Raw genomic sequence first — 72,089 nt, forward strand, 5'->3', positions numbered from 1 at the left:
AACACCGAATTTATACCGGAGGATATTTAAATGACATTATCACTGTAAAACGTCCCGTTAGTTTCAATCTTTTTTAAAGAGAAACCCAATAGCTCTCTAAACGATTTTTCAATCGTGAAATCAACTTTATAATTATTTTTAAGTTTAATAGTTGATTTTGAAGTGTGTTTTTGAATATCTATTACTCTATTTTTTGGTTCATTACCTTGTTCTTTCATAAGGCGAGAGACTTCAGAAAATATTTGAGAAATCTCGTAAGCTCCGGGTGAAACGGTTATAGTTTTATATCCACTTCCTGGATTATAACTAAACTTGTTGTTTTTCTCTGTGATATTAAACAAGGTATTATAAGTTTCCATCGACAATAAAGATGCCTCAAATTCTTTTGTGGGGTCAAGTTGTCGTGGGTAAGGGAATCACTCGTTGTGAAATTAAAACTAAGAATTGTGCTTCTCATCTTATTTAATGTCTGATAAAATATCTTTGTATTGATATTTATTAATTATTTTCATATTCATCAACTGGTCTAAAATGGTGGATGTTTCATTAAAACAATTGTTGTTTCCAGCCTTCTTACTACCTAACAACAATAATAGTCTTTTAACTAATTGTGATGGGTCATTTGGAAGAAAGCTAACACCCGAATCAAGCTTACTTAAAGCATCAATAATATGTTTCTCCTTCTCATTCTTCTTACTTTTACCAGCAACAGAAACTCCATAATCAAGTGCGTTTAGCAACTCAATATACTCTCTATCTTCCTCTCTTTCCATATCAAGTGGTTCCTCAAAATATTTTGAACCACTAAATCCGGAGTTTGTTAGAAGAAACATTAATCTTGGAGTTAATTCAACATTTGGTTGAGCAGACCTTAAGAACACCAATTTATCATTAAATATCAATAACTTTTCTTTCACAAGATGGAACTGTGCTGGTTCTTCTGTTGGAATGAGACCTGCTCTGGTTTTTGAATCCGCCAAATATTCATTGTTTTGAAGAGCTTCCACAACATAATTAGGGGGTTGATTTACCTCCTCAAGTTTCCGAAATAATTCCTCATCATCATATTCTAATTCTCCAAGTTCTTGCTCTGTCATTTGACTAAAATCTTTGAGCATTTGAAGTTTTTTCGGAGTAAATTCTACCGTGGGAACTGGAGGTGAAATCGTTTGTTGAGTTTTTTTAAGTGGTTTAAAATTTTTCTCTTGTTTTCTTTCAAAGGCTTCTTCACCCGTCAGTTTCTGTCTCCTTTTCTTCTTTATGTCTTCCTGTTGCTTTACAACTTTTGAAACCAACTCTTGATGTTCTTTAAACTTTCTTGCTCTTTCTTCGGTATTCATTTTCTGTATTTATTTATTGAAAAATATCATTTAATGAATTGTAAAGGGCAATGGGAAAATTTTCCTTTTCTTCGTCATTATAGTAAATGTGTTGAAGTAAATCCTTTTCTTTAAATATTTCATCAAATTCTTTATTGGTATTAATACGAGTTGTTATTTCTTCTTCACTAATACTTGTATCTCTGCTTTTCATGCATTTGCGTTGAGTCTCCTCATCGATATCAAAACCGAATGATAAAATCTTAACTCCATCACCACACAAATGTTTAATAATTTGTCTCATTCCTTCAGGATTAGTTTCTAAAATCCCAAGACCATTAGATTTTACTTTATTTAACTCACTCTTACAATGTGAATATTTTGTAGAACCAAGAGAGACCTCCTCAAATATTTGACCTTCGTTCCTCAATCGCATATGTTCCTCCGTTGAAATGTAGTCATAATCTTTCCCTTCCACTTCTCCTGGTCGCATTTCTCTGGTTGTAGTACCTACAAAACGAATCATAGGGTGTTTTTTCAAAAAACTTACAATCTTTTCATTTTTACTATTCAAGAGTTTAGATTTATGAAAGTTCTTTCCTGAAGCAGATTTACCCACAAGATTAATAAGAATAGTTGTCATTTATGTGTGTAAAATATCAGTTAGTATCTCATCTTCCCCATCACCCCTCCCCTCCAAATCTCCCCCATATCCCATCCCTTTCAATTCCCTCCCCTTGTCCCTTCCCTCCCAAACTCCCCCCTCACCCCTCCCCTTCAAATCTCCCCACCCTCATTGCTTCTCAATTTCCCCCCTCTCACTCCCCCTCCTCAAAGCGTCCTCCCCGCTTCTTCCCCCTTTAAACTCTCACCTCCATCTCCCCCAACCTTCTGCCTCGCTCTTCCCCCTCCTCAAATAACACCTCATTGTGGCTCACCCAATCACCATCAAACCTTTTGTCCGCCCCATCCTTCCCTTTCTCCGAGCTATTCTGAAATCTCTGACACACCTTCAACAGCTCTCCCTACCTCTTCCACCTCTTCCACATCTTACCCTACCCCTCCTCCCCCCTGTTCTGTATCTGATGCTCCCCCTTCCTCTTCATTAACGGTATGGACCTCAAACATCCGGGGCCTTCGTTCAAACTTAACTGATCTCTCCATACAGGTTGCTTCTGTCAAACCAGACGTGATCTGCTTAACAGAAACTTTCCTCCTTTATGATGTCTCTGATTCCATAGTATCTCTCCCGGGCTACTCCCTCCTCCGGTATGATAGACCTGAGCCTCGTCCTGGAGGCGGGGTTGCTATCTTTATCAAAAACTCTCTTCCTCACTCGCCCTGCACTGCACTCTCTCCACCTCACCCCCAGGAATATCTCTGGCTACGGCTTCCCCTTCGCTCCCACCTCTTGTTCATATGTGTGTTGTACCGTCCACCAAACAGTGATGACTCCATCTACATCTCGCTGTCTGATGATATGGACCAACTTCTATCTACTCATCCCAACTCTCTCTTCCTCATATGTGGTGATTTCAACTGTCATCATGCCAGTTGGCTGGGTGTGGGTACCTCTCTCACCAGCCATGGCTCCTCAGCAAAGGACTTCTGCGACTCACTGGGACTGACACAATCTGTCAATTTCCCGACCCGGATCTCAGTCAACGGAACATCTTCTCTTCTGGACTTGGTTATGACTAACTTCCCTGAAAATGTCTGCTGCTCTTCTTCTGCTCCGATCGGATCATCTGATCATGTCCTTGTTAAAGTGGACATCTCTCTGACCATCCTCAGGGAGCCTGCTCAGCGTCGACGAGTCTGGCATTTCACTCAGGCCAACTGGCACGGTCTTCAAGCAGCCATCAATCATCTGGACTGGTCTCCCATCTCTACCACCTCTGACATCAACTCATCCTGGGAATTCTTCCAAAGTAAATTGCTCTCTCTCATGCACAGATTTATCCCATCTCGTCTTCAGTTGTCATACCCTTCCTCCCGTCCATGGTACACGGAATCTTGTGGTGAGGCTGTTGCCCAGAAACAACTTGCCTTCGTCTCCTGGAAAGCAAATCCAACGGAAGGAAATCTCATTTCCTTTCACAAAGCCCGAAACAAGTGTGTGTCCACCCTCAGGAGAGCCAGGAAACAATATCTCTCCGTTCTCAAGACCGAACTCTCTTATCTGTCTCCCTCTTCCAAATCCTGGTGGCGTCTGGTCAAATCCGTTTCTGGTGTTTGTTCCCCCTCCATCCCCTCCCTTACCTCAAACGGCTACACAGCTGACTCCGCACGTGAAAAAGCTAAATGCCTCAACTCTGTGTTTGCCTCTAAATCTTGTGTCCCAAACCCATCCCTCTCTGTACCCACCATACCCAGTCGTACCCTGCTGCTTCTGGACTCCGTGTCCTTTCCTCCTGACAAGGTGGAAAAGTTTCTGTCAACCCTCGAGACTCTGATTCTGCAACTGGACCCGACGGCATCAGCCCACGGGTCCTAAAATCCTGCTCTGCTGCTCTATCTCACCCTGTCTCTGTTCTCTTCACGCTCTCTTTTGCTCAAGGTCAACTGCCATCTGCTTGGAAATCAGCCAACATCACCGCTTTGCACAAAAAAGGTGCAAAAACAGATCCTAGCAACTACAGACCAATCAGCCTTCTCCCAATTATCAGCAAAGTCATGGAATCCATCATTGCTTCTGATATGAAATCTTTCCTCTTCTCCAATGGCTTGATCTCTGATCATCAATTTGGTTTCAGACCAGGTCACTCTACTCTGGACATGCTGCTTCTGCTGTCTCAACAATGGATGGAGGTCCTCAATGCCAAACAGGAAATTAGAGCTGTCTCCCTCGACATATCACGTGCCTTCGACACGGTCTGGCACTCCGCTCTGCTCACCAAACTCTCCTCCTTTGGTATCCATGGAAATCTCCATGCATGGCTGGCGGACTTCCTCTCTAGTCGTCGTCAACGTGTGGCCCTGAATGGGTTTCTCTCATCTCCTCTTCCTGTTCAGGCTGGAGTTCCCCAAGGCAGTGTTCTGGGCCCCGTGCTTTTTCTGGTCTTCATCAATGATCTCTCTGACTCTCTCGAAAATCCTCTCTATCTCTTTGCTGATGACTCCACTCTCTGCCGCTCCATTCCTCTTCCCTCAGATTGGCAGTCTGCTGCCTCCTCACTCTCTGAAGACCTGGACAAAATCACAGACTGGTCAAACAAGTGGAACATGTCTTTCAATCCTGACAAATCTCACACTCTTACTATGTCTCTCCGAAAAGATCGACTGGACAACCCTCCCATCTACTTTCTCAACAATCCTCTCCAAGAAGTTCTGTCGCTCAAGGTTTTGGGTCTCACTATCTGCCATGATCTTTCTTGGGAAAACCACATTTCCAAGCTGGCCTCCAAAGCCAGTCGCCGACTGGGCATCCTCCGTCGTGCGAAGTCCTTCCTCGGCACACCTGAGCTCCTCACCACATACAAGGCTTTCATCCGCAGCTCAATGGAATACTGTTCTCCCCTCTGGGCCGGTGCTCCTGCCTCACACCTAGCTCGGCTTCACGCTGTTGAAACCAAAGCTTTCAGAATTATTGGAATCTCCCGCGATGAAGCTATCTCTGAGGGCCTTTCACTCACTCACCGCAGGCAGGTAGGTGGTCTTTCTGTCTTCTACCGACTCCTCTCCGGCCTTGCACCCCCAGCTCTCTCTGTGCTCTGTCCCCCAAATATTCCTACAGGTCGCACAAGATCTGCCAGCAACCCTCTGATGGTTAAACTGCCGAAATCTCGGCTCTCCGCTCACCTTCACTCTTTCATTCCTCTTTTCTCCCGCCTCTGGAACAAACTCCCTCACTCCCTTCAATCCCACTCCTCCCTCCAGGTCTTTAAAACAGCTGTTCACCACCATCTCTTATCTTCCCCCATCCAAAACCTTGATCTTTTCTACCCCCGCTAATTCACCCCAGATCCACCTTGTTTGAAATTCCAACTTCTTTCCTGGAAGTCCTGGCAGTGTCCATATGTTTTATACCTCTCCCACTGCCCCCTTCCCACGCCCCCCCCCCCAAAGCCCTCACCCTCTCTCAAATCTCTCGATGTCTCCATGTCTCTCGGTCCCTGCTCTCAAATGTTGTGTTTGTGTCCTTCCCCCTCTCTCCCCATCTTGTCTACCGCTCCCTATGTTATGTTTTATGTGTCGGTTTGTCTTTCTGTGTGATTAATGTTCGCTCTTTCACGAGCCTCGATCTTGTATACAAAAAAAAAAAAAAAAAAAAAAAAAAAAAAAAAATCTTGTTTCACAACAATATATTTATATTTTCCAATCGTGTTTCATATAATTTTCAAATTCTTTTTTACTACATAATGTAGAGCAATTATTTCTCCAAAAATTATTTACATCTATTGAATTTAACTTAAATAAAATAAAAGTATTGGCATTGTTTCTTATTGAGCGTCGAGGGAGTTGAAAATATGACTGACTAAGATAAATACAATTACAAGAAGAATGTCTCCCTCTTGTTTAGTAGCTATCCATTACTGTTTGGTTTCTCTCATTAACACAATCAAAAGATAACGAGGTTCTTTTTTGATTTATCTAAATCTTGGGGTGAAGGTATATCATCCGTATTATCACTGAGAATACAAGTTATGGGTTTTGGTTTCGATTTTGATTTCTGTGTATCAGTAAATAATTGTATTATATCTTCAATATTATAATCATTTAGTTTGTTTTGAAGTTTAAATAAACCGATAATGTCTTCCTTTTTAAGACCCGCATTAAAACCCTGTGATAGTAGTTGATACTCAGGTTGAAAACTTGACTTTGTAAAAATTATTAAATTATCATAATCTAAAAAATTAGGGCTGAGGAGCATCTTTAAAAGTAAACAGGTTTTTCCACATCTGCTTGAACCAACTATTAGACATCTCAATGAATTTGGAATCTTTTTATGGTTATTAAATTTTATCTTATTTTCCCAAATTGGTAAAAAATCATTCATTTATATATTTGGAAAACAAGTCATCTAACTTTTTTTGAGTTATTTTAGAAACTCTATATTTTATCCTGAGTTCAGGTTTAATTTCAAAATAATTCATTATTTTATTTATATAGTATCTTGTATTAACATTTCCATTAAAATTATTTTGAATAATAAATATCATTAAACCCTTATACATTTCCCCAATACAAATAGTCTCTTCCCTTGAAAGAAATGGTGTATTATCATTTATCACCATAATGCTCAACATTCATCTCTCTTATTAATCTTGTAAAGTAATTCATTTTTGGTTCTAATTTAAAAGAGTTATATATATTTTTATATTTTTTATTATCATTAATTAAAATTAAATCACAGAAAATACATTGTTTATATGAACCCTCATTATTAAGTCCTATTCTATCACAACGGCGGCAGATTTCTAAATTATCATATGGAGAGTCTGGAAATTCTAAATCTCCTTCAGAATTTATCATATTTAAACAGTAAATTTTTACTTAAACAAAACGCAAGTTTATTAGTTAATAAATACAATGTTTCAAAGCACAAAAGACAAATTTCAATCAATCTCTACTTCGGTGGAAGATATAGAAAAATATGTCAAAGATGTTAAATTGAACAAAGATAAATATGGAAACTTTTGGGTAAAACCGGTTATGGAAAATAACATGAGCCCCTCTATTTCATTTAAAGGAAGAGCTCTAACCATACCTGGAAAGACATCCATTAAAGTAAATCCAACAAAAGTTTCTCCTCTACTCCTGGCAATTTATTCAAAGCTTGAAAAAGTGATTGACCATGATACTTTGAAAAAGAATGATAAGACCATCAACAATACTCGTCGAGAAATTTGTATTTACTTTAATAATCCAAAGGGTGTAGATATAAGTAAAATGAATGATGTTAATATTTCTGGTGAAATGTCATTTCGATCTATGATAGTTAGAGATTATTTAAAGATAACTTTTGATATTAAAAATGTAGAGATTGATTCCGTTAATGAAAGAAAGTATGTTGGTATCGATGGAAAGGTTTTTTTCTGCTAATTAAATAGGAGTCAATACAATAGTGAAGATTTTAGTGATTCATTGAGTGATAGTAGTATTTCAATGGACTCGGAATATTTTACTATTTCATTGAGTGATAGTGATTCATTGAGCTCGTATGAGAGTAGTTTTATTGATGACTCAGATGTCTCTGATTGTGAGATTGATTCTGAATATGACCCTGGTTCTGATATGGATTGGGAGATGTAAAGGTGTTTTAGTTTAAGTAAAGTTATACATATAAAACAAGCCAAAAAGGCGTTTTAGTTTAAGTAAAGTTATATATATATATATATATATATATATATATAAAACGAGCCAAAAAGCTCGAAAAGGTGTTTTAGTTTAAGCACAGTGATATATATAAAACACTGTTTTCTTACCCTATAAATATGGTCTATTGTGATACTTGCGAAAAGGAAGTAAAACATTATAGAAAACACTTACTCACAGTTAAACACACTGACAACATTCTAAATAAATTATAACCACTTCCTAAGAACAAAAAACATTGTAGTCTCTGTAATAGAGATATCGTAAAGAAGGGGTTCAAAGCCCATCTTTAAACAAACAAACACTTGTCAAAATTGTTTACTATTAAAAATATTGATGGTGCTTTCAAAGGGCATATTAAAATAAGAGTCTTTAACTTCAAACCTCCCGAACCAAAGTCTATAGTTGATGCAGTAGAAATAGTCAAACCCGCTGTTCAAACGTTGATTGAAAAAACACTAAAATAAATGAAACCACTTAAATTTTATATGGGAGTAAAATTAGAAATGTCAAAAGATGGAGGAGTTTTAGATACACCATACATGAGAACTGAGCCACACTTTATATCTTCATATCAAGATTTTAAAACTTCAGGAGTCTATGATGAACTTATTAAACAAGAGCAAGATGTGGATAATTCAATTGTAGGAAATGGATTCAATATAGGAAAAATTATTTTCATAGACATTCATATTCTTAAATCAGACCCTCTAAAAGCTTCTTCTTACATTGATTTACCTAGTGTTATCAAAAATAGAAAAGCAGTTATCAATATCAAAAATAAAGACAATAAATGTTTTCTCTGGTCTATTCTAGCACATCTACATCCACAAGATAGTCATGTTGAAAGAGTATCTCATTATAAACAAGTACAAAAAGTTTTAATGAAAACAAAAGCCGCGTCGATGTTACACAATGCCTAGATGCAGCTGTGCCTATAACGTCGATGTTATAGGCACAGGACATTCCTATTGATTCGATTACTTGATGTTATTTTTGTGCAAAGTGAAAATATATCTCGGCAATTTCCCGTGTGTGGCGACGAATTTTTAATATATCTCGGCATTTTCCCACCTGTTATTTCAGGCGGTGTATGACTGACCATGCCGCGATTTAAGAAGAAAAAAAATCTCGGCAATTTCCCGTGTGTGGTGACACGTGAACGAAGCTATGCTCCTCTCTCCACATTATTGTGACGACGTATAAATTAAATATTTCATCGTGACGATTGTCATCAAATGGACGAATTTTTAATATATCTCGGCATTTTCCCATCTGTTATTTCAGGCGGTGTATGACTGACCATGCCGTGATTGTAAAAAAATATATCTCGGCAATTTCCCGTATGTGGCGACACGTGAACGAAGCTATGCTCCTCTCTCCACATTATTGTGACGACGTATAAATTAAATATTTCATCGTGACGATTGTCATCAAATGGACGAATTTTTAATATATCTCTGCATTTTCCCATCTGTTATTTCGGGCGGTGTATGACTGACCATGCCGCGATTTAAACAAAATATATCTCAATGGACTTGAAGTTACAGGCCTTTGAGAATTCATTTCGTTCTATAAAGGGCAACTTTCATCGGATTTTCTTCCCGTTTTTTTTCAACCGAGTCTAAAACTATGTTAGCGACTGTGAAAAATGAAATGATATATCGAATTTGATTTGAAATAAAACTGTGTGAGAGAGGAAGACACCACGGGCCTACAAAACAGGCCTCAAAGCTATGCGAGTTAATAAAATGGTGGATATTTGTTTATATGAAGCATTTCCCAGAATGGGTGGAGCTTTGAGGTTTTGTCTTCTCTGCAAGAACAAGAACAAGAAGAAGAAGAACAAGAAGAACAACAACAACAGCAGAGGGCACTCTATTAGCAGCGTCTGCGATGCGGCTAAAAATATGAGAATACATTGAATACACTAAATTTTCCAATGACATTAAATGATATTCCTAAATTTGAAAAGATGAATAATTTATCAGTCAATGTTTATGGTTTAACAGAAACAAACAACATTCAGGTTTTAAAGCTTTCTGACAATTGTAAACAAACTCATATTAATCTTCTATATTATAATTCAGAGGAAAATTCACATTATACTTACATTAAAGATATTGCTAAATTAATAAAACCACAAGTATGTAAAAGAACAAATAAAATATATATTTGTTTGCGTTGTCTTAACTTCTTCCATACACAAGAAAGATTAGATAAACATTCAAATTATTGTGGTGAACATAAATCAACGGTAATCAATATGCCTAAAGAGGGCTCAAAGATATCATTCAAAGATGAAAAGAAAACAATAAAACATCCATTTGTTATATATGCTGATTTTGAAAGTATTCTAGAAAGAAATTGATACTGCTTCTCCAGACCCAAAAGAATCATACACAAATAAATATCAAAAACATACTCCTTGTGGTTTTTGTTATTATATCAAATCATCCGTTGGTGATGAATATAACAAGTGAGAGGAGTATAGAGGCTCAAATACCTCAGAGGAGTTTGTTAAACGACTAGAAAAAGACTGTGTTAGATTAACCAAGATAATGAGAGAAACCAATAAACCAATGTCCTTGACGAGTGAAGAGGAAAGGGAATTTAGAAAAAACAATGTTTGTCATATTTGTGAGGAGGAAATTGGTGAAGGTCTAAAGGTTAGAGACCATTGTCATCTCACTAGTAAATATAGAGGTCCGGCTCATCAAAGTTGTAATGTTAATTATAAACTCCCATCTTTCATTCCTGTCTTTCTTCATAACAATTCCAATTATGACACACATCTATTTATAAATCAACTTTCAAAGACATCAGGAGACATTTCAGCAATTCCAAACACAGACCAAAAATACATTTCAATCACGAAAACAATTCATACATCTCCTATAGCTCAGATTAGATTTCTTGATACATTTAAATTAATGGTAAGTCCATTGGCTAACTTGGTTCAAAATATAAAGGAGTTTCCTTGTCTTAAGGAGTATTTTTCGGATACCGATTTATTAACACAAAAGGGGACTTACCCATATGACTACATGGATTCATTTGAAAGATTCAAAGAAACACAACTTCCACCAAAGAAAAATTTCTTTAGTAAATTGAATAACAGAGATTTTTCTGACAAGGATTACAAACACGCTCAAAATGTATGGAAACAACACAACATAAAGAACATGGGTGAATATCATGATTTGTATCTCAAAACTGATGTGCTTTTATTGGCTGATGTGTTTGAGGCTTTCAGAACAATCTGTCATTCTAGATATGGATTAGACCCAGCTCATTACTACACTGCTCCTGGATTGGCTTGGAGCGCTATGTTGAAAATGACAAAACAAGTTTGGAATTGATAACTGACGTTGATATGCTTTTGATGATTGAAAAGGCTAAAAGAGGAGGAATTTCACAAGTATGTTCAAAGAGATATGCCAAAGCTAATAACAAACATCTTCCAAATTATGATTCATCGGCAGAGAGCTCATACCTGATGTATTATGATGCGAATAACTTGTATGGTTGGGCGATGTCTCAATCTCTTCCTTATGGAGGATTGGAATGGGTTGAAAAGAAAAATTATACTAAAATTCTACAAGACGTGTGTATTTCAACACAACAAGAATTGGATGAATCAGATGAAGGATATTATTTTGAGGTTGATTTAAAATATCCGAAAGAATTTCATAAGCTACACAAAGACCTGCCATTTGCTTGTGAAAAGGAAAGTCCAAAGAAGGAGTGGTTGAGTGATTACCAACAATCATTTAATGTAAAAGGTAAAGCTACAGAGACGCTTCTAACAACACTATAGAACAAGAAACATTATGTGCGACATCAAAGAAATTTGAGACAGTGTCTTTCAAAGGGTCTTCGCGTTGAAAAGATACATAGGATTATCAAATTTAATCAGAGTCATTGGTTGAAAAAGTACATTGACTACAACACCAAAATGAGAACAGATGCTACAAATGACTTTGAGAAAGTCTTTTATAAGTTGATGATTAACTCTGTATTTGGAAAAACGATGGAGAATGTTAGAAAGAGACAAAACATTCATTTATCAACATCATGGAAACAAGCTTCAAAATTGATTAACAAACCGAGCTTCTGAAGAGTAGAAGTTTTTACGGAAAACTTTTGTGCGATACATTTGATGAGAGAAAGCGTTGAGATGGATAAACCTATTTATATTGGTACCTCAGTACTTGATTTATCAAAGTCCTTGATGTATGATTACTTTTACAACAACTTGAGGAAGAAATATGAAAAAGATGTTAGACTGCTGTGTATGGATACAGATAGTTTTATTTTGAAAATCAAAACAGATGATGTTTATGCTGACATGAAAAAAGACATTAATATCTATGATACAAGTAATTATGATAAGGAGAGTGATTTGTTCTCATCAAAGAATAAAAAGGTGATTGGAAAGTTTAAGGATGAATTGAAAGGAAATGTTATGAGTGAATTTATTGGATTGAGGTCAAAGGCTTATGCTGATAAATATATTAAGGAAGGTGAAGAAAAGACGGGTAAGAAATTGAAAGGTGTTAAGAAGTGTTATTAACGAAACAATAAATTTTGAGAATTATTATAATTGTTTGAAAACAAAGAGTGGTGAATTTAGAAAGATAAATGGAATGAGAAGTTATAAACATCAAATATATACAGAAGAGGTAAATAAGAAAGCATTGGGGGCTTTTGATGATGAGGTTTATTTTAGAAAATGGAATTGATAGTCTCCCTTATGGCTATATAAGTATATAAGTGATAAGATATAAGTGATAAGATAATGGGTTAGGGGTTTTAAGGGGCTACCGCCGCCTTTTTTATGAATATATAAATGACAGAACCAAGTATTAACCAAACTAAAGAGTGGAGGTGTAATCAACCTTGGTATATAAATGGTAAACATAACGAATGTGAAAAATATCAATTAGGTATAATTGAAAAGGCAACTGGTAAAAAAGTTCACAAAACAAATAAGAGAATTAATTTAAATACCGGTGAGTTGGGTAAAAAAGATGGAAATATTTTTGAATGGACGGAAAACTTTGGTGGTTGTCAGGAAAATATATACTTTAATTTAAAAATGGTGTGTGGCACTGGAGGCGCTCAAACAAGAACATTGAGGGAGGTTTATCATTTTATCTTCGCTCAGTTAAAATATCTTGGTAAAGAACCAAACTCAAACCTATACTTTGTTAATTTATTAGATGGTGATGGGAGTTGTAGGAGAATTCAATTATTTCCTACACATAAACAAATATTTGTAGGGTCATTGTTTGAGTGGTCTACTAGACCAGTGTACAAGGCTCAGTGTTAATAGTAGCAGAAGGACCATAGGTTCATAAGGCTAGGAGGTTCGTAAAGAACAGGGTGGGAGAAATAGAGGTGTTTAGGGAAATGAGGGTGAGAGGAAAATTAACATGTAAGTGAATGGGAAATGAGGGTGGTCCAGGAGCAACATTTATTCCCTACTAAGGGGGGATGAGTCCCCTTGTCTTTGACTGACCTGGCGCGACCCGGGACCTATTACGCCCCTTCCGGTCAGCGCTAAATCGGGTTTCAGGACCAAATTCGCTGTTACCTAAGTACTAACGCTGCCCTGGAAGCAAGGAAATAAGCCGCGCACGAACCACATGTGTTGGTGATACGCCGAGCGGTTGCGTACATGTGATCCGCGCCGTTATAGATGGTGGAACCCGATTCAACCGGTTCTTATTCGTACCATGCTTAGTCAATGGAGAAATCACAAAGGCGATCAAATTGGAAAGCAAAGGAATAACAGGTTTAATTATTATTATTTACAATATACAATGGTAGAAGAAAAGGGACACAGAGCAGCCTTATACATTCTTACTTAATACCCAGGACAAACAGGACTGTCTCACACACACAATCACACGGGGATTGCTGATGGGCAGGTTGATGTTCACCAGCGCGCCCAGGGATGGCTCTCGTGCAGTTCTCTCCGGTCACCGGCACGTCCCTCGGAGATGGAAGTAGGTCAAAGCAGGAGCTCGCCGCGTGTCGTCTGAATGGAGCGGGTTATCACGGGGCGAATGGGAGGGAGCGGACTTTGGTGCGACTGGCGGTTATTCACTTGCGGCTATGGCCACGCTTACTCGCATGGGTGAAAAGCGCTATATGCATTACCGGCGCGTCTGCCGGCGCCCGCGTACTTGTACGGTTCAACGCCTCTTCTTCTCTCTCCTGGCGCGCACATTCTAATGCGAGGTCAAAGTTCAACAACGGCGAGTGATGCACGTTAGTCTCTCTCTCTCTCTTCACGTCCTTTGCCACTGCCGTATGCATGCGAGTCCTTTTATCAAGCTCCCTCTCTGCAAGTCCTTTCGCCACTGGTACAAGTCCTTCTCAATCAAGTGTCCCGCACTAGTCCTTTTACACTCTCCACTTGCGAGTCCTTTCGAGGGCTTTTCGCATGGGCTTATATCGATCCGCCCCGTGACCCTTCTGGAACTCACCAGACGCGCTTTACCACGCCCTCTCACGCCATAGCGCTAGAGCTCTGATTGGCTGGTGGCTCTTACCGTCATCGCCTCTGCCACTCCCGAGCTCAACGCCGCCCCCACCTTTTTAGGCCTACCTCGTATTAGCTTGACTAGGGGACAGCCAAATGGGGCGCGGGATGGATTACGCCCAAAGAGGTAGAATTGGAGGTGGGAGCAAAATGAATGGGGCCTACTCTCCTGTCTTTACACAATGCAGGTACTAAGAGGGGAAATGGCCTATTCTTACACATACTAAGACATAACTATACTACAATTTTTTATTTTTTATTTATTTTTTGTATACAAGATCGAGGCTCGTGAAAGAGCTAACATTAATCACACAAAAAGTCAAACGGACACACAAAACACAAAAAACAAGGGGCGCGGCAGACAAGATGGGGAGAGAGGGGGAAGGACACAAACACAACATTTGAGAGCCACGGACATTGGGAGGACTTGGGGGGAGGTGGGAGAGGTATAAAACATATGAACACTGCAAGGACTCTGGGGTGAATTACCGGGGGTAGAAAAAAATCAAGGTTTTCGATGGGGGAAGATAAGAGATGGTGCTGAACAGCTGTTTTAAAGACCTGGAGGGAGGAGTGGGATTGAAGGGAGTGGGGGAGTTTGTTCCAGAGGTGGGAGAAAAGGGGAATTAAAGAGTGAAGGTGAGCAGAGAGCCTAGACTTTGGCAGTTTAACCATAATTGGGTTGCAGGCAGATCTTGTGCGACCTGAAGGAATATTGGGGGGACAGAGCACAGAGAGAGCTGGGGTAGCAAGGCCGGAGAGGAGTCGGTAGAAGACAGAAAGACCACCAACCTGCCTGCAGTGAGTGAGTGAAAGGCCCTCGGAGTTGACTTCATCGCAGGAGATTCCAATGATTCTGAAAGCCTTGGCCTCAACAGCGTGAAGCCGAGCAATGTGTGAGGCAGGAGCACCAGCCCAGAGGGGGGAACAGTATTCCATTGAGCTGCGGATGAAAGCCTTGTATGTGGTGAGGAGCTCAGGTGTGCCAAAGAAGGACTTCGCACGACGGAGGATGCCCCGTCGGCGACTGGCTTTGGAGGCCAGCTTGGAAATGTGGTTTTCCCAAGAAAGATCATGGCAGATAGTGAGACCCAAAAGCTTGAGTGACAGAACCTCTTGGAGAGGATTGTTGAGAAAGTAGATGGGAGGGTTTTCCAGTCGGTCCTTTCGGAGAGACATTGTAAGAGTGTGAGATTTGTCAGGATTGAAAGACATGTTCCACTTGTTTGACCAGTCTGTGATTTTGTCCAGGTCTGCAGAGAGTGAGGAGGCTGCAGACTGCCGATCTGAGGGATGAGGAATGGAGCGGCAGATAGTGGAGTCATCAGCAAAGAGATAGAGAGGATTTTCAAGAGAGTCAGAGAGATCATTGATGAAGACCAGAAAAAGCACAGGGCCCAGAACACTGCCTTGCGGAACTCCAGCCTGAACAGGAAGAGGAGATGAGAGAAACCCATTCAGGGCCACACGTTGACTACGACTAGAGAGGAAGTCCACCAGCCATGCGTGGAGATTTCCATGGATACCATAGGAGGTGAGTTTGGTGAGCAGAGCTGGGTGCCAGACCGTATCGAAGGCACGTGATATGTCAAGTGAGACAGCTCTGATTTCCTGTTTGGCATTGAGGACCTCCATCCATTGTTGAGACAGCAGAAGCAACATGTCCAGAGTAGAATGAGCTGGTCTGAATCCAAATTGATGACCAGAGATCAAGCCATTGGAGAAGAGGAAGGATTTGATATCCGAAGCAATGATGGATTCCATGACTTTGCTGATAATTGGGAGCAGGCTGATTGGTCTGTAGTTGCAAGGATCTGTTTTTGCACCTTTTTGTGTAAAGCGGTAATGTTTGCTGATTTCCAAGATGCTGGCAGAAGACCTTGAGCAAAAGAGAGGGTGAAAAGAACAGAGAGAGGGTGAGATAGAGCGGCAGAGCAGGATTTTAGGACCCGTGGGCTGATGCCATCTGGTCCAGTTGCAGAATCAGAGTCGAGGTTTGATAAAAACTTCTCCACCTTGTCAGGAGAGAAGGACACAGAGTCCAGGAGCAGTTGGGTTCGACTGGGAAAGGTGGGAACAAAGAGAGATGGGTTTTGGACACAAGATTTTGAGGCAAACACAGAGTTGAGGCATTCGGCTTTGTCACGTGCGAAGATGGGCCTATATGTTGCTCGTGTGACTAACTATGGGGGGCAAACCTTTCACCTTTAATGCCTTCATTGTGCCAATCTCAAAACCGCAGCAATATGTAACACAATCGTTATAACGTGTAAGCACAATAGTTAGTTATGAAATGTAATCACAATGGTTCGACATAATATGTAAGCACAATAGTAAATTATAACATTAAAGCACAATAATTAGTTATAACGTGTAAGCACAATAGTTAGTCAGAAAATGTAAACAATAGTTAGTTATAACGTGTAAGCACAATAGTGAGGTATAATATGTAAGCACAATAGTAAGTTATAACCTTAAAGCACAACAGTTCGTCATCACATGCCAGCACAATAGTTAGTTATAAAATGTAATCACAATGGTTCGACATCATATGTAAGCACAATAGTTAGTTATAAAATGTAATCTCAATGGTTTGACATAATATGTAATCACAATCGTTAGTTATAACGTGTAAGCACAATCGTTAGTTATCACATGTAAGAACAATCGTTAGTTTTCACGTGTAAGCACAATAGTTCGTTATCACATGAAAGCACAATAGTTAGTTATAAAATGTAATCACAATGGTTCGACATCATATGGAAGCACAATCGTTAGTTTTCACGTGTGAGCACAATAGTTTGTTTTCACATGTAAGCACAATAGTTAGTCATAAAATGTAATCACAATGGTTCGACATCATATGGAAGCACAATCGTTAGTTTTCACGTGTGAGCACAATAGTTCGTTATCACATGAAAGCACAATAGTTAGTCATAAAATGTAATCACAATGGTTCGACATCATATGGAAGCACAATCGTTAGTTTTCACGTGTGAGCACAATAGTTTGTTTTCACATGTAAGCACAATAGTTAGTCATAAAATGTAATCACAATGGTTCGACATCATATGGAAGCACAATCGTTAGTTTTCACGTGTGAGCACAATAGTTCGTTATCACATGTAAGCACAATAGTTAGTCATATAATGTAATCACAATGGTTCGACATCATATGGAAGCACAATCGTTAGTTTTCACGTTTAAGCACAATAGTTCGTTTTCACGTGTAAGCACAAGAGTTAGTTATAAAATGTAATCACAATGGTTCGACATCATATGTAAGCACAATCGTTCGTTATAAAACGTTAAGCACACATCACTGATTGACACATGGAGAGAACGTTGAATGATGCCACCACTCTGTATCTGCCACTGGTCTGCAAACAATATCACAACAAATAATTTAGCAATGAAAACGGGAAATGGGAGGAGGGAGGGATGCTTGCACCCCCGATCAACCAAAAGGGTGATTCATCAAAGTGTGTGTTACTATTATTGGAGCACCGACATCAACCAAAAGGGTGATTCATCAAAGTGTGTGTTACTGTTGTTGGAGCACCGACACAGCGGAACAGCCTCGCTCTCAGCAATGACACAAACCAGCACTAAGTCTGCACCGATGACTCGACAACTAAATACAAGTCAACAACAACCAAATGTCCACAATCGTCGGAAGGTTCTCAACCCTCAAGTGACGTTCCATCACCATTGGTGTTAAACTGAATTTCAAGATTCCGAATCAATCTTCTCACCAAGTCTTCAAGACACCTTGAGGAAGGTGTATCGTCCAGCTTGGCATGTCGGACCTCCTTTTTCCCTCCTCGTTTACATTCGGATTTAATATTTTTGTGAATAAAACTTTAAAACTGGAAGTAACGAGGATGGGATGAGATAACGATCGAAAGGGATCCGATAGACGTAGAAGTAACATGGAATAGAAAAGAGAAGAAGAAAAAGTCGTGCATCGGAGAGGAAGAAGAGTCGGCGCGAAGCAAGCGGGGATCTGGTTCCTGGTTCACGGGAAATGCCATTTGGGGTTTTAAACATCTTCGTGAGTTGAGGAAGAGTTGTGGAGATTTTGGGTTTTAAACATCTTCGTGAGAAGAGGAAGAGTTGTGGAGATTTTGGGTTTTATTTTTAAACATCTTCGTGAGTCGAGGAAGAGTTGTGGAGATTTCGGGTTTTAAACATCTTCGTGAGTCGAGGAAGAGTTGTGGAGATTTGGGGTTTTAAACATCTTCGTGAGTAGAGGAAGAGTTGTGGAGATTTTGGGTTTTAAACATATTCATGAGTAGAGGAAGAGTTGTGGAGATTTGGGGTTTTAAACATCTTCGTGAGTAGAGGAAGAGTTGTGGAGATTTCGGGTTTTAAACATATTCATGAGTAGAGGAAGAGTTGTGGAGATTTGGGGTTTTAAACATCTTCGTGAGTCGAGGAAGAGTTGTGGAGATTTGGGGTTTTAAACATCTTCGTGAGTAGAGGAAGAGTTGTGGAGATTTTGGGTTTTAAACATCTTAGTGAGAAGAGGAAGAGTTGTGGAGATTTTGGGTTTTATTTTTAAACATCTTCGTGAGTCGAGGAAGAGTTGTGGAGATTTCGGGTTTTAAACATCTTCGTGAGTAGAGCAAGAGTTGTGGAGATTTGGGGTTTTAAACATCTGTTGAGTCGAGGAAGAGTTGTGGAGATTTGGGGTTTTAAACATCTTCGTGAGTAGAGGAAGAGTTGTGGAGATTTTGGGTTTTAAACATATTCATGAGTAGAGGAAGAGTTGTGGAGATTTGGGGTTTTAAACATCTTCGTGAGTAGAGGAAGAGTTGTGGAGATTTTGGGTTTTAAACATATTCATGAGTAGAGGAAGAGTTGTGGAGATTTGGGGTTTTAAACATCTTCGTGAGTAGAGGAAGAGTTGTGGAGATTTGGGGTTTTAAACATCTTCGTGAGTCGAGGAAGAGTTGTGGAGATTTGGGGTTTTAAACATCTTCGTGAGTAGAGGAAGAGTTGTGGAGATTTTGGGTTTTAAACATCTTAGTGAGAAGAGGAAGAGTTGTGGAGATTTTGGGTTTTATTTTTAAACATCTTCGTGAGTCGAGGAAGAGTTGTGGAGATTTGGGGTTTTAAACATCTTCGTGAGTAGAGGAAGAGTTGTGGAGATTTGGGGTTTTAAACATCTTCGTGAGTCGAGGAAGAGTTGTGGAGATTTCGAGTTTTAAACATCTTCGTGAGTAGAGGAAGAGTTGTGGAGATTTTGGGTTTTAAACATCTTCCTGAGAAGAGGAAGAGTTGTGGAGATTTCGGGTTTTAAACATCTTCGTGAGGAGCATTGTAGCTCATGGTATCGGCGGTGTTGTGCACACAGTGGGCTTTTCAATGTTTCCATGGATAACCTTCATATATGATAGATATATCATACTAAAATAGGCAATTTAGTGTGTCTATCTGTCTATCTGTCTGTCGATTTTTGTCCGCGATACATTTGGTTGTTCCTCATCCAATCTCAACCAAAATTATACATGATGGAGGTTATAGCTACTTAATTTGTCCCCCTCCCCCCCTGCCCCCCCGTCCCCGATTGGGTGTTGAGGTCCATATCGTGTTCGGATAGATTTATTGTGGTGTTTTTTTCCAGGTCTAAACAAATCACAAACTGGTCAAACACTTGAAATATTTCCTTCAATCCTGACAAATCTTTCTCTCTCTATCCGAAAGTACCGTCTGGCAACCTCTTCCCCCTCACGTTTTGAATATTGGGTTTTGCCGATTCTTCTTCCTCTTTCCTGTGTAAATACGCTCATTTAATTTCCAAAGTAACTTCACTTTCCTCGTGTTCAAACTATCTAATGATACAAATGCTCTTCTTTGAAACCTGTAATACAGGTGATTCAGTCCAACTTCCCAGTGTGATGAACATGAACTGAATTCCCACGGACATGTTCCAGAGGAATGTTGTTGTTCCATCCGATTTTATTTAAAGTGGTTTCTTATTTATCACCTGAAAGTTATTGATGTCCGGAATCTGTCTGCATATCAGCACACCTGTGGCATGGATTACCTGTCAGCACAAGTACTCCTCCATACACATCCCCTGTGCTCGTGTTTGAGGCCTTCTCACCATTGAATGTCTTCATCATAAAATTGTGGAACAGGCCCAGATTTTACATAAATATCGAGACTTTTAAATATTTTATCTGTGGCCAAATCAACGTTCACATCAACATGTTGTACAATTTACAGTATTGTCTTAGGACATGCAATTTTGTTTTTTGGGGGGAGGGAGGGGGGGGGGTCACAGGGTGTGCGTTGGTGCGTGGTGAAAGTTTGAAGTACTGTAACTGATTTAAGCAGAAGATAAGGCCTCAAGTATGGAGGTACTTCACATATTGGCACTTTGTCAGATCAAGGTACGCAGAGTGGACTAAACATCAGGAAGAGTGGTATGTTTCCCTCCTCTCTGAAGGTTCACCCACCATGGACGCTCAAGTTGGCTGTGAGAAGGATTCCTGTGATGTGCAGCCGGAATCGGAACAGCCGACAGTGCTGGTGTGTGCAATGAAGGTTGAGGAGCTGGAAGGATTTCCTGAGATTCTGCAGATAAAAATCGAGGATGTGAATTCCTTTGGTCTGGAGGAGAAGGAGGAGCAATGTGACAAGCCGAATGGTGAGTTGTGTGATTGGCATCACTTCTAATGAGGTCTGTGTTTGTTTCATGTGCTTTTTTTTTGAGTTATTGAAAAAGGCTCCTGAAACACCTCGAGCAGAAAGGAAGAGAACAAAATGGAAAGTTCCCCCAAATATTCCTGCAGGTCACACAAGATCTGCCAGCAGCCCCCTTCTGGTAAAACTGCCAAAATCTGCACTCACTGCTCACCTTCACTCCTTCATTCCTCTTTTCTCCTGCCTCTGGAACAAAGTCCATCACTCTCTTCAATCCCTCTCCTCTCTCCAGGTCTGAAAAACAGCTGTTCGCCACCATCTCTTTATCTTCCCCCATCCAAAACCTTGATATTTTAAGCCCCCATCAAAACACCCCAAATTCGCAATGATGGGGTTGCTTGGGGTGGAAAAGATCAGGGTTGGATAGAGAGCATGATCTGAGATTGTGATGAACAGCTGTCTTGAAGACTTAGAGGGAAGAATGAGATTGAAGAGAATGTAGAACTTGTTTCTACAAGTGGTTAAAGAAGGGGAATGAAAGGGTAAAGGTGAACAGGTTTCCTGTATTTTGGGAATTTCACCAGTGGGGTGTTGCTGTGGGACGTGTTCCCTGCAGAACTGCAGAAACCTGGGGGGAGGAGGGGTGAGAGGGTGATGGCGAGGGGGGGGGGGGGCACAACGCATGGAAAGAGAAGACCAGAAAGGAGACAGGATAAGAAAGTCACACCACTCACCTGTCTGTGTCGTGAATGTGATAGGCCCATACAGGGGCGTTGATCGCTATTGAAAAGAGGGGGGAGACATTTTCTGGGAAAATTATTTTGAAGTGGCTGTGAAGAAGGTGACGGTGTTTTTTGTCATTTTCATGAATTTGATATAATCTAATAAATAGTGGCCAATTTGAAATGTGATATAAAATTTAAAATTGAATTGACGATATATCACGAAGTCGGAAGACTTCCTATGAGGGAATGACACACAATTCCTTGAAAAAGAAAATCGACCAAGATACAACCTATGAAGGTACCTGCCAATCCATCACCTGTGCAGGATTTCACATCACATTACACTCATTAATCCTTTGTGTGCAGCATCTTGTTTGTTTGTTTTCAAAACTTTCATTTAAAAACTACTTTTTTAAAAAATCTATTTTAAGAGTATGAAAACCTCTGCATGTGACACAAGATGCCTGCATTTAATAAAAGTTACTTTTTCCAGATTTCTTTGTGAAAGTGGAAGTGAAAGCTGAGCATGACATTGATGTTCACCTGGATCGACCCGAACCCAAAGATGCCAAAGCTTCTTTCCTCAAGAACCATTCTCATGAAGGTTTCTGTCAATGTCGATACATTTTGATTCAAACAGTTTGATGATGAACTCTGGTGTTAAGAAAAAAACATGACGTTATGATTTCATTGCTTTGAGAAATAACCACGATGGTAAATCAATTTCTCAAACATCAATTATCACCTTTATCAACAACAACAACAACAACATGCATTTTAAAGGCCATTTTCCCTGCTAGAGCGGGGGTTAGCCCTGCGGTCCCCATGGCAATCTTCTCCATTTTGCACTATTTTCTGCATCTCTCCTTGTTCACCCCCTTGCCCGCATTTCTTCTTCCAACATCTTTAGCCAAGTCTTTCTCGGTCTTCCCCGTCTTCGACTTCCTTCTACATTCATTTCCATCACTCTTCTCAACCAGTCACTTTCATCCTTCCTCAACACATGACCAAACCATCTCAACCTATTCCTCTTCACAGCATCAATCACAGGCTCTATTCCCATCATCTTTCGCAATGCATCATTTGTCTTCCTCTTTCTCAACGATACTCCGCACATCCGTCGAACCATTCGCATTTCCACCCTTTCCAACCTTTGTTGCTGCTCTACGTTCATTACCCATGTCTCGCTCTACTCTTGTAAGCCCAGATGCTTCACCTTTCCACCATGGACACACCCATCTTCTGCACCACGGACACGCGCACCAGCGGCACCACGGACACACCCACCGGCTGCACCACGGACACACCCATCAGCTGCACCACGGACACGCGCACCGGCGGCACCACAGACACACCCACCGGCTGCACCACAGACACACCCACCGGCTGCACCACGGACACACGCACCGGCGGCACCATGGACACACCCATCGGCTGCACCACGGACACGCCCAACAGCTGCACCACGGACACACCCCCCGGCTGCACCTTGGACATACCCACCAAGCGTTCCACACACCTGTTCGTCACTTGCACCCCATGCAAGCTCATTCACTCAACACAATGTCACTCATCTCCCACTTCTCACAATACGCTGCTGAGTACACTTTCAACACACACACACGCACCATTCACGAGCATTGCCTCATTTGCTCAATACTAAGACTCTCAAGCACACACACGGCATCATCTGATCTACCTGGTGCCCTGCTAAAACTCGCGCTTCCCCGTCTTCCCTTTAAACCAAGCACATCCCGCGTCATTAACAACCATTCTAACCTCTCTATGTCCCCGCTACCTGTCCAATGTCGCTACTTAAATCTTCAGTGACCTATGGTCAATCTCTAGGTCTCTACACACTTTATCCAAACCCTCCCTCGGCGAGCTTACACTGCCATGAACCCCATAAAACTATTGCTCCTTTGCCCCCGCTGTGAGGGATGGCAGAGTTGCCATCCCATCACATCGGGTATCTCCCACTATCAATTTGGCCCATCCAAATTCCAACTAATCAAAATTTGCCAATCTGCCATTCATCTCTGCCAATCATCTCTGCCAATCATCTCTGCCAATCATCTCTACCAATCATCAAATTTTGCTTGTCACAAATTCCCTATCCCTACCAAATGTCCTTTAACTTGAGCCTCGGTGCGTCTTTACATTTCCAAAGCTCGGCTTCGCAAAGCCGAGGAATGAATGCGGGTGGTTCGTTGCCTGCAGGTTGGGTCCGTCCGGCATTCACTTCAGGTGGGGGCGGTTTGGTCGGGCCGAGATTCCACGCACCATCTCGGCACGGAACCTTTCGGTCTCCGGCCCGATGGCTCAATCTCGCCCGGTCGGAACCCCGTCCCCACGAGGGGCCACCGCTCCGCTTCCTCCTACCTGCTCCTGAACCGGACCGGTCGCCTTGCCCGACAAGGCCCGGACTCGACCGTGCAGGACGGAGCCAGGCCCGAATCGGTAACGACGCTTCAAAGGGAAGCGACGCAACACCGACCCGCGCCGGGCCTCGCATCCAACAAAGCGCACTGCGCACGCTATCCGTCGCCCTACACGCTGCCCCGTTCAACGTCGATGCTTCACTCGCATACTCACACGCATACGCGACCCTGTTTTCACTCACAAAACCCGGCGGCTCAGCGCCTCTCATGTATTCCACACACCCCATCCATTCCACCAACGCACTCCCTGTTACACACCACACCTCCCGCGCACCTCCTTGCGCACACTCATCGTTCGCACACTTTGTTCCACACCTCTCCTCCGTTATGTCCTCCGTAACACTCACCCTGGGCGTGCACTCTCGCATCCACCCACTCACGCGCTCCGATGTGCCCTCCCACACACGCGCCACCACTAACTCAGGTGTACACTCTTGCACACGTTCGACCATTCCAGGTGTGTATTCTCGCACCCGCTCCACCACCAACTCACTCTCCGTGTCACACTCCGTACACTCCGTACACCCCGACGTGCATTCTCTCTCCGACGCACACTCTTCCCTCACAAGCGCGCCATTTCCACAAACACCACTCACAGGGGACCCTTCACCAACGCCCGGATGCTTTCTCGATCCCAAGCGCGCGAAAATTATTTTGTCGCCAAACATCCTTCTACAAAATCTCCCCGTACAATATACAGCACGACTCACCTGGGCGCTTCTTCTTCTTCGCTCCAACACCTGCAAATTTTCATTTGGGTTAAGCACAGCATCGTGATGTGAGCAGGGACTCTGCACATAATCCATCTCTCCCTGCCGCGAGTGCTTTTCTAAGCCCCCGGTCTCTACAATTTCAATTCCCACTACTTTCTCTTCATTCACCTCAACGACCGCTGGCTTTATTAAAATTCCCACTTGTACCTCAGCGGTCGCCGGCTTTTCCATACCTCGGGTAGCGATTTCTATACCCCTCATTTTACCAGCGCTTTTCTCCGACTCGCTCAACCTGCGCTCCTCGAGTCGCGTTACCTCCTCGTGCACCCGTGGGACCTGCTCGCCCAACCTGCGGTCTCTGTCCCTCTCCGCTTCCCTTACCTCATATGTGGCTTTCCCCCTCGCGAACCCCTCATTAATTTCTTGGGCTCGGTCATTTATGCCCTCCAATTTTCCCGTATCACACCTTGTTTCGTCTATCATGGCGTCCATTTTTGCATTCATCTGGATTAGCAATAGTTTAATGCTCACCCAGTCTTGCACAGGGGGCCCGGCTATCGCCGTCACGTACGGGAAGCCGCCATTTTGTGCACCTGCAACCACGTGCGCGAGGGCACCATCTTGTGCACCTGATACCCCTTCAACCACCTCACCATTTCTCTCCTCCTCCATTTCTCCCATATACATTTCCCCGAGGTCCTGGGTCGATTCTACCCCCCCTTCTAACTCCCCAACCGGCATTCCATCGCCTTGATTGTCCATGGCGCGAGTTTTAAATTTGAGATTTTAAAATTAAATTAAATTTTGGACCACCCGTAATTTTGAGCGAGTTAAGCGCGCTACAGGTCCAAATCCCACTCCTGACACCAATTGTTATGGACCCCGACGTCGGCCTTCCCCACTTACCAAGGGGGGGATTAAGCCCCTCGTTTATCACTGACCGACGTGGTCCTGGGGGTATGACGTCACGCCCGGTCAGCGCTGGGTAGGGTATTAGGCCCAACCGTCCTATGACCTAAATACCAGCGCCTCTCGGTACGCAAGGAAATACTCCCGCTCACGGCCGCAGTTTAATAGGTTGGTTGCGCCGAGCGAAGCGAACTGCGGCGTGAGTTGTTTATCAAAGGGGCTAAACCCGATTCATATTCGTTGGCCGAATCGCGCCACGTGCACTCAATGTGGAAACCTCTAAAGCGACCGAATGTAAAGAAGAAGACGAAGGTAGGAAGAACAGGATTTATTATTATTAATTACTATTTACACACAACTAAGCAGAAAGGAAAGGAAATACAATTTACAAGGCAATGGAAGGAGCAGGAAACACAGTGCAAATATTAGCTTATTCTAAACAGGCTTAACTTCAACCCATCATTCCGGCATTCCGGCAACCCAGGGACAACATGAAAGACAGACGAACGATCACACTTACACGGGGGATGCAGGCAGGAATGAATGGCTGGAGGTGGATGGCTTGGAGAGGAAAGGAAGGTTCGGCGGGGACTGGGCACGGTCGGGCCGGAAGGCACCGCCGTCAAAAAGCCGAGCTGCGGTCGTGCAACACTGCCGCGGTTCCAAACTGCGCGGGCGAAGCTCCTTTTGCGCACCGCTGCGTCGCACGCTCTCCGAATTGCTTCGGTCCTCTCTCTCTGCCGCCGTGGGGACGTCGTGTGCTCTCCCAGGACTCATCTGAGGTGGGGGCGTCCCCCCGTGGGTTATGTCGGCCCCACCCTTGATCCTTCGCGAAGCTCCTCGATCTTTCTCTCTCCGCCTTCTCCAAGCCAAACCCCTTGCTCTTCGTTGGTTGAGCGGGGCTGACTCACTCCTCCCACCGATGACGAGGGCGGAGACGCGCCTTTCTTCCCCGAGTTTCACCACGTGCGCAATGGAGTCCATTGTAGAAAACCATCCAAACCTGGCACTTTGAAGATGGGACCCATCTTATTTCATTCGGTGCAATGGAGAGTCGACTATTGGGAAACACAGCCTTATACTACATAGAATAAGGAGATAACTATTTAAAAGGATATATGGTGGCCTGCGTGTATGTTTATGGAGTAACTAAGAGGATGACCTTTGAACTTTACACTACGGAGGTATTTACAAGAAATCATTACACTTTATAGAGGGTGATATTTACAACAATTACAAATAAAGCACAACAATTCTCAAATCCACAACAATATACAGTATATATATATATATTATATATATATACACAGACTTGGCATTTAATATGGAATATTTTTTTTGTGGGGGTGAACTTACTTTTCAAGAGGTCTTAGAACCAAAAGTTCATTGGAATTATGTTGAAATTATTCTAGATTTTGTTAATGTGACCTATAAAAGAAACAAAAACCACATTTGACATTTCGAAACAAATAAATTGATCCTTGAAAGTGATGTAAACTGATATCAAACTCGATTCATGGACAGGACTGTGTTAAACTTCTGAACGTTTTCCAGAAGTATCTCTTTATTTTGCACATGAGAGAAAATTGTTTTTAACAAAAACAAAAGTTACATTACGACTGGGATTACGGACAGTAGAATTACAGTTCAGTACTTCGTGTAACCCCCACGAGCATTCAGGAGAGCACGTACACGTCGAGGCATGCTGTTCACGAGATTTGCCAAGGTTTGGACAGGAATCGCTTGCCATGCAGTGACAATAGCCTGCTGCAATTCACGCACAGAGGTCGGCTGCTGGTCCAAGTGGTGGATTTGACGCATTAATTCTGCCCACAAGTTCTCTATCGGATTCATATCCGGGGACATGGCAGGCCACTCCATATGCTCTACACCACGGTCAGCAAGAAAGTGTTGGATCATGCGAGCACGATGAGGCCGTTCATTGTCATCTTGGAAGACAAAGTTTCCTCGAAAGGCTGCACGAGCAAATGGAAGCAATGTTTCTTCCAGAATGGCCCTGTACTTGAACTGGTTCAGGTTTCCATTCAGAACAACCAGGTCAGTTTTGCCCCCTGCATGAAAAGCAGCCCAAACGGTCACCCCACCACCTCCAGCTTGGACTCTTGGCATTATACAACCTTTGTTGTAGGCTTCCTGCACTTGTCTGCGCACTCGGACGCGGCCATCTTGACAATAGACCAGAAATCTAGACTCGTCACTGAAGATCATGTGATTCCAGTGTCCTGGCTGCCATTGACGGTGCTCTCTGGCCCACTGCAATGGGCGCTGCCGGTGTTGTCTGGTCAGGCATGGCTTTCTCAGGGGATGTCTGGCACGATAGCCTGCTTGAACCAGTCGTTGGTTGACTAGCCTTCTGGATACAGGCACATTTGTCAGTTGCTGCCACTCAGCCCTAAGCCGATTAGCTGACTTGGTACGGCCATTGCGGACTAACCGGTGCAGCTGGTGATCATCCCTCCTTGTGGTTCTGTGGGGACGTCCTGGCCTCGGTACTGGAGTAGGGACACCCCTCTGAGCATTTCGTTTCAGGATCTTTGACACCTGACCTTGAGTGATGCCATACTGCCGAGCAATAGCACGCTGTTTCATGCCGTAATTTCGTAAAGCTACCACTCCATGACAAACAGCATTGTCGAGTTGACGGACCATCTCCAGAGGAAGCGGCAATAACTTTTGGAGATGTGCAGCAGTTGTTTTCCACTAATACAGAACGCAACAACCCTTGTATACCCGACTGTGAAGGCAATCATCAAATGCACCTGTCCGTACATTTTGCCACGCCACCTGTGATATAATCCTGTTGTTGACTTCTTGCTGCGACAGACAATCAGTGACATGGTTCTTTTAACAAATAAATCACCAAAGTGTAAAAGAAACTCACCAGATTGAAAAACTGAGTTAAGAAAGTAAACCCAAGTCAAGAAAAAAAAAAATATTCCATATTAAATGCCAAGTCTGTGTATACATATATATATATATATATATATACATACAGTGAACCCTCGTTTATCGCGGGGGTTACGTTCCAGAACCCCCCGCGATAAACGAAAATCCGCGAAGTAGCGACCATATTTTTTTTTTATATATATATATATTTTAAAGCATTATGAACTCCCCACACTCTTATTAACCTTTCCCATACTCTTATAAACACTTCCTATACTCTTAAACACTTTTTACACTCTTAAACATACGTAATTTTAACAACATATAAAATTCTAATGGGTACTCACCATTGAAGATACTGTAGCTACCCATGGGTTCCCCAAGCAAGACCAGCATCAGAATCTCCTTGCTCCAGCCGGTGACGTCACCGGCGGGGATTCCCGGCGCGAGAGTGGCTGGTCACGTGACCGCTAAAGCGTGCCGCGCTTTGCGGGTATAATCAGCTACACCTGTTGATCACGTGACCACCGATTCACCGAAGCACGCCACGCTTGAGAGGCGTGGCTTTCGGTTTCTGGTTGTGCTTTATAATGCAGCCCGATAAATGGGCTTTTCAGTGTTCCCGAGTTGGTTTTGAGAATAAATATCTTCTCGGACGAGTTTGTGTCTTGCCCGTCATTTCGTCCGTATCAAGCAAGAGCCCCGGCCCTTCAATACTACAACTTGTGTGATGAAGATGATGATGAATTAGCTGTGCAGTACTGATGACGATGAAGGTGATGACGATGATGAATGTACTGGCGTTTTCCATACGCACGACTCTTTGTCTACCCTTCTACTGTACACTATGTACAGTATTTTATTTCTTGTAATATGTTTTAAATACTGTATTTTTCTTATTTCTTTACGTTTTTTTTAAATTTTTAGGCTAGAAAATGCTTATTTTACCACAAAAATATTTAAAATAATAGTATATAAAAATACATTTATACCGCAAAATCCCGCGATATAGCGAAAAATCCGCGATATAATTTTACATATACTAGCGAGAAAAAACCGCGATGTACCGAATCCGCGAAAAGTGAACCGCGATATAGCGAGGGATGACTGTATATATATATATATAAAAATACATATATATATATATTGTTACTGACGCGGCTTTAGATGTTATATTGACCGAGCGGTGGTGTATTTAACCGCGTCCGAACAGTTACTCCCCGATTAGAACCCGATTCCACCCGACGTTGACCAGATCGCCCCACAGATATTCAATCAGGAAACCTCTAAAGCGACCGAAAGAGAATGAAAAAGAAGAAGAAGAAGAATACGGAGGAAGAACAGATTTATTATACACACACAGCAATGGATGGAAGAAGCAGTAACACAGCGAATCGTTAACTTACACTATTCATTTTTACTTAGCCCCAAGACAACGAGCAGGACAGGACGTTCACACTTACACAGGGGATAATGCAGGCAGGTAGGGCTTGAGGTGGATTGCTTGAGAGGGAGGCAAAGTCGGGAGGCCGCAGCTCGCAATTCCTCGCGGTTTTGGCGGGAAACCCTCCGTCATGTACCCGCTGCGGTAGACGTCACGCGCTGGTTCGGCACACCTGCTCCTCTTCTTGGGGTGGAGCCGTCTCCCTTCTTTCAGCGCGTCTCTCCAAAGCTGGTTTCCTTGCCGAGTACCTCTCCTCTTTGGCTTGGAGCGTTTCGCATCTCACCGATCCTCTTGGTGCAGTCTCTTTGCTCATCTCCCAAGGCCTCTCTTAAAGCAGTCCCTTACAGTCGCTTTTATCACCTCGGGCGGAATTAAGCCGCCGGCTCTGAGGGCACGCCTACCGGGTCGCTCACCGCGGTGCTGATTGGCTGTTAGGGTTGGTTCACTCCTTCCCTCTTATGACGAGGTGGAGACACGCCTTTCTTCTCCGACTCAAAGCACATGGGCAATGGCGGTTGAAGAAAACCGCCCAAAATGCGGAAGGCAATTGGAAGGGAGGTTTTGGGGAAATTGGAAGGGCCTACGCTTATTTTGTTTGATACAATGCAAAGTCAATCTAGTGGGAAACACATACTTAGCCTACATGGAATAAGGAAATACACTATTTAAAAGATATATCGTGACCTGCGTGTAAGTTTCATGGAATTAACTAGGACGGCTGCGACCATTATTTACATTACGAGGATGTTACCATACTTTTGTAACGTTCACATTGTAACGTTTCCACATTCGTTACAATATATATATATATATATACATATATATATATATACAGTGGGACCTCTAAATCCGAATTTAATTCGTTCCAGCGGCAGTTCGGATTGGGAAAAGTTCGGAATTAGAAACTATTTTCCTCATAAGAAATAATGGAAAGTGAATTAATCCGTTCCTGGACCCCAAAAATCCATTATCAAGACACTGTTAACTGCAAATACACATGATTCAAGGTAAAATAAGATGAGTAAATGCCCTAAATATCAAATAATAATTATAATAAAAACAAGAAATAAATGTACTAACATGAAAATAACTGCATTTACCTTCGTGGAGAGTTCTGGTGGTGCATGTGGAAGCTGGAGAGGAGGAAGGAGGGAGAGGGTTTTATTGCTTGGAAGGTGAGGCACCTTCCAAGCTAACATCAGATGACTGCTTCTGGTGTTTGCTCTCTTTGTCTCTTAACACCACTTGTAGAGGGTTGGGGCTCACTCGGCTTTCTTTCTTTAGAGAACCACCTCTCCAAAGTTGCCTGGTGTTGGCGACTTTTCTTAATATTTCTGAAGTGGTCAATCACATTGTCACCGAACAAGTTCGAGAGTGCTCTCGCCAACAACAAGAGTGCTCTCGCGAGATCACGGCGAGGTCACGTCTTTTCGAAGCTGTTCCATGCGCTCACGCTTTCGAAGCTAAGTGATCTTTCACATTTGTGTTTTTGGCGTATCTTTATCTTTCTTTCGGTGTATGTACCTATTGGGGTGACTTTAATAGGTTTCTCGGTGTTGGTTTTTCATACCTGTGTACAGAATCGTCGGTTTTTTTCGTATCGTGTATTCTGAGGCCTAGTGTAGTGCTAGTAGTAGTAGGCGACCGTGTCCTCAGACCTTGGCTTGAGGCTTTTGTTTTTTGTCTCAGCGGTTCTTCGATCGCGCTGCAACTACTGTCGGTCTCTGTTTTTCACGGTCTTTTCACCCATACTCCCTTGTTTTAAAATCTCAAAAAAAAAACCAAAAATTTTTTTCCTTCCCTGTTCTTATCTGCTTGTACGTTCTTATTTGTTCTTTCGTTCTTCGTTCTTTTGCTCTTTCGTTCTTCGTTATTTGTTCTTTCGTTCTTCGACCACATTGTTCGAGATCACGTGATCAAGTTGTTAATACATGTTTCATCTGTCCCCTGAAGAACTTTATTATTATGTCATATTCTATAACACTTTTTTCTACTTCTTCTATAAAAGGATGCTTTCGACTTGCTCACCAATTCTATTCATTCAAAAAAAAAATTCCATCTCTTACGGTGCATCTTTCATTCATTCCCTAAACTCTCCAGAACTCCACCCATCCTTCAGCATCCTCAAACGTATTTTTGACTCGAATGTCTCAAGAAACTCATTTTGCAATAAATGTTCGTTTCCCATAAATCGTACACTTTTCAAAATCCAATCTCACCCCTCCCCTCCAAATCTTCCCCATCACCCATCTCTGTCAAATCTTCCCCCTTGCCCCTCCCCCCCAAATCTTCCCAAACACCCATCCCTTTCAAATCTCCCCCCCTGCCCCTTCCCTCCTAAACTCCCCCCACACCCCTCCCCTCCTAAACTCCCCCCACACCCCTCCCCTCCGAGACCCTCCCTCACTCCTAGACTCCCCTCTCACCCCTCCTCCTCAAAGCGTCCTCCCCGCTTCTTTCCCCTTCCAACTTTCACCTTCATCTCCCTCAACCTTCTGCCTCACTCTTCCCCCTCCTCAAATAACACCTCACTGCGCCTCACCCAATCACCATCAAACCTTTTGTCCGCCCCATTCTTCCCTTTCTCCAAGCTATTCTGAAATCTCTGACACACCTTCAACAGCTCTCCCTACCTCTTCCTCCTCTTCCACATCTTACCCTACCGCTCCCCCACCCCTGTTCTGTATCCGATGCTCCCCCTTCCCCTTCCTCTTCCTTAACAGTATGGACCTCAAACATCCAGGGCCTTCGCTCAAACTTAACTGATCTCTCCACACAGGTTGCTTCTGACAAACCAGACGTGATCTGCTTAACAGAAACCTTCCTCCTTCATGATGTCTCTGATTCCTTGGTATCTCTCCCAGGTTACTCCCTCCTCCGGTATGATAGACCTGAGCCTCGTTCTGGAGGTGGGGTTGCTATCTTTATAAAAAACTCTCTTCCTCACTCGCCCTGCACTGCCCTCTCTCCACCTCACCCCCAGGAATACCTTTGGCTACGGCTTCCCCTTCGCTCCCACCTTTTGTTCATATGCGTGTTGTACCGTCCACCAAACAGTGATGACTCCATCTACATCTCGCTGTCTGATAATATGGACCAACTTCTATCTACCCATCCCAACTCTCTCTTCCTCATATGTGGTGATTTCAACTGTCACCATGCCAGTTGGCTGGCGGTGGGTACCTCTCTCACCAGCCATGGCTCTTCAGCAAAGGACTTATGTTGTGTTTGTGTGCTTCCCCTTTTCTCCCCATCTTGTCTTCCGCTCCCTCTTTTTGTGTATTTTGTTTGTCTGGTCGATTTGTTTGTGAAGTAAATGTTAGCTTTTTCACGAGCCTCGATTCAGTATACAAAAAAAAATAAAAAAAATAAAAAAGTTAATGCTCCTGTTAACCACTGCTTTATTAGGGTGCCACTTTTCAACAATGGCCTGTGTTTTAGACCAATGGAAGCACAGTTCTTTAATTTCAGCACTGGAAATGTTACCACTAGCTCCCTCTTCCTCCTCTGAATAAATTTCCACTGCCACTTCTTCTTGCTGCATCTTGTGGAGGTGCTGAAGTTCTTCTGTGGTGAGTTCCTTGTTGTGATCCTCCACTAACGCCTCCACATCCTCTTCACTCACCTCCAAGCCCATGGACTGACCCAATGCTACAATAGCAGGCACAATAGGTTCTTCAAAGCCTTCAAAATCTCGACGCTCACGGCGGGAAATATGAACGACCCTAACGCTATGTTGGCGGTTCGGTTAAATAGAAATACATTCGGAATTAGGGACAAAATTTTATCGAATTTACGGTTCGGAATTGGAGTAGTTCGAGATGAGGGGCGTTTGGAATTATGGGTCACTACTGTATATGTATATATATATATATATATATATATATATATATATATGTATGTATGTATGTATATATGTATATATATATATATATATATATAATATATATATATATGTATATATATATATATATATATATATATATATATATATATATATATATTGTAACGATTTTGAGAGGTGTGTAACGAATTTGAGAAGTGTAACGGGTTTTGAGAAGTGTAACAATTTTGGAGGAAGTGTAATGAATGTGAAAACGTTACAATGGAAACGTTACAATGTGAACGTTACAAACGTACGGTACCACCCTGTAATGTAAATAATGGTCGCAGTCAGCGTCCTAGTTAATTGCATGAAATATACACGCAGGTCACGATATATCTTTTAAATAGTGTATTTCCTTATTTCCATGTAGGCTAAGTATGTGTTTTCCCACTAGATTGACTTTGCATTGTATCAAACAAAATAAGCGTAGGCCCTTCCAATTTCCCCAAAACCTCCCTTCCAATTGTCTTCCGCATTTTGGCTGGTTTTCTTCAAACCACCATTGGCCACGAGGTAAGGTTGGGGAAGAAAGGCGTGTCTCCACCTCGTCGTAAGAGGGAAGGAGTGAACCAGCCCTAACAGCCAATCAACACCGCGGTGAGTGACCCGGTAGGCGTGCCCTCGGAGTCGGCGGCTTGATTTCACTCGAGGTGATAAAAGCGACTGCAAGGGACTGCTTTACCAGATCCAGAGGAGAGATGACTGGAGAAGAGCTGGAGCTGACCCTGGGAGAGGAGCAACGAGGCTGCACCAAAGGGAGGCGGTGAGATGCGAAACGCTCCAAGCCAAAGAGGAGAGGTACTCGGCAAGGAGACCAGCGTTGGAGAGACGCGCTGAAAGGAGGGAGACGGCCCCGCTCCAAGCCAAAGGGGAGCAGGTGTGCCGAACCAGCGCGGGACGTCTACCGCGGTGGATACACGACGAAGGGGTTCCCGCCACAACCGCGAGGGATTGCGAACTGCGCGCTCCCGACCAAGCGATCCATCTCAAGCCTTACCTGCCTGCAATTATCCCCTGAGTAAGTGTGAAAGTCCTGTCCTGTTCGTTTGTCTTGGGGCTAAGTAAAAATGAATAGTGTAAGTTAACCATTCGCTGTGTTACTGCTTCTTCCATCCATTGCTTGTGTGTGTATAATAAAACCTGTTCTTCCTCCGTATTCTTCTTCTTCTTTTTCCTTCTCTTTCGGTCGCTTTAGAGATTTCCCGATTGAAGGTCTGTGGGGCGATCTGGTCAACGTTCGAGTATAATCGGGTAACTTGTGCGGACACGACGGCCATTCCGCTCGGCCCACCTTAACATCAAAGTCGTGTCTGTAACAATATATATATATATATATATATATAGATATATATATATATATATATATATATATATATATATATATATATATAGTCAGGTAAGGAGTATACTTGTGAATCCACCAGGAGGTTCGTGTGTTAAGTAGAGTTCGGGATTAAAGAGTAGCGCCCCTGTGTGTCCTCACCTGGTTTGCCAAACCTTTGTCCCTTTCGGCAGTGCACACCACATAGACATTCTGACAAGTCCTCAGTGCAACACTAAGTGACGCCATTCCCTGACATGACTGTGAAAGAGAACTGGCAAAAGGAAACCAGGCCAGGACACCGCCGATAATGGCCGCCGCCACCTACACCTCCGGAGAGGTCTGTCCACCATCTCATAGCACACGCTATGACACCAGGAACAGGGAGTGGAAGTGACGCAGTGGGCGTGCACCTGGGCGAGTCGTTGGAGGAGACTGATTGGTTGGCAGCATGCCAAGGCTGACATGACCACCGCGGAGTGATACGAGGCACGGCAGGACTTTGGTTGGAGTGAGTGAGTTGCGTGGAGTTGGTTGAGAGCAGTTAGTTCGCGGTTGTTGGTTCGAGAGGAGAGATCAGCAAGCACCGAACGCGAGTCTGAAAGTGAGTTGGTTCAGAGCAGTTGACCAGTTCGGTTCGCAGTTCACGGCTTGAGTTGGCAGTCCCGGTGCGATCCCGAGTTTGGAGAGTCCTGTCCCTGGTCGAGTGGAGAATTACAGCTCGAGCAGCTTTAGTCCCGGCCGGCAGCCCGAGTGGAGTTTGCTTGCTTCGTGCAGCCCTGCGTTGGACCTTTGGAGCGAGGGACCTCATGGTGTACCGTTGAACCGACGAGGCCTGGTGGTGCTCAGAGGCGGGCGGAGAGGGCCGCGGGGCCGTGTTACACTGAAGACGACAAAGACCAGATAAGCCCGAGCTCCGCGGTTACACTTTACACGACGAGACATTTTCTTTCGTATTCACATTCCTTTGTTCTTGTTTCTGAAGTCAGTGTGTGGGATCCCAATTTAGGTTTCTTATTAGATTTATTATCGCATTTTCCTGTCCTTGCTTTATTTTGCTGTACATACTTGAATGGAGTTTTCCGTGTGATTGATTAAATATGTACGGCTGCAGGGCTCTCGCCGCTCCCCTCCATCCCACGCGCTTTGGTGTAGCTTTTTGGTTTCGGAGTCCGCCATTGAGTTCTTGCCTCAGGGGCCAAGGCCTTCGCAATCGGCATCCGTGACCGCCTGATATTAATCAAAGACGGTCATGCGACAATACACCTGGTTTGCGCTGGTTTTGTTATGGATTCGGGGTCGGCGTTCTCCTTACCAAGGGGGGGTTAATCCCCTTGTCTGTTAAGCTGGCCGTTCCCCGATCCCTGAAAATAATAACGCTCCTTTGCGGGGTTGAGATTGGCCAGGGTGATTGGTCAAGGTGAACTCCCAAATACCTGAGCCAATCTCTCCACAAAGCAGGGAGATAATTCCCGCTCGAAACACGGACAAGATGGAATTTGCCGAGCGGTTGGCCAAATCGTGCCACAGGTACCCAATGGAGAAAACACGAAAGCGATCGGATGAGAGGAAATCAAAAGGTAAGAAAGAACAAAGATTTATTATACAATAATTAAAGAGGAAACAAAAGAGCAAGAATATACAAGCAGAGGAGCAAAAGGACACAGGGCAAGCTTATACACTCTTAAATATCACGCCCAGGACAATACAGACAGACTTACACAGGAGGGTAGTGGAAGGAAGGAAGAGAAGGGTCCAGGCAGATGGAAGGCGTCGAGGTCCGGCTCCAGGTTCACTCGAGTCTGGCTCCGGGTGTTGACTCGTACCGCGGCAAAGAACGGCCGGCAGCTTCGCGTGGCGTTGGCGCACGACCGGACCTTTTAGATATTCTCATATAGCAGGGGACTGGGATGCTGTGTGCGTAATATTCACGCCTGATGTGTTTCTCTCTCTCTCTCTCTCCTCTCTCTCCTCTCTCTCCTCTCTCCTCTCCTCTCCTCTCTCTCTCCTCTCTCTCTCCTCTCTCTCTCCTCTCTCTCTCCTCTCTCTCCCCTCTCTCTCTCTCCTCTCTCTCTCTCTCTCTCTCTCTCTCTCTCTCTCTCTCTCTCTCTCTCTCTCTCGTCTTTTCAATAGTCAAGCTCCCTCGCGGTCCTTCAGATGGCTTTTTGTGCACGCTTATATGGTCGCTCCAGCCACACCCTTACCAGACCATCCCACCTCAGTCCTGATAGGTTCGCGAGGGCTCGCCGGCCCCGCCCTCGATGGCTCGTGGACGAGGCCACACCTCTTCTTGTGGCTCTGCCCCATCTTCGCCAGCCCAACCGCGTGCGTAATGGCGTTTTGATGCAGCGAACGCTGCCAGCAAGCAAATCACTAAGGCGCGTAACAGCATGAGAGAGACAACCCCCGCCTGTAGGTGCGCATGATGGAGCAGCTTGGAGAGAGAGAGAGCAAAATGGACCTATCTTAATTAATTAATGCAACGCAGAGTCAAACTATTGAAAACAGGTCCTTACCTGAAACACATACTAATGAGAAAACTGAAGAAGGTCCTACGGTGTTCTACGTGTTGCTGTGGACTAACTAGGGTGCTCTCGTTTAACATTAGAAAATGGGGATATTTACAGGGGATTATTTATAAGGGATAATTATTTACAAAGTGAAGGTTCTAAAAACCGTAACAATATATAATAACAAGTAAACGAAAAAACATGTTTTAGGGCTCCAAACGTTTATTTTTAAAAAGTTTTAACCCTACTTTTTGAAACTAAATTTTGATCGATGAAAATGAACTGGAAAAGAGAACCGTGGGCCAAATTTCAGGTCTCTCGGACATATGGAACCTAGAAAACGAACGGCTCAAAGATATGAAACGGGACAAACAAACAAAATTCAGATGAAGTTAAATAAAGCGTGTAAATTAAAAGACAGTGTCCGTCCATCTGTCTGTCTCCTCCATAACTCCAAAACCATGAAACCGAGTGGGCCCCAAACTTCTCATGCAGACACCTGGACCTCGAACAGATTGCAATGCTGAAAACTGGGTGTTTATTGAATCGGCTTTTTGGGTATGTTATAACCTGATTTGGTGGCTTACTAATATAGTGGCCCACCATCTTGGTCATCCCACTGCACCTTGCTGGGTTCTTAAGCCGCCATTTTGTTTCAGCCTACTCAAACGTGCCTTGCCTTGGAAACACGATCGATTATCATTGCATAATTGAAGCATATCATCAAAATCTGGATTCGGATATGAGGATTGTGTTGTTTAAATAATCTCTAAATCTGGAGTGAAATCTCACAAAATTTACCATATCTTGTGATTTTACAACACCTCCACATGCAGCAACTACACCTGGATGCGTACATACCCCCACACCCAGCCAGTGCGAACGCAGACTACAACAACAAAATCGCCTCCACTTCCAGGATCCACAGCACCAAACAAGTAAACATGGTGGAACACTCAAACACCCACCTTTATACCCTTCACCACTCACCAACAAAACACACCAGATGATTGACACACACACACACACACACACACACACACACACACACACACACACACACACACACACACACACACATCTCCGTTTCTATTCTGTAACCTCAACCTACACTGTTCGACGTGCTTCCATAAACTTCCTCCATATCCAAAGTGAGCCTTTCTAGGCAACCTGGGCCACTTTGTCACACATCCTCCCTCTTTCTGTCCCACACACTCCAAGCCGAGTAAGAAATGCAGAAAAGGAATTGCCAATACACCCTCCACACCCCACCTCAAATGGCTGACAAGAAACTCGCCAACCCTTCTCCCGACACTCTGCCTCCAGCTCACTGTACTTTCCTCTCTTCCTCTCGTGCACCTCCTCCATGTTCTCTTCCCAATGTACAGACAATTCCCCTAAGGTGACCTGTCTTGTTGCACCTGACCAAATGACAATGTCAGGCCGCAACCTTGTCACACAGATCTCCTCTGGGAATACCAATTGTGGCTTTAGGTCTGCCACCACCTGCCAGTCACAAGCATCTGACAGCCCTCTTGCTTTCCACCTCCACCTCTTTCCACTTCTTACCACTTGGCCCTCTTTGACAAACAACACCTCTCCCCCATCAGTCTCCTTCTCCACTCTTCTCTCTCTCGACCTCAGCACCACTTGTTGCACCATCTGCATCACCACCGCCAGCACCTGATCATGTCGCCACCTGTATTGTCCTGCTGCCAATGCTACTGAGTATGCACTCAGTGCATGCTGCTCCGTTCCCAAACCTCCACACAAATAACATCTCTCCTCCGTCCTCCTGCAACAACCCCCACAATCTCAAGTTCCCTCAAGTTTCTCAACTTCTCAAGAAGTTTGGAACAACCAGGACTCTTCCTGGAGCTGGCCGCCCGGCCAAACTGAGCAATATACAGACAGTCCCCGGGTTACGAACGACCGACTTACTTACCGACCTCCGTCAAGCCTATTATTTAAAAAAACTAGTGGGGTCACCCATGGGAATCCCACGGGCATGGACGTGTGTGACATTTGGACATCTTGATTTCGATGCTGCACTTTAAATTTTACAAAATGGTTACTGGCAATTCATCAGATCCAGAAATGGTGTAAAAAAAAAAAAAAACCCCACCTTTAGAGGCCATTTTTCCCCGCAAGCGGGGGTTGGCCTTTTTCGGGAACTGTGGTTGTTGTTGTTTTTTCGGTCCCCTTTTTGAAGCAATGTTTTACGGCCGGATGCCCTTCCTGACGCCAACCCTTTTTGCCGCCTTTAACGACAAGCAGGGAATTACCAGTGAACTGGCACTCAATTTGCCGACCTCGGAAGGATGACAGGCCGAGTCAACCCCCCTGGCGTTAATTCAGCGATTGACCGGGATTCGAACCCAGGATCCAAGGATCCTAAGCCGGCACCCTAGCCGCTAGCCCAACACCAGGGACCATGGCAGGGACAGGTGTAATGAACACAATTTATTTATTTCACATATGTGACCCCTCACTCCTCTCCACCTGACACTCTCCTCTCTCCAATCCCTCACACTCCTCTCCAATCCCTCACACTCCCCTCCAATCGCTCCTCACACTCCCCTACAATCGCTCCTCACTCTCCCCTACAATCGCTCCTCACCCTCCTCTCCAATCGCGCCTCACCCTCCTCTCCAATCGCTCCTCACTCTCCTCTCCAATCGCTCCTCACTCTCCTCTCCAATCGCTCCTCACTCTCCTCTCCAATCGCTCCTCACTCTCCTCTCCAATGACTCCTCACTCTCCGCTCCACTCGGCCCTCACTCTCCAACTCCTTGCTCCTCACTCTCCAACACCTAGCTCCTCACTCTCCAACCCCTAGCTCCTCGCTCTCCAACCCCTAGCTCCTCGCTCTCCAACCCCTTGCTCCTCGCTCTCCAACCCCTTGTTCCTCGCTCTCCAACCCCTTGCTCCTCGCTCTCCAACCCCTAGCTCCTCGCTGTCCAACCCCTAGCTCCTCGCTCTCCAACCCCTTGCTCCTCGCTCTCCAACCCCTTGCTCCTCGCTCTCCAACCCCTCGCTACTCGCTCTCCAACCCCTCGCTCCTCGCTCTCCAACCCCTAGCTCCTCGCTCTCCAACCCCTTGCTCCTCACTCTCCAACCCCTTGCTCCTCGCTCTCCAGCCCCTCGCTCCTCGCTCTCCAACCCCTCGCTCCTCGCTCTTCAACCAACCTCTCACGCCTCGCTCTTGATAGGGATATATTTTAGATAGTAGTATGTAATAGATGAATCAAGAAATTCAATGTCCATAACCTTTGTCAGAAGATGAATCACAAATTTTAATTCCCGAGGAGGACAACACTTTCTGTCTACAAGGAAATACACAGCAAGAAAACAATAACCTTTATCAACCAAGAAGAGCATGCTACAATTCACAAAAGCACATTGCAAGATTCACAGAAAGTCCCAAGTGAAAATGCTGGTACAGTAGAGATGTACGTCAAAGGAAACATCATAAGGATACACTAGCATGCACAGTATACAGTCAACATACAGTGTAAACATGCAGAATCGACCAGCCAAGTGAAACATCCTAAGTACAACATTTACAGCATTACAAACCTAGTGAAAATCCTAAAGTACAACAAACCAACATTACAAACCCAGTGATAATCCTCATATTTTGACATCAGTCCTGTCTTTTATACAAGTTGAAGTGTGAGGAGCAAGTGGAGGGGGAGGAGCGAAGAGAGAGGAGGAGAGCAGTCGGATTGGTTGGGCAAAGTTTGGGTGGGCGGGAGCAAGGATCGGGGGATACAATGTGATTGGTCGAGTGAAATATTGAGATGAGAGTGCTACCTGCCGAGAGCAGGTCTGCATTTCAAATTCTTTAATGCGGTCTGTTTTCCCATTGTCTCCTGCCAGACATTTTGGAGCCATCTTCCTGCTTGAAGACTTCAAGAACATTTGAAGGTCATTCTCAGCGAAGTGGACATATCTTTTACTCATTTTCGACATGACAAGAACAAAGACCACTTACTTTATTTCAAAGAACATCTTTAACAATATTATCCTTCGTCATAATTAAATAATTACAGTGCCTTTATTATTAAAACTACACTAAATGATTTACCATTCTGTGGTTTTATCTGTAATTCATTCATTGTTTGATGCAAGGATTATTATACAATATTGCAAATTAACACACTAGTAACATGAGTTTTAATAAGTCATGTTAAAACTTCAAAACAGGCATGCAATTAAAAAGTCCTTATTTAATAAATAGGTCACTCAGTAGCTATGACAACCACATCCTTTTTCAATCTGCAAATTCATATTTTCCCTCATAAGTCAAAATCATATCTAAGAGGTATGAACCTATATACTGCAATCCTACAAAAAAGGATCTTTACTGAGAAGATATTGGATCAGATAGCCAGAGAGAGCTAGCTAGCCTACATGGATTTTTAAAATAGGATTTTACACTTTTAGACTAACCTTTATCAAACACTAATAAGCTATAAGTTTTATTTGATTCAGACTCAATTATCGTTCTTTTGAAAGATTTACTGAGAACGTTGACAATTCCATAAAACTATCTATTAGATTAACTACAAGTGAAAAAAGAAAAAAAGGTTGCGCTGAACTTATCCTCCATCGGCCAGCGCAGAGCAACTTATCCACTCCCATTGTTCAATTCTGCAAAATAATTACCATGTATTTTGCATAGCTTCGACCTCGTACTGAGTCGATTATTTACTAGTTTACCAAACACAATGGGATTTTGAAAGCAGCTTAGTGAATGCTAATTACTTCAGGCAGGTGGTCAGTGGTCAGACATGGTGGAACCAGTGTATTATTTTATTATTTGTTGTCAATTGTATTGAAAAACAATATCCTTCTACAACTTATTTATATAACTCAATAAAACATTTCATTTTATTTATCATTTTGGGAAGACCCGATCCAACACTATATTTCAAAAAAACACCCTATATGTAATCATATTACCCTCAGTCATAAAATGATTTTGTCATGACAATATGTGGTCCACCATTGCCTCCACTAAGAATTTACTTTTCTCGAGCAAACTAACTTGGTCAGAGTGTCAGATAATTAGCCTACTGGAGGAAATCTCAACTTATAAATGGAAATCACAAAAACACTTGCACACGAGGAGAGCAGGTTGCAGCTCATAGAAATTACTTGGTTTGATACATTTTACACTTCCACACTCTCCAACCCCTCGCTCCTCGGAGTCTTAAGTCCCGCGGCCTAGGACTAGACGAATGGGCTTGGTCACGACCCGGGGCATTAAGCTCGATCAGGACTTTATTGTGTACTGCTACCAATCAAACTCCCCACGAACGGATGTTTCGTTACCCGAGGCGTTCAGGTAGTACCCGACCTTTACCGCGTCGGCTTGCTGAGCCGGGACCGGCTTTTGTCAAATGTGCAGTTCGCATGAGTAAATATGACCCGCTGGTGGATAAGGTGCAGGTTCTCCAAGCTAACCCCGAGCACACTCGCGTGTTGTTGCCCAATGGACGGGAGTCGACGGTCTCAGTACGCCACCTGGCCCCATGCGGGGACGGGGATGTTGACGAACCAGCTTACGATTCCGTTGATCCGCCTGTTGATCCGCCTATGGAGTATCTGCCGGCTTCCTCACCGCTACATGCACCCGATCCGGCTGGCCCTGTGCGGCCACCGCCATCACCCGATGTAGGCGGCTACTCTGACACGGGGGACTCCGGTCTTGGGGATGCAGTACCCGGTAGTTACCGGACCCGCGCCGGGAGAGAGATTCGCCGCCCCGACCACTATGGTTGGACTGACTGACATGGACTGGCAACTGCCGCTCATGATATTACTCTGCTGCTATGTGCTGCTTGCTTGATTTCGGCCTTAGCGGAAGTGTAGTTTTAACGGCGGGGAGAATGTAATGAAATTGTGTCTAAGTTGAACCCAGGTGTTATGCTGTCTCCAACCACTGAGAGGCTTCTATAAGAACTCGGACGAACATCGCTCCGAGACATTCCTGTGACATTTATTCTGTGTGATGGTGTATACTCGAATGGTGTGTATATCTAGATGATCCAGGCTTGCTTGCTCTAATTGCTAACTGATTGCTACTTCCATGATTACGGAATACTGATACAATGCTTGATTATTTCTTACAGGTGTTGCCAGAGATCGAAACAGAATTAAACCTACTATTGGGACAATGTTGTATATCTTGATTTCTTACAACAGGGCCTGTGTCTGGGAATAAGCTAAGACTGTTTTTCTGCCCTGTGTCCCTTCTGCTTTCTGCCGATCCTTGTACATAATAGTGTAAATAATTATTAAACCTGTGTTCTTCCTTTATCCGACCGTCTCGTCCCTTCCATCGATTGACAAAGCGTGGTACGAATAAAACCGCTCAAATCGGGTTTCAACACCAGGTAACTGCACGGACCACGTGGTATGTCATCCGCTCGGATGTACTCAAATTACGCGTGGCTCATGCGAGGCTTGATCCCCGCTTGCGCAGCGGCATAGGTACTTAGGTAAGTGCGAGAATTGTCCCGGTACCCCACCCTGCGTCTGCCCGGGAGAGGCGATTCAAGTCTCTCGGTTGCGACGACCCAAAAAGAACAAGGGGCTTAATCTCCCCTTGGAAAGGGCAGGAGGGTCGCGCGGAAGCCGAAACAATATTTTTACACTGCCTGTCTGTCTGTCATTCAAACAAAATGGAAAATCATTCCAAACAGGAAGCTTGCTGTTTTGAAGGACCTCATAAAGGATACAAACAACAGGAATGAATAAGTAATGTAATGTGTAAGATAGGGTGATGTACTGGGTAAAACAGTGGTAAAACCCAGAATTAATTAATTAATTCGACCTGAACAATCTTTTTTAAATTTAAATTGAATTATGTACTTGAACACTGTGGAACAATAACCGTTTAATACTCCCAATAGTATCCAGTTTTATAGTACTTGGACATGTCAAATAGGTTGATGTATAAGGGTGGTGCATATGACTGCTTCAACAGTGCAAAACTTTGGGATTTTTTTTGATGATATTTGAAATCATTATTTTATGAAAATTGAAGTGTATCGTTGAACACTGCATGTGGGTATCGTGTTCTATGAACTCTCTAGTTTACTTCATCAGTTTGCCTTTACAAATGCATGTGAAACAATCAATTTACAGTAATAGAAACAAGTGACCTATCACTGACAATTGGATGAATTTACCCTAAAGTATAAATATCATGGGGAAAACCCAAACTTTTGCACAGTACTGTATATTTTCATTAGGAATAATTTTTTAAACTTTTTTTCAGTGTAACAAATACACATATACTTGATTACGTACGTCAGAATTATATTGTGAGTATTGAACAAAATCCGATTTTTTTGACAGGTCATGTGATGTATTTACAGGTGGATCCATTGAATCCACAAGGGAGACAGCACCTACTTTCATGAACAGCGAAGACACTGGCCCGCAGGACTCGCCAACTGAAACAAACAAGAGGACCTTTTACAAACGCAACAAAATGAATAATGAAATGTTTGCACAAAATAATTTACACCAGGCTCACAAAGGAGAGAAAGATCAACACCCATACAAATGCAAAACTTGTGGAAAATCTTTTAATCGATCATCCACCCTGAAAATACACATGAGAATTCACAATGATGAACGTCCATACAAATGTACAAGTTGTGGAAAATCTTTTAATCAGTCATTCACCCTTAAAATACACATGAGAATTCACAATGATGAACGTCCATACAAATGTACAAGTTGTGGAAAATCTTTTAACCAGTCATCCACCCTTAAAATACACATGAGAATTCACAATGATGAACGCCCATACAAATGTTCAAGTTGTGGAAAAACTTTTAATCAATCATACACCCTTAAATCACACATGATAATTCACAATGGTGAACGCCCATACGAATGCACAAGTTGTGGAAAATCTTTTAATCGATCATCCAACCTTAAATCACACATGAGAATTCACAATGGTGAACGCCCATACGAATGCACAATTTGCGGAAAATCTTTTAGTGACTCATCCAGCCATAAAAGGCACATGAGAATTCACAATGATGAACGCCCATACGAATGCACAAGTTGTGGAAAATCTTTTAATCGATCATCCACCCTCAAATCACACATGAGAATTCACAATGGTGAACGCCCATACAAATGCACAATTTGTGGAAAATCTTTTAACCAGTCATCCACCCTTAAAATACACATGAGAATTCACAATGATGAACGTCCATACAAATGTACAGGTTGTGGAAAATCTTTCAATCGGTCATCCAACCTTAAAACACACATGAGAATTCACAATAGTGAACGCCCATACGAATGCACAACTTGTGGAAAATCTTTTTGTGACTCCTCCCACCTTAAAAGGCACGTGAGAATTCACAATGCTGAACACCCATACAAATGCACAACTTGTGGAAAATCTTTTCATCACTCATCCATCCTTAAAAGGCACATGCTAATTCATAATGATGAACGCCCATACAAATGCACAATTTGTGAAAAATCTTTTAATTATTCATCCACCCTTAAAAGGCACATGATGATTCACAATGCTGAACGCCCATATGAATGCACAAGTTGTGGAAAATCTTTTAATCGATCATCCACTCTGAAATCACACATGAGAATTCACAATGGTGAACGCCCATATGAATGCACAATTTGTGGAAAAACTTTAAATCGATCATCCAACCTTAAATCACACATGAGAATTCACAATGGTGAATGCCCAAACGAATGCACAATTTGTGGAAAATCTTTTAATGACTCATATAACCTTAAATCACACTTGACAATTCATAATGACGAACGCCGATACAAATGCACAATTTGTGGAAAATCTTTTAACCAGTCATCCACCCTTAAAATACACATGAGAATTCACAATGATGAACGCCCATACAAATGTACAAGTTGTGGAAAATATTTTAATCGGTCATCCAACCTTAAAACACACATGAGAATTCACAATGGTGAACGCCCATACGAATGCACAACTTGTGGAAAATCTTTTTGTGACTCATCCCACCTTAAAAGGCACATGAGAATTCACAATGCTGAACACCCATACAAATGCAAAACTTGTAGAAAATCTTTTCATCACTGACCTATCCTTAAAAGGCACATGATCATTCACAATGGTGAACGCCCATAGGAATGCACAAGTTGTGGAAAATCTTTTAATCGATCAACCACTGAAATCACACATGAGAATTCACAATGGTGAACGCCCATATGAATGCACAATTTGTGGAAAATCTTTTAATCGATCAACCACTTAAATCACACATGAGAATTCACAATGGTGAACGCCCATACAAATGCACAATTTGTGGAAAATCTTTTAATGACTCATCTCACCTAAAATCACACATTACAATTCATAATGATGAACGCCGATACGAATGCACAACTTGTGGAAAATCTTTTAGTGACATCCCACCTTAAAAGGCACATGAGAATTCACAATGCTGAACACCCATACAAATGCTCAATTTGTGGAAAATCTTTTAATCGATCATCCCACCTTAAACCACACATGATAATTCACAGCACAGTTTGTGGAGAATCATTCAATCGGTCATGCCACCTGAAAAACGCATGGAATTCACTATGGAGAACAAGGAGATTACCAACAAAGAGAGTGTGCATGCAAATGCCAAATTTGTGTAAAATCCTTCATTAATAAATTTGAGCTCATGAAACACATTTTATTTTACCTTTTTTTTGCGTAGCCGAGGCTCGTGGAAGAGATAGACGCAGGACAGGACAAACAATGGGTGTGGGGAGGAATGAGAGGCAGGATAACATCCATAGGTTGGACAAGATAAATACAGAAGAGAGATCATTTATGAATGCAGAATAGGACTGGGCCGAGAACACAATTTGTAGAAAATCTTTTAATCGGTCATTCCACATGAAAAGCACATGAAAATTTACTTGACAAGTCACACGAGACAATGTCCACACTGATGCACGATTTGCAAAACGTCTTTCACTCGCTCAATCTCCCTTAAAACACACGAGCACATTGTGAATGTTTGAATGTGAATATGACTTGTTTGACTTCACATCACCAAAATGGCACCCATTTCCTGCCACTGAAAAGCATCCACATAGCATGATGCTGCCACCTCCATGCTTCACGGTAAGGATGGTGTTGGATGGGTTATGAGCTATGCTCTGCTTCCGCCGGACATAGTGCTTTGCATTCAGGCCAAATAATTTGATTTTCGTCTCATCAGAACATTTTGAATATTAATATTAATAAAGAATATTTTGCCGCATGCTCTGTCTTTCACGTGCCTTTTTACAAACTCCAGGCATGCTGTTATGTGCGGTTTTCTCCGGAGTGGCTTCCATTTAGTCACTATTCCATAAACACTCAATTTGTGAAATGTTGCATGGACTTGTCCTTCTGGCAGGTTATGGCATTTCAGCAAAGGTACTCTGCAGGTCTGCCAGAGTGGTGATTGTGTTCTTGGTCACCTCCCTGACCATGGTCCTTCTTTTCTGGTTGCTCAGTTTGGTTGGATCGCCAGCTCCAGGAAGATTCTGTGTCAGTCCATATTATTTTATACCCTTCATATTGTTTTATACTCGATATATGGACAGTTCCTTGGACTCCATGGTAGAGTTTCTGCTCTGACATGCACTGTCAACTGTGGGACATTATCCAGTGGCAGAGATGGTCTTCGTATCAAAGAACAACAAACCCTGTATCAATGAATATGGATTGTTTATTACATATGTACGTACGGAGAGAAACGTTCAATATACCGAGTGTGAAAATCTCTAAAATGCTCAAAGCAACACGAGTTTATATTGGATTAATGTTTGTCGCTTTGTTTTTGGTCTCGAGATATGCGAAACTGAGGTAATCCTTTCTGTTGTTAGTTTCCTGGTCCATCCTGAGAGCGTGTGACCCAAATAGACAACTTCCGTCTCACAGAACGGTAACTTTTCCTGATTTACTCAATGTCCTTTATGAGCTAATGCTGTCAAGAGCACTATTGTATCTTGTTCGCAGCTTTCCTTTTTCGATGAGCAGATTAGCAGATCGTCAACATCCTGAATTAAGGTGGATCCCCCGGGGTATTTGAACACCAAACAATTCTTTGTGGAGGGCCCTTGAAAATAGGGTGGGCTATCTGTGAAACTCTGTGGTAATACTGTCCACGTAAACTGGCGTCCTCCATATGTGAATGCAAGGAGATACTGCAATTTTTCCTCGAGAATAATAAATGAATGAATGAATGATCGTTTTAAGGCCATTTTCCACGCGAGAGCAGGGGTTAGCCTTGCGGACCCATGACAATCATGGTTCCCTGTTTGAGGCAATGTTTTTATGGCTGGGTGCCCTTCCTGACGCCAACCCTTGGTCACGCTCTTACGATGCGCAGGGATACGGTGTACCTATTCTAAACCGGCAACACCACCTCGAGGGGGACAGAGAAAATGCTGAACACAAGTCTATGACTGAGTCACACTTTGTATCTGGTGGCACGGCAGATAGTATGGTCTCCGGGTTGGGCATGACCGGATGTATGCCCTTTCTACAGTTAAGTGCCCGTAGGTCCTGAGTAATAGTGTTAAAGCAAAATTAATTGCGTACGTAATTTGTGTAAATCAAGTGGATTTCCCAGAGCCTCGACCTGATGTTGCAAACACTTTAGTTTTAATTGCGTACTTAAGCTTCATAAATACAAATATTGGTCAGCGTTGAGTGTATTTCATTTTATTTGTCTGAGAGCTTTGAACAAGTTTGAAATTTGTCCAAATGACAATTCTCGCAGGGTGTGCCCGTGTGCAAACGGACGCAAGGGGCAACCAAGCGGCACGTCTGCACTCCCTCTCAAAATCAAATCAACACATTTGAATTAAAAGGAATAGGCTTCTTCCAATTCAATACTGCATAAGAAATAAATGTACTTTTTATTGAAGAAAAATATATTCATATATATACAGTCACGTGAAAAAGTAAGTACACCACATGTAAAGTTTTGACTTTTTCAACATATTTCAACACACAGCTATTTGATCTTCATTTCAACAATATTGATAGATAAAGGTGATATAATATAACAAATATCATGAAACATTTACATTTTGTTGTCCATTGTATATTCTAAATAAACATAAATGCAAATTTCGCGTGTGGAAAACGTAAGTACACCCTTGGCTCTAATAGGTGGTATTGCCCCCTTTGGCAGAAACAACCTCAAGTAGGCGTTTCTTATAACTGTCTACCAGTCTCTGACATCGACTGGGAGAAATTTTTGTCCACTTCTCCATGCAGAATTCTTTCAGCTGTGCGATGTTTGAGGGGTTTCTTGCATGCACAGCTCGTTTCGAATCCCCCCACAACAACTCGATGGGATTTAGATCCGGGCTTTGACTTGGCCATTCCAGAACCTTCCATTTCTTTCTTTTCAGCCATTCCTTGGTGGATTTACTGGTATGTTTAGGGTCATTGTCATGTTGCAAGGTCCACCTTCGGTTGAGCTTCAACGTTCCGACAGATGGCCTCACATTATCCTCAAGCACCCTCTGGTACAATGTAGAATTCATCGTGGATTATATGATGGTGAGCTGCCCAGGCCCTGATGCAGAAAAGCTGCCCCAAACCATAATATTTCCACCACCATGCTTTACTGTTAGTATCAGGTTCTTGTGGTCAAATGCTGTCTTTGGTTTTCGCCAAACATGTCTTCTGGTACTGTGGCCAAATAGCTCTACCTTTGACTCATCTGTCCAGAGCACATTGTTCCAGAAGTGCTGGTCTTTGCGTAGGTGTTCATTGGCAAACTTTAGTCTTGCCCTGATGTTCTTTTTGGACAGCAAAGGTTTCCTCCTGGCACACCTCCAGTGGTGTAGTCTACGTGATACACAGGTATACACCGTATACCCACTAGGAAAGGTCCAGGATTTCTGTATACCCACTTAAAAATGCGTGAGGATAGGTAACAACATAGTTTTGTGACAGAACTTTCACACTTTCATTCATGAAATGCGCTATATAAATAACTTTCATTCCTAAAATGCACTATATGAATAAAATTTGATTTGATTTGATAAAATTCACCCCGTCTGTGTTAAGAAGCACTGACTAATGGCATTGGGGCTTCCGTGACCTGTGACCCGGATCTGACGTCACCTACTGTATGCATTAGTGAGTGTGGTGGTGCTTATGGGGTGTCGCTTCAGGACGGGTGTCGCTCCGGGGCGCGTCGCTCTGGGACGGGTGACTATGAGGCTGGAAGGGAAAAATCACAGTATACCCACTACAAAAAACTAAACTACACCACTGCACACCTCCCATGTAGATCAACTTTGTGCAGCCTCTTTCTAATGGTAGACTTATGCACTTTGACATCAACGGTGGCAAGAGCTACCTGCAGGTCCCGTGATGACATTCTGGGGTTCTTAGAGACCTCTTTCAGCATCTTGCGGTCTGCTCTCGGGCTAAACTTGCTGGGGCGGCCTGGCCTGAACAAGTTGGCAGTTGTTTGGAATCTTCTCCCCTTGTAGATGATCTTCCGGACAGTCGAATGATTGATTTCAAATTGTTTGGAGATCTTTTTAAATCCCTTCCCAGACTCGGAGGCATCTATAACCTTCTTTCTGAAGGCCTCAGGGAGCTCTTTTGATCTAGGCCTGGTGACGCCGCACACTTCAACAACAAAGAGCAAACCAAACTAAATGTCAGGTTTAAATAAGACAGGTTCCTCCAAGATCCTCTCTAACGATGTTCTATTCATTTGCACCTGAGCTGGTGCACCTGATTCTAATTTTAGGAATTTGAAGTAGTGATCAATGTAGGGATGTACTTACTTTTTCCACATGCGAAATTTGCATTTACTTTTATTTAAATGATACAATGGACTACAAAATGTAAATGTTTCATGATATTTGTTACATTATATCACCTTTATCTATCAATATTGTGGAAATGAAGAACAAATAGCTGTATGTTGAAATATGTTGAAAAAGTCAAAACTTTACACGGGGTGTACTTACTTTTTCACGTGACTGTATATATATATATATATATATCAGACTTGGCATTTAATATGGAATTTTTTTTTTCTTGACTTGGGTTTACTTTCTTAACTCAGTATATCAATCTGGTGAGTTTCTTTTACCCTTTGGTGATTTCTTTGTTAAAAGAACCATGCCACTAATTGTCTGTCGCAGCAAGAAGTCAACAACTGGAGTATATCACAGGTGGCGTGGCAAAATGTACGGACAGGTGCATTTGATGATTGGCTTCACAGTCGGGTATACAAGGGTTGTTGCGTTCTGTATTAGTGGAAAACAACGGCTGCACGTCTACAAAAGTTATTGCCGCTTCCTCTGGAGATGGTCCGTCAACTCGACAATGCTGTTTGTCATGGAGTGGTGGCTTTACGAAATTACGGCATGAAAGAGCGTGCTATTGCTCGGCAGTATGGCGTCTCTCAAGGGCAGGTGTCAAAGATCCTGAAACGAAATGCTCAGAGGGGTGTCCCTACTCCAATACCGAGGCCAGGACGTCCCCGCAGAACCACAGGAGGGATGATCGCCAGCTGCACCGGTTAGTCCGCAATGGCCGTACCAAGTCAGCTAATCGGTTTAGGGCTGAGTGGCAGCAACTGACAAATGTGCCTGTATCCAGAAGGCGAGTCAACCAACGACTGGTTCAAGCAGGCTATCGTGCCAGGCGTCCCCTAAGAAAGCCACGCCTGACCAGACAACACCGCCAGCGCCCATTGCAGTGGGCCAGAGAGCACAGTCAATGGCAGACCGGACACTGGAATCACGTGAACTTCAGTGACGAGTCTAGATTTCTGGTCTATCGTCAAGATGGCCGCGTCCAAGTGCGCAGACAAGTGCATGAAGCCGACAACAAAGATTGTATAGTGCCAAGAGTCCAAGCTGGAGGTGGTGGGGTGACCGTTTGGGCTGCTTTTCATGCATGGGGCAAAACTGACCTGGTTGTTCTGAATGGAAACCAGAACCAGTTCAAGTACAGGGCCATTCTGGAAGAAACATTGCTTCCATTTGCTCGTGCAGCCTTTCGAGGAAACTTTGTCTTCCAAGATGACAATGCACGGCCGCATCGTGCTCGCATGATCCAACACTTTCTTGCTGACCATGGTGTAGAGCATATGGAGTGGCCTGCCATGTCCCCGGATATGAATCCGATAGAGAACTTGTGGGCAGAATTAACGCGTCAAATCGACCACTTGGACCAGCAGCCGACCTCTGTGTGTGAATTGCAGCAGGCTATTGTCACTGCATGGCAAGCGATTCCTGTCCAAACCTTGGCAAATCTCGTGAACAGCATGCCTCAATGTGTACGTGCTCTCCTGAATGCTCGTGGGGGTTACACGAAGTACTGAACTGTAATTTTACTGTCCGTAATCCCAGTCGTAATTTAACTTTTGCTTTTGTTAAAAATGTTTTTGGCTAATGTGCAAAATAAAGAGATACTTCTGGAAAACTTACAGAAGTTTAACACAGTACTGTCCATGAATTGAGTTCGATCTCAGTTTACATCACTTTCAAGAATCAATTTATTTGTTTCGAAATGTCACATGTGGTTTTTGTTTCTTTTAAAGGTCACATTAACAAAATCGAGAATAATTTCAACATAATTCCAATGAACTTTTGGTTCAAAGTCATCTTGAAAAGTAAGTTCACCCCACAAAAAAAATATTCAATATTAAATGCCAAGTCTATATATATATATATATATATATGTTGTTGAGGATTTGAGAATTGTTGTAAAATATCACCCGGTGTAAAGTGTCATAATTGTTGTAAATACCTCCATAATGTAAAGGTCAAAGGTCGTCCTCTTAGTTAATTCCATAAACATACACGCAGGCCACCATATATCTTTTTAGATAGTTATTCCCTTATTCCACGTAGTTTAAGGCTGTGTTTCCCAATAGTCGACTCTCCATTTGCACCAAATTAAATAAGATAGGTTCCATCTCCAAAGTGCCAGGTTTGGATGGTTTTCGCCCCCAATGGACTCCATTGAGCACGCGGTCGGTTCGGAGAAGAAGGCGTGTCTCCGCCCTCGTCATCGATGGGAGGAGTGAGTCAGCCCCGCTCACCCAATCAAGCACGAAGGGGTTTGGCTTGAGAGGGCGGAGAGAGAGAACGATCTGGGAGGTTCGCGAAGGTTCAAGGGTGGGGCTTATATAACCCGCGGGAGACGCCCCCACCTCAGATGCGTCCAAGCAGATGAGTCCTGGGAAAGCATGCGACGTCCCCACGGCGGCCGAGAGAGAGAGAGGACCGAAGCAAGAGGAAGAGCGCGCGACGCAGCGGTGCACCAAAGGAACTTCGCCCGCGCAGTTTGGAACCGCGGGAGTTTGCACGACCGCAGCTCGGCTTTTGACGGCGGTGCCTCCCGGCCCGACCGTGCCCAGTCCCCGCTGGACCTTCCTTTCCTCTCAAAGCCATCCACCTCCAGCCATTCATTCCTGCCTGCATCCCCCATGTAAGTGTGATCGTTCGTCTGTCTTTCACATTGTCCAGGGGTATTAATTAAGAGTGTTTATAGGTAAGCTAGTGTTGCACTGTGTCTTCTTCTCCTGTAAATTACTTTCGTTATACTTCCTTCTCCTTGGTTTCTTTCGTTGTGTAAATAGTAATTAATAGTAATAAATCCTGTTCTCCCTACTTTGTCTTCTTCTTCTTCTTCATGCTCTTTCGGTCGCTTTAGAGGTTTCCACATTGAATGTACGTCGCGCGATTTGGCCGACGCACATAAATCGGGTCTAGTCTTGGTAAACGGCTCATGGTGCAGTTCGCTTCGCTCGGTGCAACTAGTCCATTACGCTGCGACCGTGGGCGAGGGAGTATTTCCTTGCGTACCGGTAGGTGCTGGTATATAGGTCATAGGACGGTTGGGCCTAATACCCTACCCAGCGCCGACCGGGCGTGACGTCATACCCCCGGGACCACGTCGGTCAGTAACAAACGAGGGGACTAATCCCCCCTCGATAAAGGGAACCGAGGCCGACGTTGGGTTCCGTAACAATATATATATATATATATATATATATATATATATATATATATATATATATATATATATATATATATAAAATCTTTGTATTCAACAAATAAGCTGTGTATTCAGATTTCAACACATGTATAAGTTTGGGAAAAGTTTCCCGCAGTTGTAACTGTTGTGAAACTTTTTTTTTTATGAGTGTTGAGTTCCCTGCAAAGTCACCCATGACACATCCCACTAAAAAGATTAGATTGTGACTTTGCAATTGGGCTGGAGAAATACCGTTCTCGAAGGGAATGCATGGATTGCACACTTTCTTTCAAGTCGACACAACTGTGGGTTCTGAGAATGTCCTATGATATAACTTCTGTTCTCCACAATTATTGAAAATTGTACTGTCTGTAGTCCAACCCCCCCTCCCCCCACCCCCCTCCCCAAGCTGAGTGGAGATTGGAGTCAACATGTGTTCTACTTAAAAGTCATATAACTTGTTAGTTTTGAAGTGTAAAACATCTGAGATGCTTTGTAGCAACATGAACCATCGATCACGAAGGAACTTGCTGTACCATGGATGGATCCAACAGATGGCGCGGCGAGACCACAAATGCATACTCTTCTCTTGTAGATGTCCTTTCTTCCCTTCCCTCCCTCCCTCCCCCCAGAACTAGTCTGCTCCCCTCCTAGCCCTCCCCCTTACCCTGACCCTCTCCTGTACTTTCTTTGATCTGCCCACTGTATAATAACCATGGAAAACCAGCAGGAGGATCTTTTTCCTCTTCCTTTCTTGCTTTGCACTTTGTCTGTTCATTGGATGTTGTCTTGAGATTTAATATCAAGATTGTGGTGTGCTTTATATTATCTTCTTGTAAACCTGGAAGTGAGGTCTATATGTTTCATTAAAAATCGGTCAATTATCTTAAACAGTTTGTGGACATCAATCATTGAGTCTTCTGTCTCTCAATCAAGGCTAAATTAGTGCCACGGCAGATGGCGACCGTGAGACGGGATACTGACGCTGGAGCGATCTGGAGTGACAGGCGAGCAGGAAAGTGTGTGGAGGTGAATGCAAAGAGATCGAAGGTAGAGGACAAATTCTGTACCCTGTTAAATCAGTCTTCACCTCACGCGAACTACAATCTCTCTCTTCTCGCTCCACATCGTCTGGTAACGTATTCAAGAACCAATTGCTGATTTTTGATGACCGTACATTGTGTATGATGTGTGTTTATCTGTTTGCTTGTTCTTGCAGTCGTTTTTATTATGTACAGGTGTAAAACCCTCTCGCAGGTTGATGTGTAAGTTCAGTGATTTGTGTTAAAGATTCGGTTTGGGGGCACCGGGCTCGGAACGAGTGGAATAACCCTTGTGTGTGTGTAATCTTGTGTGTGTGACCTAGTGTGTGTTATCTGGTGTGTGTTATCTGGTTCTGGCCATTTAAAGATTTGGTGTGGGCACCGGATGTTTATCGCGTGAAATACCCTGGTGTGTTTGATAGTTAGGACAGATCTGATTTGAGCTGGTTTTGGCTGGTTAAACACAGGTTGTCCACATCTTGTAGCGGTGGTTAAACTGTGTCATGGACCTACTCTTACTGCAGAAGAAGGCGTTGTGAACAGCGATTTGTGGTGTGAAGTGATTTGGTTGTTTATTTGTCACAGCAGGTGACAGTTGTGGGTTTAAGTTTGGTTGCTGATAACCAGTTGGATCTGGTGTCAATGAATTGCTTACAGTATTCAATTGTGTTGTGTTAGGTGTGTACCCCGGTTTAGAAGAGGTACACCTTATCCCTGCGTGTCGTAAGAGGCAATTAAGAGGGTTGGCGTCAGGAAGGGCATCCAGCCATAAAAACATTGCCTCAAAAAGAGAACCATGACAATTACAACTAGATATGGGCAGGGTACAGCCCGAAGTACCCCGTGGGGGACCCCACTTCCTCTCGTCAAAACTCAAGGTGGGGAACCCGATCGAAGCAAGGGTGGAAATCACTCCATTTATGACGACGAAAAGACTGATGCCCGACGTGGAGATCGGTTTCTGAGGTTTGGGACATGGAATGTAGGGACAATGACAGGGAGATCAGGAGAAGTGGGGGAAGTATTGGTCAGAAGAAGAGTGGACATATGTTGTGTGCAGGAGACGAGATGGAAGGGAAGTGGTGTGAGAATGGTGAAGGGTAGGCAGGGACAGAAATACAAGTTTGTGTGGCAAGGGTGCCTGGAGGGCATGAATGGTGTTGGTGTCCTGTTTTCTGAGGAGTTTGTAGACAGTGTGGTGAGTGTGACGAGAGTGAGTGATAGGTTGTGTAGTGAAATCGTATTTATGCTGAACCCAGGTGATGCTCGCTGCTCGCTGACACCGCTAGGGGGGGTGGGGGGGGGGGGTGGGCGGCTATAAGACCCGATGCGGCTGCTGCTCTGTGCGACTTCTCCTGTGACATTGTTACAATGACTAGTAGACTCGGTAACAGTACGCACCGCATAGAATGTTACGCTTGCTTGCATTGAACTATATTATGGATTGACCTATGTGATGCCAAACCTTATTTCTATTGCATTCCTGTATTTGCAGAATGATGTCAAAGGTCTTAATGGAATTAAACCAACGGATGGACTAAAGTTGTGGACTTGAATGATTTTCCACAACACTTAATTCCATTAAAGATCTACGGACATGGCGGGAAACAAGATGCTGGTGGTATCGCAATTCTGCACTGATCCGCAAGCCCCGGATGCTGGTTTGCAACTGACTCACTGGTTGAAAACTTTGGAGAACCAGTTTGCTGACCAGGAAGCCGTGCCGACAGCTGCCGCGAAGCTGGCAGCGCTCCAGTCCAAAGTCGACTACAAGGTGTACAACAGTATTGCACGATGTGCGACGTACGACCTCGCTGTAGCGGAGCTCATGCGATTGTACATAAAGAAAAGGAGCGTGGTGTATGCTCGGCATTTGCTATCATCACGACACCAGCAACCAAACGAGTCGATGGATCACTATGCCCAGGAGCTCCGGCAACTCCTGCTAGACAGCACCCAGGAGCCACGGACTCACGAGCAGGTTCAAGATGACCTTCTCCTAGACGCTTTCGTCTCCGGAGTCTCCTCTCAGGACCTCAGGCTCAAGCTCTTGGAGAAGACCGACCTGACCTTCACGGCTGCTCTAGAACAAGGCAAAGTATACACTGAAGCACGGCTGCAGTCGAACGACTATGATCGCACGCGCCTCTTGGCGGGGACCTCGCTACACGCACGGCCGGAGAGTGCTACTGCCGAAGAACCGGGAGCGGACCCGCTCGCGGAACTCCAGGTTGCCCCGGCGGAGGATCCGGGGATCATGACAGCTGCCACTACGGCCAGACCCAAGGCCTTACGCGGAGCCACATGCTACTTCTGTGGGGGTCAACAACATCCCCGGTCAGTGTGTCCGGCTCGGGACGCAATATGCCATATGTACTCGCAAAAGGGGCACTATGCAAAAGTGTGCCGGAAAATCGCACGCGGTTCGCGGCGGCGCGCGACCTTGAATGGGCTTATTGCAGAGCCTACGGGCCGAACACGGAACACGGCACCTTACCCGGCTTTGATAGGCAGTGTCCCTCCTCGCGGGCCCCTGGTTGCCCAATCGACCTTGGCGAGAGACACCGAACAGCCACAACAGTCTCATCCTCAATCGGACATGGAACGTGCGTCCTTGACTAGACTCCGGGCAACGCGAGGGACTTTGGGGCCTCGCCAAACCCCAGCGGTACATACTCGTCACGTCTCTCAAGAGTGTACAGCATCCTCTGGCGGCGACACGTGTTTGGTACAAACTACGGAGGCCCATACACGTCCAACGGCGATTTTGAATGGCAAGACAACGGACCACATGGGGGAGCTCTCTGACAGCTTTAACGAATGCCCCATGAACAACGAATACTCCGGCAACGACCGCAACACTGCTGATTGCATGGGAACGCTCCCTGACAACTTATACGAAACTCCACGGGCACCCTCTGATGCCCGGAAAACTGCGGCTGGCATAGGATCCACCCGCGAGGCGTGACCGACTCACTCGGGAGGTTCGATCCCACTCCCAGCAGGCTCGTCCGGCCTGGCTCAAGCCGTTATTCCCCTCATGGTCGAGGGCCATTGTGTGCGTGCCTTGGTGGATACAGGGTCCTTCGGATAGTTTTATCGATCAGTGACTAGTGCACAGGCATGGTTGGCAGGTCTTGGGGACTACGAGACAGATCTTCATGGCTTCCCAGGGACTACGGCTCAGCACGAAGGGGGAATGTCGATTGAAACTCGTGATAAAGGGACGGGTTTTCCCAGATGTACACCTCATGGTCTTACCTGCTTTATGTGCTGATATTCTGTTAGGACACGATTTTCTTAAGCGACATGGATGACTGGAAATGGAGTTTGGTGGGACTGACACGCTTGCTGTTGGTGGGACTGACACGCTTGCTGTGTGTGCCCGAGCGAAAATGGAAATCCAGCCACTTTCGCTGTTCCCCAATTTAACCTCCGACTGTACACCTGTAGCGGTAAAATCACAGCGCTACTCTCGAGCAGACAGGCAATTCATTGTGGGAGAGATGCCTCAGCTCTTGAAAGACGGTATCATAGAACCCAGCCGGTCGCCGTGGCGGGCCCAGGTCTTAGTGGTGCGAAGCGAAGCACACCGCAGACGCATGGTAATCGACTATTCCCAAACGATTAACCACTTTACACAGCTGGATGCCTACCCCCTTCCGGGGATGGACGCGCTGGTGCGACAGGTGGCCCAATACTCGGTCTACAGCACTCTCGATCTCCATAGTGCGTATCATCAGATCCCTATCTCTCGGGCAGATCGTATCTATACCGCTTTTGAGTCGGGGCAACGGTTGTACCAGTTTACTCGATTGCCTTTTGGGGTGACGAACGGGGTCACCTGTTTCCAGAGGGCCATGGATGACCTCATTGCGAGGGAGAACTTGACCGATGTTTTCGTCTATCTAGACAATCTTACAGTTTGTGGGTATGACCAAGGGCACCATGATGCTAATCTGAAGCGCTTCCTCGAGGTCGCGCAGAGGTATCGCTTAACCATGAACGAGACTAAGTGTCAATACTCCCTACGCAAGATAGATCTTCTGGGGTACACCGTGACCCATGGCTCTGTCGCTCCGGATAAGGAGCATCTGCGAACTCTGCTCGACATGGCCCCTCCCAGCGATCGGGCGTCCCTGAAGCGCGCTCTTGGGCTATTCGCCCATTACTCTAAGTGGGTCCAAAATCTCTCCATGAAACTTCGCCCCCTTGTGGCCTGCGACACATTCCCTCTGCGTCTGGCTGCATTGGCGGCCTTTGGAGGCCTTAAGGCCGACATCGCCAGTGCCGCTGTGGCGACAATCAAACGAGAGCGGATCTTTCGTCCTAGAAAGTGATGCCTCGGATCATGCCATCGCGGCGACCCTCTCCCAAGGTGGGCGTCCGGTGGCTTTCTTTTCACGGACTCTTACCTCCGCTGAGCGGAGACATTCGTCTGTCGAAAAGGAAGCGTACGCGATCGTCGAGTCGATTCGGCGATGGCGCCCGTACTTACTCGGGCGATGCTTTCAAATCATCACGGACCAACAAAGTGTTGCGTTCATGTACGACACCTTACACGCCCAGCGTATTAAGAATGAGAAAATCACTCGCTGGCGTATAGAGCTTGCCGACTTCTGCTACACTATCAAATACCGCCCGGGGAAGGATAACCAGGTCGCCGACGCCTTATCGAGACCGGTTACGTGCACGGGTATCGTCACTCTGGAGGGCCTACGCGCTTTGCACGAAACTGCAGGGCATCTGTGCGTGACGCGTTTCGCTCATTTTGTGCGACTTGGCAATCTACCGTACTCGATTGATGATATCCGCCGTATCTGTCACGACTGCGCCATATGCGCATAAATCAAACCACGTTTCTATAACCCTCCCATGGGGACGCTGGTTAGGGCTACGAGGCCGTGGGAAAGATTGGCGATGGATTTCAAGGGCCCGTTGCCGGTGTAGGGTAACTCTCGCTATCTGCTCACTATCGTTGATGAGTACTTGCGATTTCCTTTTGCTTATACGTGCGTGGATATGACGGCTGCCACGGTAATGCGATGCCTGCAGAATTTGTTCTCTATGTTTGGGTACCTGGCCTACGTGCATACTGATCGGGGTGCGGTCTTTTTGTCTCAGGAAGTGCGAGGCTACTTGCTCCAAAATAACGTCGCTTCTAGTTATACCACGCCGTACAGACCCCAAGCGAATGGGCAGATCGAACGCTTCAACGGGATTATATGGAGGGCCGTCGTGCTCAACCTCCAGACCCTCGGCCGGGGCCTCGATAAATGGGCTTGGTCGCTACCTGCGGCGCTGAACTCGATCAGGGCTCTACTATGTACGGCCACCAACCAGACTCCCCACGAGAGACTTTTCCACCACCCGAGGAGCTCGGGGTGTATCCGGTCTCTACCCAGTTGGCTCGCTGAGCCCGGGCCGGCCTATCTCAAACGGGCGGTTCGCACGAGCAAGTACGACCCCTTAGTGGACAAAGTGCAGGTACTCCAGGCTAATCCCGAGCATGCACGTGTGATGACGGCAGATGGGTGTGAGTCCACTGTCTCCGTACGCCATCTTGCCCCATGCCGGGTCACCGACCCTTATAGGGAATCGGACGAGCCACTCTATGAGACTATGGACTCTTCCGACACTTCCGTCACTGAACGTCTGCCGACCCTCCCTTCGCCACATCCACCCTTGCTTGAAGGCTTGGCGGTACCCCCTTCGTCACCTGACTCCGGCAGCTACTCCGACGCCGGGGTCTCTGGGTTACGTGATGCCGTACCCAGGGAATTTCGGACACGTGCTGGCAGGGAAATTCGCCGCCCGGACCGGTACGGTTGGGCCGACTGATACCATAATTCCGCACCCTGTTAATGCTGACGCTCGCTCGATTCTAGCTGCGCGGCGGTGTAATTCTAACGGTGGGGAGAATGTAGTGAAATCGTATTAATGCTGAACCCAGGTGATGCTCGCTGCTCGCTGACACCACTAGAGGGGGGGGGGGGGGGGGCGGCTATAAGACCCGATACGGCCGCTGCTCTGGGCGACTTCTCCTGTGACATGTTACAATGACTAGTAGACTCGCTAACACGCACAGCATAGAATGTTACGCTTGCTTGCATTGAACTATACTAGGGCATGCCCGTACTATATATAAGCTAGGACGTGCTCCTATTATGTTACCGCATTGTAAATAGTATGAAGATTGAAACAAGATTGTTTGTCTCTCAAGCCTCCTACTTTGTCTCTCAAGCCTCCGACTTTGTCTCTCAAGCCTCTGACTTTGTCTGTCAAGCCTCCTGCTTTGTCTCTCAAGCCTCTTACTTTGTCTCTCAAGCCTCCTACTTTATCTCTGAAGCCTCCTCCTTTGTCTCTCAAGCCTCCTGCTTTGTCTCTCAAGTCTCCTACTTTGTCTTTCAAGCCTCCTACTTTGTCTCTCAAGTCTCCTACTTTGTCTCTCAAGCCTCCTGCTTTGTCTCTCAAGTCTCCTACTTTGTCTTTCAATCCTCCTTCTTTGTCTCTCAAGTCTCCTACATTGTCTCTCAAGCCTCCTGCTTTGTCTCTCAAGCCTCCTACTTTGTCTCTCAAGTCTCCTACTTTGTCTCTCAAGCCTCCTGCTTTGTCTCTCAAGCCTCCTACTTTGTCTCTCAAGCCTCGAACTTTGTCTCTCAAGCCTCCTGCTTTGTCTCTCAAGTCTCCTACTTTGTCTCTCAAGCCTCCTGCTTTGTCTCTCAAGCCTCCTGCTTTGTCTCTCAAGTCTCCTACTTTGTCTCTCAAGCCTCCTACTTTGTCTCTCAAGTCTCTTACTTTGTCTCTCAAGCCTCCTGCTTTGTCTCTCAAGCCTCCTACTTTGTCTCCCAAGCCTCGAACTTTGTCTCTCAAGTCTCCTACTTTGTCTCTCAAGCCTCCTGCTTTGTCTCTCAAGCCTCCTACTTTGTCTCTCAAGCCTCCTGCTTTGTCTCTCAAGTCTCCTACTTTGTCTTTCAAGCCTCCTACTTTGTCTCTCAAGTCTCCTGCTTTGTCTCTCAAGCCTCCTGCTTTGTCTCTCAAGTCTCCTACTTTGTCTTTCAATCCTCCTACTTTGTCTCTCAAGTCTCCTACTTTGTCTCTCAAGCCTCCTACTTTGTTTCTCAAGTCTCCTACTTTGTCTCTCAAGCCTCCTACTTTGTTTCTCAAGTCTCCTACTTTGTCTCTCAAGCCTCCTGCTTTGTCTCTCAAGCCTCCTACTTTGTCTCTCAAGCCTCCTACTTTGTTTCTCAAGTCTCCTACTTTGTCTCTCAAGCCTCCTGCTTTGTCTCTCAAGCCTCCTGCTTTGTCTCTCAAGCCTCCTACTTTGTTTCTCAAGTCTCCTACTTTGTCTCTCAAGCCTCCTGCTTTGTCTCTCAAGCCTCCTACTTTGTCTCCCAAGCCTCGAACTTTGTCTCTCAAGCCTCCTGCTTTGTCTCTCAAGCCTCTTACTTTGTCTCTCAAGCCTCCTACTTTATCTTTGAAGCCTCCTACTTTGTCTCTCAAGCCTCGAACTTTGTCTCTCAAGCCTCCTGCTTTGTCTCTCAAGCCTCTTACTTTGTCTCTCAAGCCTCCTACTTTATCTCTGAAGCCTCCTCCTTTGTCTCTCAAGCCTCCTGCTTTGTCTCTCAAGCCTCCTACTTTGTCTCTCAAGCCTCCTACTTTGTCTCTCAAGCCTCCTGCTTTGTCTCTCAAGCCTCCTGCTTTGTCTCTCAAGTCTCCTACTTTGTCTCTCAAGCCTCCTACTTTGTCTCTCAAGCCTCCTGCTTTGTCTCTGAAGCCTCCTGCTTTGTCTCTCAAGTCTCCTACTTTGTCTCTCAAGCCTCCTACTTTGTCTCTCAAGCCTCCTACTTTGTCTCTCAAGCGTCCTACGTTGTCTCTCAAGCCTCCTGCTTTGTCTCTCAAGCCTCCTGCTTTGTCTCTCAAGCCTCCTGCTTTGTCTCTGAAGCCTCCTGCTTTGTCTCTCAAGCGTCCTGCTTTGTCTCTCAAGCCTCCTGCTTTGTCTCTCAAGCCTCCTACTTTGTCTCTGAAGCCTCCTACTTTGTCTCTCAAGCCTCCGACTTTGTCTCTCAAGTCTCCTACTTTGTCTTTCAAGCCTCCTACTTTGTCTCTCAAGTCTCCTACTTTGTCTCTCAAGCCTCCTGCTTTGTCTCTCAAGCCTCCTACTTTGTCTTTCAATCCTCCTGCTTTGTCTCTCAAGTCTCCTACTTTGTCTCTCAAGCCTCCTGCTTTGTCTCTCAAGTCTCCTACTTTGTCTTTCAAGCCTCTTACTTTGTCTCTCAAGTCTCCTACTTTGTCTCTCAAGCCTCCTGCTTTGTCTCTCAAGTCTCCTACTTTGTCTTTCAATCCTCCTTCTTTGTCTCTCAAGTCTCCTACATTGTCTCTCAAGCCTCCTGCTTTGTCTCTCAAGCCTCCTACTTTGTCTCTCAAGTCTCCTACTTTGTCTCTCAAGCCTCCTGCTTTGTCTCTCAAGCCTCCTACTTTGTCTCTCAAGCCTCGAACTTTGTCTCTCAAGCCTCCTGCTTTGTCTCTCAAGTCTCCTACTTTGTCTCTCAAGCCTCCTGCTTTGTCTCTCAAGCCTCCTGCTTTGTCTCTCATGTCTCCTACTTTGTCTCTCAAGCCTCCTACTTTGTCTCTCAAGTCTCTTACTTTGTCTCTCAAGCCTCCTGCTTTGTCTCTCAAGCCTCCTACTTTTTTTTTTTTTTTTTTTCTTTTTTTTTGTATACAAGATCGAGGCTCGTGAAAGAGCGAACATTAATCACACAGAAAGACAAACAGACACATAAAACAAATAACATCGGGAGCGGTAGACAAGATGGGGAGAGAGGGGGAAGGACACAAACACAACATTTGAGAGCAGGGACCGAGAGACATGGAGACATCGAGAGATCTGTGGGAGGGAGAGGGCTTTGGGGGGGAGGCATGTGAAGGGGGGGAGGCATGTGAAGGGGGGGAGGCATGTGAAGGGGGGGGGGGTGGGAGAGGTATAAACATATGGACACTGCCAGGATTTCCAGGAAATAAGTTGGAATTTCAAACAAGGTGGATCTGGGGTGAATTAGTGGGGGTAGAAAAGATCAAGGTTATGGATGGGGGAAGATAAGAGATGGTGGTGAACAGCTGTTTTAAAGACCTGGAGGGAGGAGAGGGATTGAAGGGAGTGTGGGAGTTTGTTCCACAGGCGGGAGAAAAGAGGAATGAAAGAGTGAAGGTGAGCAGAGAGCCGAGATTTCGGCAGTTTAACCATCAGAGGGTTGCTGGCAGATCTTGTGCGACCTGTAGGAATATTTGGGGGACAGAGCACAGAGAGAGCTGGGGGAGCAAGGCCGGAGAGGAGTCGGTAGAAGACAGAAAGACCACCTACCTGCCTGCGGTGAGTGAGTGAAAGGCCCTCAGAGATAGCTTCATCGCGGGAGATTCCAATGATTTTGAAAGCTTTGGATTCAACAGCATGAAGCCGAGCCAGGTGTGAGGCAGGAGCACCAGCACATAGGAGAGAACAGTATTCCATTGAGCTGCGGATGAAAGCCTTGTAAGTGGTGAGGAGCTCAGGTGTGCCGAGGAAGGACTTCGCACGACGGAGGATGCCCAGTCGGCGACTGGCTTTGGAGGCCAGCTTGGAAATGTGGTTTTCCCAAGAAAGATCATGGCAGATAGTGAGACCCAAAAGCTTGAGTGACAGAACTTCTTGGAGAGGATTGTTGAGAAAGTAGATGGGAGGGTTGTCCAGTCGATCTTTTCGGAGAGACATAGTAAGAGAGTGAGATTTGGCAGGATTGAAAGACATGTTCCACTTGTTTGACCAGTCTGTGATTTTGTCCAGGTCTTCAGAGAGTGAGGAGGCTGCAGACTGCCGATCTGAGGGAAGAGGAATGGAGCGGCAGAGAGTGGAGTCATCAGCAAAGAGATAGAGAGGATTTTCCAGAGAGTCAGAGAGATCATTGATAAAGACCAGAAAAAGCACAGGGCCCAGCACACTTCCTTGGGGAACTCCAGCCTGAACAGGAAGGGGAGATGAGAGAAATCCATTCAGGGCCACACGTTGACTACGACCAGAGAGGAAGTCCGCAAGCCATGCATGGAGATTTCCATGGATACCATAGGAGGAGAGTTTGGTGAGCAGAGCTGGGTGCCAGACCGTATCAAAGGCCCTTGATATGTCAAGGGAGGCAGCTCTGATTTCCTGTTTGGCATTGAGGACCTCCATCCATTGTTGAGACAGCAGAAGCAGCATGTCCAGAGTAGAGTGACCTGGTCTGAAACCAAATTGATGATCAGAGATCAAGCCATTGGAGAAGAGGAAAGATTTCATATCCGAAGCAATGATGGATTCCATGACTTTGCTGATAATTGGGAGCAGGCTGATTGGTCTGTAGTTGCAAGGATCTGTTTTTGCACCTTTTTTGTGTAAAGCGGTAATGTTAGCTGATTTCCAGGATGCTGGCAGATGACCTTGAGCAAAAGATAGGGTGAAAAGAACAGAGAGAGGGTGAGATAGAGCGGCAGAGCAGGATTTTAAGACCCGTGGGCTGATGCCGTCTGGTCCAGTTGCAGAATCAGAGTCGAGGTTTGACAAAAACTCCTCCACCTTGTCAGGAGAGAAGGACACAGAGTCCAGGAGCAGTTGGGTTCGACTGGGAAAGGTGGGAACAGAGAGAGATGGGTTTGGGACTAAGGATTTTGAGGCGAACACAGAGTTGAGGCATTCGGCTTTGTCACGTACGATGTCAACTGTGTGGCCATTTGAGGTAAGGGAGGGGATGGAGGGGGAACAAACACCAGAAACGGATTTGACCAGACGCCACCAGGATTTGGAGGAAGGAGACAGGTTTGAGAGTTCATTCTTGAGTGAGGAGAGATAGTGCTTCCTGGCACTCCTGAGGGTAGACACACACTTGTTCCGAGCTCGGTGGAAGGAACTGAGATTTCCTTCAGTTGGATTAGCCTTCCAAGAGGCAAAGGCAAGTTCCAAAACAATCCGTTGAGCTGCCCCGGAGTAGCAGAGAAAAAAAAGAAGTTAATGAACCCATGGACTGATGGACTGAAGACAGGGCAGCATGCACAATCATAATAACATAATCATAAGATTTTCAACAAACAAACAAAAAAAAACTATTATGGGAAGCAACGCTCTCCTCCACCCCTCCACCCACCTATCTTTTGTCTTTGTCCTACTTTGTCTCCCAAGCCTCGAACTTTGTCTCTCAAGTCTCCTACTTTGTCTCTCAAGCCTTCTGCTTTGTCTCTCAAGCCTCCTACTTTGTCTCTCAAGCCTCCTGCTTTGTCTCTCAAGTCTCCTACTTTGTCTTTCAAGCCTCCTACTTTGTCTCTCAAGTCTCCTGCTTTGTCTCTCAAGCCTCCTGCTTTGTCTCTCAAGTCTCCTACTTTGTCTTTCAATCCTCCTACTTTGTCTCTCAAGTCTCCTACTTTGTCTCTCAAGCCTCCTACTTTGTTTCTCAAGTCTCCTACTTTGTCTCGCAAGCCTCCTACTTTGTTTCTCAAGTCTCCTACTTTGTCTCTCAAGCCTCCTGCTTTGTCTCTCAAGCCTCCTACTTTGTCTCTCAAGCCTCCTACTTTGTTTCTCAAGTCTCCTACTTTGTCTCTCAAGCCTCCTGCTTTGTCTCTCAAGCCTCCTGCTTTGTCTCTCAAGCCTCCTACTTTGTTTCTCAAGTCTCCTACTTTGTCTCTCAATCCTCCTGCTTTGTCTCTCAAGCCTCCGACTTTGTCTTCCAAGCCTCGAACTTTGTCTCTCAAGCCTCCTACTTTATCTTTGAAGCCTCCTACTTTGTCTCTCAAGCCTCGAACTTTGTCTCTCAAGCCTCCTGCTTTGTCTCTCAAGCCTCTTACTTTGTCTCTCAAGCCTCCTACTTTATCTCTGAAGCCTCCTCCTTTGTCTCTCAAGCCTCCTGCTTTGTCTCTCAAGCCTCCTACTTTGTCTCTCAAGCCTCCTACTTTGTCTCTCAAGCCTCCTGCTTTGTCTCTCAAGCCTCCTGCTTTGTCTCTCAAGTCTCCTACTTTGTCTCTCAAGCCTCCTACTTTGTCTCTCAAGACTCCTGCTTTGTCTCTGAAGCCTCCTGCTTTGTCTCTCAAGTCTCCTACTTTGTCTCTCAAGCCTCCTACTTTGTCTCTCAAGCCTCCTACTTTGTCTCTCAAGCGTCCTACGTTGTCTCTCAAGCCTCCTGCTTTGTCTCTCAAGCCTCCTGCTTTGTCTCTGAAGCCTCCTGCTTTGTCTCTCAAGTCTCCTACTTTGTCTCTCAAGCCTCCTACTTTGTCTCTCAAGCCTCTTACTTTGTCTCTCAAGCCTCCTACTTTATCTCTGAAGCCTCCTACTTTGTCTCTCAAGCCTCCTACTTTGTCTCTCAAGCCTCCTACTTTGTCTCTCAAGCCTCCTGCTTTGTCTCTCAAGCCTCCTGCTTTGTCTCTCAAGTCTCCTACTTTGTCTCTCAAGCCTCCTGCTTTGTCTCTCAAGCCTCCTGCTTTGTCTCTGAAGCCTCCTGCTTTGTCTCTGAAGCCTCCTACTTTGTCTCTCAAGCCTCCTACTTTGTCTCTCAAGCCTCCTGCTTTGTCTCTCAAGCCTCTTACTTTGTCTCTCAAGCCTCCTACTTTATCTCTGAAGCCTCCTCCTTTGTCTCTCAAGCCTCCTGCTTTGTCTCTCAAGCCTCCTACTTTGTCTCTCAAGCCTCCTACTTTGTCTCTCAAGCCTCCTGCTTTGTCTCTCAAGCCTCCTGCTTTGTCTCTCAAGTCTCCTACTTTGTCTCTCAAGCCTCCTACTTTGTCTCTCAAGACTCCTGCTTTGTCTCTGAAGCCTCCTGCTTTGTCTCTCAAGTCTCCTACTTTGTCTCTCAAGCCTCCTACTTTGTCTCTCAAGCCTCCTACTTTGTCTCTCAAGCGTCCTACGTTGTCTCTCAAGCCTCCTGCTTTGTCTCTCAAGCCTCCTGCTTTGTCTCTGAAGCCTCCTGCTTTGTCTCTCAAGTCTCCTACTTTGTCTCTCAAGCCTCCTACTTTGTCTCTCAAGCCTCTTACTTTGTCTCTCAAGCCTCCTACTTTATCTCTGAAGCCTCCTACTTTGTCTCTCAAGCCTCCTACTTTGTCTCTCAAGCCTCCTACTTTGTCTCTCAAGCCTCCTGCTTTGTCTCTCAAGCCTCCTGCTTTGTCTCTCAAGTCTCCTACTTTGTCTCTCAAGCCTCCTGCTTTGTCTCTCAAGCCTCCTGCTTTGTCTCTGAAGCCTCCTGCTTTGTCTCTGAAGCCTCCTACTTTGTCTCTCAAGCCTCCTACTTTGTCTCTCAAGCGTCCTACTTTGTCTGTCCAAGGATTTCAAAAGGTCCTTTTACCTCAGTCTGTTGTCGCGACCACGTTTGTCTCGCTTCCAGCTGCCAAACACTCTCGTTCTCCGCTCCAGGAGGTATTGCGATCCCACTTCTCCGACACCAAAACTGTGGAAGCGAATCGTACATAGAGGCGCCAATGTGTCGTGTTTGCAACTCCTTTCGCTGAATCGGCATTATTCCAGCTTATAGAAAGTGCAAAACACCTCCTTACAAGATGAGAACCCAGATGCGGAGAGACGGAGACGGTTAACCAAGGTGGTGCCACGTCACCTGCCTGCCTCCTATCTTCAATTCTTTCTTCACATGCTTCAATTCGCTTTCTGCAAAAATACATTTCAAGACATATTTTCATGTACATTCTCTATTAAACCATTAATTTGAACATTTTACCCGAGATGCTTTGCAAACAACATGGCAACACTGGATGGTAAATTTTCCCTCCACAGCAGCACAATGATTAGTTACCCTGCGATCTTGAAGCGAAAAGCACGGTGAAGCATTCAAGTGCGTACGTGTGCCGTGTCTGCATTTTAAAAAATCATTTTCTCGGAACTGTTGATCCGATTGACATCTAAATATTCACCATAGGAGGGCTTCCTCCTGTAGAATATTTTAATGATAACTATGACGTCATAGGTCACGTGGTACAGGCGCTATCTTGGAAAAAAAATTCACGGGGCGAATGGGAGGGAGCGGACTTTGGCGCGACTGGCGGTTATTCACTTGCGGCTATGGCCGCGCTTACACGCATGGCTGAAAAGCGCTTGACACCAATTGTTGACACCAATTGTTGCGGATCTGCCGCCGGCCTTCTCCCCTTACCAAGGGGGGATTAGTTCTGTTGTCTTTGACTGACCTGGCGCGACCCGGGACCTATTACGTCCCTTCCGGACAGCGCTAAATAGGGTTTCAGAACCAAATTCGCTGTTACCTAAGTACTAACGCTGTCCTGGAAGTGAGGAAATAAGCCCCGCACGAACCACGTGTGTTGGTGATACCCCGAGCGGTTGTGTACACGTGATCCGCGCCGTTATAGATGGTGGAACCTGATTCAAGCGGTTCTTATTCGTATCACGCTTAGTCAAAGGAGAAATCACAAAGGCGATCGAATTGGAAAGCAAAGGAATAACAGGTTTAATTATTATTATTTACAATGTACAATGGTAGAAGAAAAGGGACACAGAGCAGCCTTATACAGCCCGTCTCACACACACACTCACACGGGGATTGCTGATGGGCAGGTTGATGTTCACCAGCGCGCCCAGGTATGGCTCTCGTGCAGTTCTCTCTGGTCACCGGCACGTCCTTTGGAGATGGAAGTAGGTCAAAGCAGGAGCTCACCGCGTGTCGTCTGAAAGGAGCGAGTTATCACGGGGCGAATGGGAAGGAGCGGACTTTGGCGCGGCTGGCGGTTATTCCCTTGCGGCTATGGCCGCGCCTATTCGCGTGGCTGAAAAGCGCTATATGCGTTACCGGCGTTTCTGGCTGCGCCCGCGTACTTGTACGGTTCAACGCCTCTTCTTCTCTCTCCTGGCGCGCGCGTTCTAATGCGAGGTCAAAGTTCAACAACGGCGAGTGATGCACGCTCGTCTCTCTCTCTCTTCACGTCCTTTGCCACTGCCGTATGCACGCGAGACCTTTTGTCAAGCTTCCTCTCTGCAAGTCCTTTCGCCACTGGGACAAGTCCTTCTCAATCAAGTGTCCCGCGCTCGTCCTTTTACGCTCTCCACTTGCGAGTCGTTTTGAGGGCTTTTCGCACGGGCTTATATAGACCCGCCCCGCGAACCTTCTGGAACTCACCAGACGCGCTTTATCACGCCCTCTCACGCCATGCCACTAGAGCTCTGATTGGCTGGTGGCTTTTACCGTCATCGCCTCTGCCGCTCCCGACCACAACGCCACCCCCACCTTTTCAGGCCAACCTCATGTTAGCTTGACTCGGGGACAGCCAAATGGGGCACGGAATGGATTACGCCCAAAGAGGTAGAATTGGAGGTGGGAGCAAAATGAATGGGGCCTACTCTCCTGTCTTTACACAACGCAGGTACGAAGAGGGGAAATGGCCTATTCTGACATACTAAGACATAACTATACTACAAATGGGCCTATATGTTGCTCGTGTGACTAACTATGGGGGGCAAACCTTTAACCTTTAATGCCTTCAATGTGCCAATCTCAAAACCGCAGCAATATGTAACACAATCGTTATAACGTGTAAGCACAATAGTGAGGTATAAAATGTAAGCACAATCGTTAGTTATAACTAGACAACTCTTGTATGGTGCTGTTCTCTATTGCGTTCTCATCTTGTGTAATACTGCACATTGTTATTTGCATATTCTGTATCTATTATCTTATTCTAATATCTACCATCGCTTTCTTTGTCTTGCAGATTGATTGTTCATCGTTGTTGCTAATAAACCTGCATTCAATTGATACATTCTTGTTTATGAACAATCAACTCATCTGAAGATGCCTGCTGCAGTCTGCCCCTTCCCGAGCTGTGTCTACGTTACTGACAGCACTGACAATGCCGTTGCTGCTATCCAGCTCTCCATCCACGCCATGACTCACACGTCCATTGCACCAGCCAAACCGGACAAAGTCAGCCGTCCTCGTATCCAAACCGGCGGTACCAGCGAAGATTGGCAATATTTCACCAGAAGATGGGATGGTTACAAGGCAGCGACCCAGATAATCGGCAATGATGTTCGCGTTCAACTCCTTGAATGTTGTGATGATAACCTACGACGTGACCTCCACCGCAGCAACCCACGCATTGAAATCAAGGACGAGGCAGCTATACTACAAGCCATTCGGTCCCTTGCTGTCCGAGAGGAGAATACCATGGTGTCTCGCGTAAACCTCCACAACATGCGACAGGACCGAGAAGAACCAATTCGCACCTACGCAGCCCGTCTGGCTGGTCAAGCTGAGATCTGCAAGTTTTCTGTTG

The 72,089-nt window shown here is 44.7% G+C and overlaps 1 protein-coding gene across 3 annotated transcripts; it reads left to right on the forward strand.

Annotated features, from left to right (window-relative positions):
- Window positions 1-18,146: 18,146 nt before the first annotated feature.
- Window positions 18,147-48,007, forward strand: LOC137427370 (uncharacterized). Of its 3 annotated transcripts, XM_078778319.1 has the most exons (5): window positions 18,180-18,244; window positions 20,648-20,848; window positions 22,063-22,173; window positions 41,583-41,630; window positions 45,092-48,007. In XM_078778319.1, the coding sequence occupies exons 2-5, from the start codon at window positions 20,659-20,661 to the stop codon at window positions 46,825-46,827; spliced, it is 2,085 nt and encodes a 694-aa protein (XP_078634445.1). In that variant the 5' UTR covers window positions 18,180-18,244; window positions 20,648-20,658; the 3' UTR covers window positions 46,828-48,007. The 3 variants fall into 3 exon arrangements, with proteins under 3 accessions (XP_078634443.1, XP_078634444.1, XP_078634445.1); XM_078778317.1 differs by lacking the exon at window positions 41,583-41,630 and having other exon boundaries at window positions 18,147-18,244; XM_078778318.1 differs by lacking the exon at window positions 41,583-41,630 and having other exon boundaries at window positions 18,157-18,244; window positions 45,072-48,007.
- Window positions 48,008-72,089: the final 24,082 nt, after the last annotated feature.

This window comes from Myxine glutinosa, chromosome 5, assembly GCF_964187855.1.
Source record: "Myxine glutinosa chromosome 5, kmMyxGlut1.1, whole genome shotgun sequence".
In the NCBI taxonomy this organism is placed as follows: domain Eukaryota; kingdom Metazoa; phylum Chordata; class Myxini; order Myxiniformes; family Myxinidae; genus Myxine; species Myxine glutinosa.

Bases quoted from the DNA above. Each gene is read 5' to 3' on its own strand.
- LOC137427370 (XM_078778319.1), top strand. From the start codon at position 20,659: ATGGACGCTCAAGTTGGCTGTGAGAAGGATTCCTGTGATGTGCAGCCG. The intron at 20,849-22,062 runs GTGAGTTGTGTG...TACTTTTTCCAG, and splicing joins GCAATGTGACAAGCCGAATG to ATTTCTTTGTGAAAGTGGAA. The intron at 22,174-41,582 runs GTTTCTGTCAAT...GTCTCCTGCCAG, and splicing joins CAAGAACCATTCTCATGAAG to ACATTTTGGAGCCATCTTCC.